Genomic DNA, 71,789 nt, shown 5'->3' on the forward strand with positions numbered 1-71,789 from the left:
CATCACTCCTGAAGTTGCTCTTGTCCAGTCTGCAGGCYACAGATATATGCAGGATAAGTAGGCTGTGAGGATCTTGTTGGAGACATGAAGACCTTCAATCTAGAGGCTTCCAAAGCAAAAACAATTTGACAACTTAGAAGACTCATTACATTCTTTGCCCCAGTATTACTTGTTTAATTACCATTTGCACCAGTACATCTTATGCTTTATATACATATATCTTTAATTTTTGCTTCTTCAGCTTTTCAAATACATAATATATTATCTCCAGAATACTAACTAAGACAATACAGAAGAGGCTCCTAGTTAGTTGTTAATTGGTGCCATGGACTTGCTTGGTTGGGGAATTGATACATAGTTGAAATGACAGGACMTCACAAGGATGTGAGCAAACAAAAAGACAAAGAAAACAAAATGCCAACCCAGCAAAGTCTGTGATGTCACTTGCAGACTACAGTCATCCACAAGTTYAGGAGGCAGGGAGCCGAAGTACAGTGAGACTGCAGGAGTGACTACATAGGCAAGGGAGGGCTGGCAAGGGAAACACCAAGAGAGCCAGGGAATCAGGGTTAAATGACTACTTAAAATACATCCAAGAGCAGTCTGGTCCCCACTTCCACAAGTGGAACTGCAGCAGCTTTAGAGCTATTTCAAGAATGTTGCTCCCCAAAGGGATGGTCTAAGTGRAACTGTCTCCAAAATGCCCTCAGTGTAGCAAGACAAAAATGACAAGAGACCTTTGCCAGTACAAGGTGCATGTGTCTAACTACTTTTTAAAAGCCTCGCCAGAAATTTTTGCCCAAAAGGTAAAAATTTCCTTGCAAAGGTATGCTTGAGACACAAAAGTGTTGTGGCGTTGAGTGTTCAAAATAGGAAGAAGCCTTCCAGCAAAGCACCAAAACCCTAGTGTTCCAGTAACTGGGTACAGATGTCCAAGAGTCACTCTGACCACCTTCCCAGAAAGTATTTTGGCTTCTGAACCAGCATGAAGGGAAGCCATTCAGCATTGTGAAGTCTCCAGACTGCCCTGTGTGCTTTGCCCAGAGTAATCAACAGACTTACACCCCAGGTCACATCCACAACTATTGAAGATGTAGTGTCCACACTGAAGGGCCTCAGGAAACTCCCCCAAARAAAAAAGTAGAGAGTCAAGGCCTTTTATCTCTTTCTAACTCCCTTAACCACAAAGGAAATAGAGGGACCTTGGACATATTAACAATAAMAAAAAATCCAAGTTCGAATAACCAGCTAACATCCCTAAAAGATGGACTCAGAAGAAAAGACATCATAAGGAACACAGGTGGRAGAACTTTGCTCCCACAGTTCTCAGGATTGAGCCTACTATACATCTCTTGCTCAATTGCGTGAGTTGAAAAAGGGAAGGAGMCTGTCCCTTCACCAGAAAATAATCCATTGTCCCACCATAATTCTTACTGTGGCAGGGATATGCAATACTTGTAATACAGTGCCAAGTCACAACACAAGGCCGGGGCTCAGGATAGTGATGCAGGAACATGAAATGCTGAGTGGTGGGAATCACCTGGTTGTCATCTAGTGCAAGTAGCTACCAAATTGTAAAAACAGGCTTCTTTTTTTTTTTCCTTAAAGCTATTTCCAGTTAAAACAGCTCAGTGACAGCGAGGCCTTCGCACAGGGAGAAAGGAGTTAAAATGAAAGAAGTTCCTCCAGTGAACCTGCAAGCCAAATCAGGAGCCTGGAGATAGGGCGCCCGCCTGGAACTACAGCGCAGTGACAGTAATCTACTGAAGGACTTGCATGACTCCTCCCACAGGAGCATGAGGACATCCAGCACTACCAAGAATTGCACCAAAGACAGGAAGAGTAGTGCATGCGTGGGGAGGGTCATCCTCACCACGAGTGTCATTAATCCAAGAGGGTTTTGTGTTGAGCCAAGACCTATCTCATTAGAGATTTCATTTAGCAGGTGTAGCCAAATGCAGCTGTCCTCAGCACCGCAAGCTGCAGGGACTGCAGTCACTACTGAAAGCAGCCACAAAAAGCGACAGCCTAGCCAGAGAAAATTTAAAGGACAAGGAACCCAGAGGCACCTACCCAGCCTCCTCCTGTACCCACTTTCTTCAAGATTCTTGCTTTCCCTGTATGGAAAGACAGGGAAAAAGAGCTAGGATGTACCATGTAATGGCCAAGTGGATGGAGGATATAATGCAACCTCTCTCCTCCTTGGCCATCTTGGGAGGAGTCAGTATGTTCTCTTGAGGTTCAGTGGGATCAAAAATAGTAAGTTTAAGTGAAGGTTCTGATTTAAAAATGAAGGATTGTCCCAATTTGATTGAAGACTAGAGAGGTTTGTGCCCSCTCTGATCCCATTTGGTGCCTCTAGGTCATCAGTTTGTCCCATTCCATTGCTTTGATCATTCAGAACTGGACCCAGTTGGACTGCTGAGGAGCCTGATTGGGAACAGCACTGAAATAAAAAAAGGAGAATCGAATGAGATCCAGTAAGACTTCTSAACTTAGGGTTCTTCCCACATCCATCAGGACACTACCCTTCTTGTGCTCCATTTATCACAGTTTACCTGGATGCAGTGCTGAAGTCTCCCCAGAGGTCTGTGGTAGATGATACTGGTGCCTTGGATGCAGCTGCAGGAGCATCTAAGTCTAATAGAATATCTAAGGCACAAGAGAGGAAAAAAATACATCAGGCTAATCAAGAAAACCTCACAGGTATTTAAATTGCCACCTTAAACAAACTTCTGGATGCAGGGGCAGAAAATCTKTGAAGGGACTTCAGCTTTCCCTCCAGAAGTTAAGACTTTTTGAGGGGTTTGTTATAACAGCATCTCCTGCTGAATGTGCACAGAGCCTCCAGCTGACACTGCAAGGTAAATTGGCTTCAAGAACTATTCAGTTTCCACTTAGCACACCACCTGAGAGAATTGTCACTTATTACCTGTCCCAGTAGACACAAGGCTCAGACTCAACCCAAGCTCAGCAGCGTAACAGKTGCCGAACAGGCACCACCTTAACAGCACAAACCATGCACTGGGAACACATGAGCTTACTCTGCTCGTGTTTTCGTCTCACTCAAACCTGTGGACAGCACTGCTGAAGTCTCTRCCTTCACAAGGGTACCATCAGCTCCCCAAACACCTCTGCACGGTTACATTCTTAGCACAGCATCCAGAACACTGCAACAACCTCTTTGTTACAGAATCACAGGATAATTTAAGTTGGAAGGGTCCTTCAAGATCACCTAGCCCCATTGCCATGCCATAAGGGACATCTTTTACTAAATCAGGTTGCTCAAAGCCCCATACAATCTGGTCTTGAACACTSCCAGTGAAGGGGTATCCACTGCTTCTCTGGGCAACCRGTTCCAGRGTTTCACCACCCTCATGGTATTTCTTCTTTATAGCCAACCTAAATCTGCCCTCTTTCCATTTTAGACTTTACCCCTTGCCCTGTCACTACAGGCCCTGGAAAAAAAAGTCTTTCTCCACCTTTTTAACATGCTCCCTTTATACACTGAAAGGTCTTCTCAGAACCTTGTCCTCTCCAGGCTAAACAGCTCTAACCCTCTCAGCCTTTGTTCACAGGACCATTTCTATGGCCCTCTTCTGGACCCAGTATAACAGGTCCACATCTTCCTTGCACAGGGGACACCAGAGCTGSCGAAGAGAGCAAAACCCTTGGGACACACCATGTCTCAGAGGGCACTGCTGGCACCAGGTAGAACATGGATTTGCTGAAGCAGTCCCTGCCMGTGTCTGACAGACTGCTGGCTCTGTGCTAAGGTTTACCTGCACTGCTYGCATTACTGGATTTCTGCACAGGTGGTGGTGTGACGTGGTTGGCAATGGCTGTGGAAGACGGGGGAGGTATAGGAGGGACTGCAATTTTGCCTCCTGGCGGGGGTGGCAGCAGGCTTAGGCCCCCTGATCCAGACACACGGGGCTTGGCTGCTCCTCCTTTCTTTGATGTCATGTTCTGTATAAAAAAAAAAAAAAAGAAAAAAAAAGATGTGTAGAGAAGAGTCTCCATTGACATAACCAGAGAAAGAAGCAGGGTAAACTGGTCCGCTTACCCCAATGTTCAGTTTGATGGTCTGCCCTTCTTTAAACCCTAAGTCTAACTTGGGACGTGTGTCAGCTTCCTGGGACTCCTTGGAGATTTCAGTCTCCTGCTTCACCCACCTAAAAAGAGAGGAAAATATGAGACCCTGTGGCAAAAAGGAACAATGTTTCAGAAAAAAATGTGTGTTTTCTCTCTCCATCCCACCAAACTACCTTGCCTTGCCAAACCAGCTACGTCCCTACTCCTGGTGTAGCAAAGTACAAAGCTGGGACTCCCACAAACCCCTGAAGCTGTTGAACACTGCACCTGSAGCATCACAGGACCTAAGCTTAAGACTTACAGACTTGACCCTGCAGGGCTGTCAGCTTGCAGGACAGCTGACAGCACACTCAGGAGTCCTCTGTCAGAGTGGGGCTTCAGAGCCACTCCAAGGAAGCCCATCCTAAATGAACATGCACAACCACCCACCATGCTCCATAGGCCAGTGGAAAAACAGCATTCTAGAAAAGCAAAACTCACTTGAAGTGATCCTGCAAAGAGACGTTGAAGTCAAAGGCATCACCACGATCCGTGAAGCCAATGCCTATAAAAGCACTTCGTCCTAGCAAGGAGACAAAAGGAGTCACAGGAAGTGCCCTGCAAATGGGCCACAAATCCTTCTGCTTGTTCTAAACCACTCTGTGCTACCTCTGTGACACACCTGCAGCTGGACACCAGCAATTCATGGCAGTTCATTGTCCCCAGCTTTCAGGACCTTCTTCCCACAGGGCATGCTCAGAAACCAAATGTTCTTTCCCAATCCAGCCCCCAACTCTGTGCAATGTAACCTCCTCTGTTTCCCCTGCCCTCAGACCCCTCCATGGAACACTACCTGGCCYTTTCAGCACTCCCAACACCATTTCCATCCTCCTGGTACACTCCCAGCTCCACCAGGCTCCCAGGCTCCTCCATCCCTAGCACCGGCACATACACTGGCCCCCAACTCACCAGTCCCATCCTGAATTCGAATGACAAAGTAGCGGCTGGAATCTGCCACAGTCTCCACCGCAATGCCAGGGTACTGATCTATAGGAGCCTGGGCAAAAAGTTCTCCTGCAGACAGAGAAGCAGGTGTTAAGAAGAGCGACTCCCAGCTAAMGCGTGGCCAGGGCTGCCATGCTCTGGGCAGGCTTAGGAACACAGGCTCATGGGCAGCAATCACAGTCACAGCCTTGCCAAGGCACAGCCTTTCCCTTACCTGAAACCTTATCCTCCAGTTTTATGTAAGCAGTTTTGCCTTTGGAGGTGACACGGAGCCGCCCTGTCCAGTCTGGATTGTCCAGTTTCCAGTCAGATGCCCTGAAAAGAAGAGCAGCTGATCACTGACCATAATCAACCTCTCCAATTCTGCCCAGCCACCTCAGCAGAAGTCACTGCTCCCAAACCCCAACACCTGCAGCTGCCTCATTCCACTTCCCTCCCCAAACAAGACATGGGGTCTCAGCTCCTCACAGGTTACTATCAGCTCCTCACTTGTTACTATCAAGTGACACACAACTGACTGGCACCTCCGGATAAAGGGAAAAAGACATAATGCAGAGAACATCAACTCCTCACCTTCATAAGCTTTCAAAAGAGGGGAGACAGAAGCYCAGAAATTTGTTTGAACAGGAGATCCACAAGCAGCTAATAAGTGATTTGTGAAGACCCAAAAATTAATTAGTAACATGCTGAAACACTCCATTATTCTATCCATTTTTGTAAAATAATACTGAGCACTTCTGAACTGAGAGGCAGCTAACTGATACCAGGTAAAACACACACAGTGACATTTTGACTGGTCCATCATACTCTTTGCCACAGACTCTTGTGAAGGGAAAAAAAAAAAGAAAAAAAAAAAAGGAAAGAGAAGAAAAACCCCAACCTACAGAATCACAGAATATTCTGAGTTGAAAGGGACCAAGAAGGATCACTGAGTCCAATTCCTGGCCCTGCACAGGACACCCCAAGAATGACATCAGGTGCCTGAGAGCATTGTCCAAACACTTCTTGAACTCTGGCAGGCTTGGTGCTGTAAAACCTACAGGACTTTATGACTGGGAACAAACATCCCTGGCCAGGCACAACATCCACCTACAGTCTGTCAGGTTCAGCGAGTGCACTAACTATCTTCTCCAGCAGGCCCGTGGGCACAGCTTATAAAGTCACACTCTGCTGCTTCTGGCTGATCAGAGAAGGAATTTCTAAACTCTGGTCCTGCAGCCTCTTCTTAAAAATCACCCCGAATTCCTGCTGCCTTCCTCCCCGCCACGGCCAGGGCCACCAGGCCAAACCCAGCGTGCCGTTAYTCCACATCAGCGTCACATCCCAGGGAACTCAKCAAACCGGGAGCGGACGTCAGCTGTGCCTGGAGCAGAGCCCTCGCCTCCTGCCCCTGATTAACAGGGCAGCCCCTGCTCCTCCCCAGCACGGAGCGGAGGCTCCTCTCCTTTCAGGCGCTGACCACCTGTCCACAAGGGGAACCGCAGCCGGCGGCTCCCCCAGAGCTCGGCTGGCGGGGAGTGAGGGCATGGCCCAGACCTGTCCGCGGCCACAGGACACGGCTTTCCCAAGGGGCGAGGCCCGGGCACGGCACAGCCCAGCCCAGCCCCCGGCTGTACTACCCGCTCTGCCGGCCCTGCGGGCAGGGGCTGGCCCAGGCCGGGCGCCGCACGCTCCCTCACCTGTACCCGCGGTTGGAGGTGCGCGGCGGGATGCGGTAGACGTTGACATCGGGCTTCACGCAGAGAACGGACTCRTACTCCAGCTCGGCCGCCGCCATGTCTGCCGCGAAGCCCGGCGAGGAGCGAGTAGCGGGAGCCTAGTGACCAGCGGCGCTGCCCACCGCCATCTTTGATGAGGGCAGACACCGCCTGCGGGCGCCGGCGCGGCCGGGCGGGACACGGGCCACGTCGGAGAAGCGGAGGGAGCCATCTTGGATCCTGGCAGCGGGGAGCGGGGGCTGGAGGGCGCCATCTTGGAGCCGCCTCTGACACAGCAGCGGGGCCGGCGCCATGTTGGGGTCTGGCAGGTGCCGCGGCGGGGCTGAGGCGGCCATGTTTGTTTGGGGCGCCGTCCCGGGGCCGGGCGGGATGGCGGCAGGAGCGGGGCTGTGTGTGACGCCGTCTGGTGTTGACCTGCTCGTCTGCATTCCCCGGGGGCTGCTCCCCTGCTGCCCTGGGGCAAACCTGGGTGTTTAAGTGACAATGTTCTGTCTGTGGTGCTGGGGTCAGGTGGCTTTTGGTAAAAGAGGAAACCAAAAAGGAAATGCGGCACAAAGCACGACAGGTTTTGCTGCTGGAAGTGATGGAATGCCAGCTCTGCAATACTTGGTTKCAGGAGTGGGTCTTCCCCCAAAATGTGGACAAAGTAAGGATGTAGATACTAGTTTATTTATCAATAATGATAAAGKTCGCAGCATTTAAACCATTCTTTTAATGGTAGCGTCTCAGTGGAGACTGGTGTTAAAGTTGACTGCTGTGCAGCATCCAGTGACTAAGTCTCCAAAAGCACCAAATGTTTACCCTGAAAAGTGGAAGAAAAGGCATTTCAAAAGTYACAAAATTACACAGAGCCGTGTCTGAACATGCCATGTCAAGCACTGGAACTGGCTGCTTAGGGGGTTGGTGGAATCACCATCCCTGGAGGTGTTAACACAAAAAAAAAAAATCAGTGAAATATCACTAACTTTGGGGAATTACGTTTTTTGGTTTTGTTTTTGTTTTTTTTCTCAATAGGGAATAGCATTAGATAACACAGACAGAGACATTCCTAGCCATGGCTGTCTAGTCATCCTCTATGTTTTTTCTTGTTCTGTAACTTTTTCAGATGGAGTTCCAGTAGAGGACCAGTACAGCATTCAGAATTCAAGAAGCAACTTATGTTTACCTTTTGGATAGAGTTGCTTGTTGACATAATTTTTCATTAGAACTTCCTGCAGTGACTGCTATGGTTTTTCATTGAGCACCAATTACTTACCGGGAGTACACCCTTCCACGTGCACAGTTGCGGTTGCTTTTCCAAGTTTAATGATTCACAATTAGCAGTGTTAAATTTCACCTACCTCTTTACAGTGCTGTCATTCAGCGTGTCACAGTCCTCCTACAGTCCCTCTAGAAGGAGAGGATCTCGGATGAGGGGGTGGCAAAGGGCCAACTATTATAAGACATGTGAGGAAGGACTCACAAGCAGCGCCAGTACGCCAGGAATACATCTCCTTTTCAATTCCATTGAGCTTAACCAGCAGAGAATGTAACATTCTTCTGCTGGTTCAAACAAGCATCTCTGGACCAAAAAAATACAAAGCACTGCCAATAACAGCTGAAGTTTAAATTTTTTCTTTTTTTTTTTTTTAATTCTTTTTTTTTCCAAAGGATCCAGCGGTGACCTGTAAATCTTGAAGTAGAACATATTTAAAATCAGACTATGAAAGCAATGGAGGATCCATATTCTTCCCACACACAAATCTTCARTGAACAAAAACCAAGGAAAAAGATCATAGCTAGCTAGACATTCCTCTGGAGAGAAACAAATGGAAGATTGAAGAGAGGTTGCAAAGCTTTTGATAACTGCAGAAGAAATATGAAATACATGTGGATTCTCAGTTCTTGCCAAAGTGTTTTGGAGACAACCTGCTTGCTCTTGCAGGGAGAAGGCTTTTGTAAATCCACTGATCATGTTTTTAGAATTGCAAATGGATGTAAATGGTTAGTAGCTGACAGACTACTCACCAGTACTAACAAACATAGAATGGCAATACACATGGCAACTTGCACTATGGCTTTAGCCAACTTGTGCTGGCCAGCTGAGCCTAGATGTCAAGGTAAACTAGAGTATCAACATCCTCATAAACAAGCTAATGGAATATAGGCTAGATAAGTGGACAGTAAGGTGGATGGAGTAGTGGCTGAATTGCTGGGCTCAGAGTGTGGCGGTCAGAAGAACTAAATCCATCTGGAGACCAGTCATTAGTGGTGTCTGGCTGCACCTGGTTCCAATACTAATTCTTTGTGTATGACCTGGATGATGAATTAACATGCACCCTCAACAAGTTTGCAGATGATACAGAGCTAGTAGGAGTGTGGCTGATGCACCAGATGTCTGTGCTACCGTTTASAGGAACCTGGACATCCTGGAGAGCTGGGCAGGCAAGAACACCATAAAGTTGAAGAAGAGTCCTAGTGAGGAACAACCCCATGCACCAACAGATGCTGGGGGCTGAGCACTTGGAAAGCAGCTTTACAGAAAATGATGATACTGTGGTCCTGGTGGACAAAAAGTTGAACATAAGCCAGCAATGTGCCCCTGGTAGAAAAGAATGCTGATAGCTGCCAGGGCTGGCTTARGAGGAGTGTTGCCTGCAGTTCAAGGGAGGTGATCCTGCCCCTCTCTTCAGCATTGGTGAGGGCAAATCTAGAGTGCTGGGTCCAGTTCTGGGSTCCCCACTAGCAGAGAGACATGGACATACTGGAGTGAAACTTGTGGAGAGACACTAAGGTAATTAAGGGACTGGTACAGCTATTATGCAAGGAGAGGCTGGAACTGCTCGGCCTGAAAAAGAGAATTATAGGATGATTTGAAGTGGAAGGGACATCAAAGATCATCTAGGTCCAACCTCCCTGCGATGAGCAGGGATCTTCCCCACTAGACCAGGTTGCTCAGAGCTCCCATCCAACCTGGAGAGAAGAGAGAAGGCTTAGGGGGATTTTTTTATCTGTCTGGTGGGAGTGTTAATGGAGAATGAGACAGACTCTTCTCAGTAGAGCCTGGTGACAGGACAAGAGGTTGGAGTACACACTGAAACATAGGTGGTTCCATTTGAACTCAAAAAATCACTTTTTTTATTGTGAGGGTGGTTGAACATTGGAACAGGCTACCCTGAAGGGTTTGAGGTATCTCTTTCTGTGGAGATACCCAGACATAACTGGACAGAGTCCTGGTCAATCTCCTCTAGATGACCCTGCTTTGAGCAGTAGGGTTGGGCTGGACAATCTCCAGACAGTCTTCCAACTTCAGCTAATCTGTGATTCTGTGAATTAGAGCCTTTCTCAGCTAACTCAGTCTGTTTATTGTGAACGAAACAGGGAGAGTCATCACAATGTGGTGATTTGAGATTAACATGAAAGCTTAGAGAAGTTTTAATCACGTGGATAGAACTGATGAAGGACCTTCCTGCAAAGTGGGGCTTGACCAGCAGATCCCATAGTGATGACCAGGCTGTGTGTCCCCTGGCTAAGAGAAGCCCATAGGAGTAATCTCCTATCAGCACTCTCTGTCTGGGCCCGAGGAGTCCCACTGCAAGGATGGCAGCTGAGAAAAAGATGAAGCTAGAGGAATTTTCCTGGCAGGCTGCTGACAGCCTGTCTATCTTTGTGGGTACAGCTCAGCCCTGGCCTGTCTTACTTTTTTTGGTTTTCTGTTGGAGGCAGCATCTGTGTCTTTCACAGACACGCTCAGGAGCAGAACTCTGCTCTGTCATGGTTCATTTTCCAGACTAACATCAAAATATGAGGCTGATTCTTGTGTGTCTGGGTTTTGTCATTTCTGCTAGAAGTCTGGATTTCCCAAATTGTGAGGGTCGAGGGGGAACCCCCTTGTTAAACATTAGAAATGCCTTGCCCTGGAAGTCTTCAATTTTTGTTGTCTTGTCACTTTTTGTGCAGATTGGCATTTCAGTTAACCACTTCTTTTTGCCAAGTTCCTTTCTAAAAAATTGACTTTAAATATGCTGTAAAGTAAAAGGCAGATTTAAATCCTTTTAAAATGACCACTCATGGTTTTCTGAGTACAGTGTTCTGTATTTGATGAAGTAAACTCTCTCAGGCTGGGACAGAAGCTGATCTGGATTGATAAGAAGAAATGGTGAACGTGCTGACCTGGTAAGACATAGAAGTGGCTATAAGACAATAACAGATCAGACATTTGACAGCAACATGGCAGGGTTTGGAATTCTGAATTACATCCAGCAAAGGTCAGCATTGTGCCAACAGTCAAGATGTCATTCAGTTGTCTTACAGAAGATCTAGTAAAATATATGTCTGGGCCTATCATTCCTGTGTTTTCTATTAATGTTTTATTTTATTTTGACAATTTTGAGAAACATCATGTGATTTGACTATTTTATATATGATCAAATTTAGATGATATCTAAATCTTCAAATGACATTCAAATGAGTCATTTTATCAGGGTGAAAGAACACACTTGGCACACACATGCGCATGCAGAAAAAAAATGCAGTTCCTAAAATGTCATGTGAGAGTTTTTTCAGTCACTCCAGAGCCAGGACTGATGGTACATGCTCCCTGACATATTGAAATAACTGCTTCACTCAGGTAGGTATTATAAGCTGGAGAATTTTGCTTTCCTCTTCTTGCCATTTATTATTTTTCACTCCTGAAAACCTCTCTCCCTCCTCCAATTCCCCCTTCCTTTTTCAAACCACATTGCATCCCTTTTAGCACTCTTGAAAACATAGTGTGGGCAGTATCTTCTTATTGATTCATCCCTCAGTTTACTTTGGAGYAGGACTTGTGTTTCTATCTTTGCAGCATTCCTTGTTTCCCTGTCCTCTTCATACCATTTTTCTGTAGCTGTATGGGGAGGCAGCAGGATTCAGCTCTTGCAGCAYTGTTCTCCTATTGTCTCTCTATGAGTTGCTTCTACGTGTATCAGCAAGACCACAGGAAATGGAACAAACTTGGGAGAATCTTAAATTAAGCTCCCAGCTTTAAATTAAGTCTTCCAGTAACTTCTTTCATACTTTCCTTGGAGGTCATCCTCACCTAAAACCCTCTGAGCAGATATTACCAAAACTGATAAATCACTGGTTTGTTAACAATCGTTTATCTCATTTTTTTCTTAGTGAAGCAGTTCTAACACTTATGCATCACTCCACATTCAGACTGTATGTTATGCAAGAAAGAGATTGACTATATTAATATATTTTTAAAAATAATATTAGTCCTGCATGTAACAGTCTCTGTTTGGTATTTAAGTACTGACATAATAGAGGTTAAAAGAGGCTCAATTGTCTTACTATTGTCTTCTCAGTTGCTTCTGCAGATTGTGTCCAGCTCTTCCCTGTGCAGTTTCCTTGCATTTCGGCAACATTTTTAGGGACCTTTCAGCAACACAACTGCCTTCATCAATTCAGTAAGGGTTTAAGTTAACAAGAATTCTATAGACAATTCTATTAATGCCTAAAGGATGAATACCAGGTTATTTTTCTCAGTTCTGTCTTGGCTTTGCTTGTTTTCTTTCTAAATTTACTAATATCTAAGTCCAAGAATAATTGACCAATCAACATTTTTCCCTACTACTGCAATAGTTTTAAAATGTCACTTAAGTGTGCTGTAGGTCAACTTCATTGTCTTGCARTAAGACACCTCATATGTAAAATGGCTCAAGAACATCACTACTATTACTCTGTATTTTCATTTTTATTTCTGCAACTAAATAATTTCTTGTCTTTCCTACAATAATTAATAATTAAACAGTAATTCTTAAACAATAATTTCTTGTCTTTCATAGAATCTTAAACCATTAATGTCTTGCCTTTCTTCTCATCAAGATGAGCTTTCCAAAAAAGCAGCAGACAGCTCAGACCACAAGCAAAGAAAAAGGAAATGGTCACTGACACTTCCCTAAAATACCCCTTAGCCAACTGAGTTATATCCTCTGTATTCTATTTGTAATGTCCARAAAGTGAAGTAGGGTTATTTCGTAGACAGGCACTGCTGTCTTAACTTAAATGTATTTTACCAGTTATGCCAGAAGAAATCTCTCATTTTAAAGGGAACAGGAACTAAAAACACTGACTTGACTTTCTGAAGCAGGAAGTCAATCAGGAAACACACCTGGGGACAGCATAGCCTTGTGAACAGAGGTCCACTTTAGAGACTAAAAAGAGCCAGACAGAAATCAAAGGGGACGATACAGATAGGAGAACATAAGTGTATAGAGCTCCCTATTTGAATTTTGGGGCTTACATAATTTAGCCACCATGAGAATGATGAAAGTGTACAATGGTTACATTAGTAAGCCTTTATAAGCATGAATTCATATAGACCARTGCCTTTGTACCCTGGCAGCTCTGGACTCTCACCTGACTCAGGGATGCTTCAGTAAAGATTAAGAAAAGAATTTGGGGAGGAGAGTGTGACTTGTTACTAATTTGATATCTGTTTTATAGCTGCACAATGCCTCAACTCCTGAGCAACAGCAGTTCACAAGAGGCTGCAGTTTATTATGCATCAGAATCAATGGTCTCCATTGCTATCTTCAGCATCGTTTTCATCATAGGTATCCCAGGCAATGGGTTGGTGATCTGGGTAGCTGGTCTGAAAATGAAAAGGTCTGTGAACACTGTCTGGTTCCTAAACCTTGCTGTGGCTGACTTCATGTGCTGCTTGTCCTTGCCATTTTTCATTGTTCACCTGGCCCTCCATGAACACTGGCCCTATGGCTGGTTCCTCTGCAAAGTCATTCCATCAGTCTTAATCTTCACCATGTTTGCTAGCGTCTTCCTACTCGTGGCCATCAGCATTGACCGGTGCCTCCTGGTGATGAAACCTGTCTGGTGTCAGAACCACCGAACAGTGAAATTTATATCTCTGGTATGCAGTGGCATTTGGATTCTGGCCTTCATTTTCTGCTGCCCTGTCTTCTACTACCGTGAGACAAGCACTTATGATGGCAAAACAGAGTGTGGGTACAACTTCAGAGTTGATGATTATATAGATGATTACATAGATGGTTCTGTAAATGCATCTGTAAACRCATCTGTAAATGAGTTATGGGAAGAATACTTACCCTTAACCTACGATGGTAGTGACTTGTGGGGAAATAGCAATGAAAGTAATTATTTTGTACCCCTTGCCTCCGTGGTAATGAACACCACTAGGGCTGTCTTTGGCTTTGTGATCCCCTTTGGTGTAATGGCAGTWTGCTACACCCTCATTGTTTTCAGAACACATGCAAATCAGTCTCACAAGCCACACAAGAGGATGCTGCGAACAATTGTGTTCTTGGTAGCTGCATTCTTCATCTGCTGGGCTCCATACCATGTAGTTGGGATTCTCTCGGTTGTCCCTAGTCTTGGAACAGGACTGAGGGAGTCACTGATTCTGTGGGATCACCTCTCTACGGCATTTGCCTATGCCAACAGCTGCATCAACCCCCTGCTTTATGTTTTTGTGGGACAGAACTTCAGGGCCAAGGTAYGGCAATCGGTGCAAAGAATCTTGGAAAGTGCCTTTAGTGAGGAACTCACATCTTCACAGAAGCCAGACTCAGCACAGAAGAACCTTAGCAGCACCTTGTARTACAGGACTTCCTGCCACCACTGTAGAAAGAGCAAGCTATGGCACTGCACATCCATCACTCTCCGCTTAGCAGGTGGTTTTGCTCCAACATGTTTAACCTGCTGGTACAACTTGGGACACTGCGACCACTCACATCATGACAGATAACCCCCTTAATATCCTACATTAGAGAGAAGGGAAGCTGGAAGTTCCAAGAGTAATAATCTGAGGTAAAGAAGACTGGTGAAGCAGAAGACACAGTATTTTAACCTACACAGAGTATTTTAAGAAAGCAGGTCTGGTTGCAGATTTGTGGTGGGATCATGTAGTTGAACCTCTCAACTGAGATGAGAATGTTATTTTATTTGCATATGTCTATGTTTTACATCTCCTGTCTCTGATAAAGCATAGATAAAACTTGGATGTTGCTCCTCAGAAGGTCATCACATCTTTTCGCTGTGACTCTACTTGGAGTCTGAGGTAGGTGTGGGAGTATCTGAAGACCTTCCTMGAGGGTGCTGCTACATTTCCTTACAGCCATGCACTAAAACAGCACTTGCCCCAGTCAGCTGCACTGAACTGACTTTTGTGCCCTGGCAGACACTCAATATATTTGTCCTGGTAAATACATCACTCTATGATAGTAACTGGTCAATGTACATGCTGTACTTAGGGTCATTAGCATGCTGTCACCCCAGCATCCCTTCCACCACCAGAGTCCCAAATCTTCCTCTTAGGAAGTAGTTTTGAGATTATTCAAATATATGTTCTGCATTTTGAGATAGCACATGAGCAGAATTTGAGCAACTGCAGTTATTGATGATGCAGATTAGGTGACTGCTGGACTATCAGCCATTTGGCAAAACCCTGGAACTGGGAAGTGATAACCTTCAATCTGACCCCAAGAAGGTGGGGAATGACCATGTGGTTCAGTCACACCAGGCTCTCTTTATAAGAGAGATGTGCTTCTCATGCTCCTCCAGCAGAGAAAAAGTTTCATCCAGTCAGGCTYGGGGTGTTCTCATGCTTGAATGTTCCCTGCTCCTGAAAATGTAGAAAAATCCTAGAAATTTATTTACTAGGTGCTCTATGGAAGCAGTTTAAAATTTGCTTTTTGTGTTAGCCCTTCCTTAAAAGAGAAAGGTCAGCCAATAGTACAACAGACACTAAGCATTGGTAGAGTTTTCACGCTGCCTTTCTGGTGAGCATGAATTGAAAGACTTGTCAGATCTCAGTGCTCTGAGAACAGCCAGCTGCAAGAACCTTCGGCTCTTWGCACCCTAAAAAGCCTCTGTAAAATACTTCCAGGTGTGGTGTGTCTATTTAGCCATGTCYGCACCCTAATTCTAAGGTGGGAACTGAGCAATCCTGACAGGCACCGCTCCAAGAAAAAAATCGATACTGGCACCAAAAGAGTTAAACCATAAACATTCACTTTTTCTTTTTATTAAGAAAGCATGCACAAAAATAAACTCGTGAGACCACGCCCCCTCTCTCCCTGACCACTGACACGAAGCATTTGGAGCCACACTGGGCTGGAGGGGCCTGCAAGACCCCTCTGTGGGCCAGGCTGGGCCCCCTGCCCTCCCTGCAGGCCAGTGCCCGCGCACCTGCAGAGCTCCTCACCCAACCATCGATGTCTTCCCATACACTAACAAYGCACACTGATTTCAGGGGCAGAGGAACGAGGCTAATTTGCACACTGACCGGCATGTATTTACATATGCAAATGAGGCACAACTTAATACGCAAATGAGGCAAATATGCAAATGAGGAGCACTTGGATACGCAGAAGGAGCCATCTTGGTTTGGTTTTCTTCTGGTGGTGCTTTCAGACTTCCACAGGGCCGGCTCTCAGTAATGTCCTCTGCAAAACACTAACTGGCACCTGCCGTAAGTTGTCTCTGGTGCCACTTTSCACAGAAACTTATCACACATGCTTCCAAGCTGTATCATTCCCATCCTGAGGCAGCAGAGATAACAGCTGACTCCATGTTGAAGCTGTCTGGGATTCCTCATTTCTCTCGGAAATGCTCAATGACGAACTCCCCCCCAAAAACACACTTAAAACAAAAAGGAAAAAAAAGAAAGAAAAAAAAAAAGTGTTGTTTCCCCCTTCCAATGAGACTCTGTCCACTTCCCTGACAACAATCCAATTTCCAATTGGTTTATCCCTACAGCAAATTTAAAAATCAGTGCTAGTTCCCCATCTTCCTGCAGTCAGAATAGAGGTTACTACTTTACTCCTGTGTTCCAGGTCTGTCAAGCAGCCATGATGGTCTATTCACACATTTCTTCCCTTCACTGGTATATGGAATAAGGGCTGGGGGGGAGGCTTTACAAAATATTAAGAGGAAATAAAAGATGTGACAGAACAGAGCCATACCAGAAAAAAAGGGGAACACAGGACACAACTTTGGGGAGGAAGCATCTCTACACTGACTCCTGGTCCTGCACCATTTCCACCTTCCTGATTTGCACGTGCTAACAAAGCTCATACTTCGGGATTTACACTAGATTACATCATCTCCCCAGCTCAACTGCAAGGGGTCGGAGACATCCTCCTCCCTTTTATACTACTAYACTCTTTGGCTGTTCAGTTCAAGACCCTGCCCAGCTTCACCCACTCTCCCCTTACGCTCCTTACAAAAAACACTCGCAAGGGCYTCCCAGTCCCTGACTAGAGGGTCCAGCCCTCGACCAGCAGCCCCCCCAGTTCAGCCCCACTCTGCACAGCAGCTTCCTCTTCCCACCATGAGTCCATTCACCAAGTGGGAACTGCTGATGGAGGACGTGCACCTACACAGCCAGACTCCTGTTCCTGGCACTTTCAAACCACAGGCCAGGGCAGCTTCCAAAGAAATATGAGGGGTGGAGGGCCAAATAACAATTGGACAAATACTGATRGGAGAAAACTTCCAAATTTGCATACGAAAGGAAGAGCCTCACTACATATTTTAAAAAAAGGGCTTGAAGGGGTGTGGGGTGAAATGAAAAGCTCTGGGGAACAGAATTTGCTGAATCATGTGTGACACCCCTGACTGCTTCTTTTACCTCATGGGTGTGTAGGCTTCACCTGGAGACTGCAAAAGGCAGTGTAGGAAATGGGTCAGGATTCCCTCAAAATCTCAGTCTTCACAGATGGCACCACATTCTGAAACTCAACTTCTCTGCTGAAATACCATCTCTGCTACATTCTCCTTTCTCCAAATTCAGGTCTGCCCTCCCAGCTCAGCTCAGCTCTCCCTACCTCAGGGATTACCCTCTCTTTTTACTCAGGAACACCACTCCTTTTCTTGCTGTTCCTGCTGGTGCGACAAAGTTCACAGAGCTAAGATCACCCCCTCCAGTGTCCCTTCAGCCCCCTGACCTTTACAACATTTACGAAACAACATAACTACAGGCTCCCAGGGTCCACTAGGCTCTCTCACTCCAGTAGCCAATACAACAGATTCACAGGCCACCTTGAAGGGAAAGAGGGATTGTTAAACGCAAAATGACGGAGGCAGAGAAAGATGCACTCGAGGATTCAGCCTTCCAAGGTCTTTTCATGGCACCAAGGACCCATCTTCCCGCCCTCCACAGGGGAACTGCACAACACGAACAAGCCAATCTGATGTGTCCGAGGCCACCAGAGGAGGGGGGAGGGCTGTGCTCAATTATTGGTAATAATAATAATAATAACAATAATAATAATAAACAAAAGAAGAAAAGAAGATAAAACAGGACGCAAGGAAGGATTATCTTCGGCAGCATCTTGCGGTGGCTTCTCTGGCGGAGATAGAGAATATATATCTATATACAGGCAAGGCAGGGAGGCTGGGGAGGGCGGTGCTGACACCATTGACCCCATGTCCCCCTCCCCTCCCACGTCCTTCATAAAGGACGGGCTATCAAGTCTATAACTCGCTAGGTGATCAAGTCCCAGTCGAAATCATCGGGGATTTCCTCATTGGCACCTGGAGGAGGCCCTGGAGGCCGAGGGACCAGATGATGAGCTGAGCCAAAAACAAGAAGAAAGAAGAAAAAAGAAGAGAATGGTTAGTATCAAAAACTACATGCTTTTTCATAGTGGGCCCTCAGGCAAAAGAAACTAGAAGTGATTTGGGCCTTCTCCTTTCCAACAGTCTAACAACAAGAGCACTACTAGTGTCAATCCCTCTGTCACACAGCACCTACTAATGTCCGGGGATGTTCTGCTGTAAAATTCTTCACAGCAGCTTCAGCCTCCTTTACTTTCCTTGTAGCTGACTGCTACAAAGGGCTTCATCAACAGAAAGTTCTCATGTACAGTTGTCTTCAAGCAACTACCTGAGGGTTAGGCTAARCTAGAAGTCTGTTTATGTGAAGTGAAAGAAATCAGGCTTCTGAAATCCTAAACCTTCCCAGAGCTATGGTAGAGCCCTAAATGGAGTRTCCCTTGCAGTCCATGCTTCATCTCTACCCACAGTGCTCCATTTGATTACTAAATGCTTTGGGAGAAATGCATAAAGGGGTTGGGACTCAGTTCWTTAATGTTCAATGGTGTAATATGCCTTAATGTCACCCCTTACCTGGGCGATTATATCCTGGAGAATCCTGGGTGGAAATCTGGTACATAGGAGATGGCCCGGAGAAGAGATGGGGAGGCTGGGGCTGACCATAGGAGTTCACTGTGGAAGAAAATTAATTAAGAAAAAAAAAAAAAAAAAAAAAAAAAACAAAAAAACAAAACCAAAAAAACCCAAAGACAACGGTTAATGTTCAGAGCAGAAGTCTTGGCCCTGACTGGGTGGCGGCTGAGCCACAGAACAACTCACTCAGATCCACAGGATACTGAGGAGATGTTCAGCTGTCGGGTCCTAACTGCAAGCTATAGCTTGGTCAGGGGTCTTGTTCTTGGAACCAGCAGAAGTTCCTCTATTATTGTAACAGAAGAAAATTTTCATCCAGAAACATGAGCTAGCTCAACACCATTAATTTAGTTCAGTACTAGATGACATACACCACTATAGTTCTATCAAGACCACGATATCCCCTCCTCAGAATGCATCCCCTACTCCTTGTACAGTCAGTATTTCCCCAACATGGGCACAGAGTTTTCTCCTTTACTGTTCCTACCACCTGGAATTGCAATCTCTCTACCTTGCCATTCTTTTCTGTTGGTCACCTACAAAAAACACCATCCCCTTCTCCTCTTCCAGGTTTGCCTTTTAAATATATTTCTGCCTGGAGGTTGCTTGTTAATAGTATGCATCACATAACAGTGGTTTGTCCTGCCACAGGCATGTACATTCAGCTCTTTAAAACCAGAGGAAGCCGAGTTGCTACGAACAGCTCTGAYAGACTAGCTCTGAATTGCTTGGTGCTGCATTGCCTGGCAAGGCTGCAAGTAGTTTAGGATACTCACAGAATTTGGCCTTCATTTACATGTCAGTTTAGCCTCCTCCTAATTACCTTGGTTCATGGATTGCTCCTGTTTGCCACTGTTCAGAGCACAAGAATCAGAGATTCGAGGGGGCTGCTGTGGGCCAACCAGGTGAGGGAGCTGACCAGTCTGGGTAAGGAAGTGATTGAGGGAGTCACAGAGGTTGGCAATATGGTGTTGATCCAGCGTCCAGTTCTTCCTCTCAGCCTGGCGCAAACTCTCCATGAGCTCTGCAGGGGACAAAGGACAGTGTCAAAGACAGTAGTCAAACTGTGATCTTCCCTGCAAAGAGTTTTTGTCATCTGCCCCTAAATCCTATCTCCTCTTCACAAACCAAACTTTATAATTTCAAATTTGTCACCAGACTCCAGGGGAGCTCCACATCTAGGATACTGTCTCACTGACTCAGATAGGGCAGGGAAGAGTTGAAGGGAAAAATCTGTTAGTTTCTAACATACTTTTATGAATTAATTCTCCCTGCCCCAAATCCTCCTGTGTTCATTCAAGTGCTTCAGGATCTTTAACAGAACCCATGAAGTAGGACACCTCTTTTTAAAAATGAGGTGAGTCTGAGAAATCCATGGACTTGACACAGTTATACTGAAAAAAAATCCCTGCACAGCATTCACACATTCCAGACTATAGCCCTTGTCACTGAGTCATTATCCCTAGTCCCTAGGTCGACACTGACCTGAGAATTGGGAGTGCTCAATGCTAGACCAGTTCAGCCGGTTTACCATCTTGAAGCTTTCCTTCAAGGAGTCAATGTTGGAGCACCAATCAGGGGGAAACGCTGAAATGAAGCAGGGACAAGATTAATCCAATATAGATCTCCCTTTCCCTCCACCCCTCTTAATATAAAAAGATTGGCCCCTCTTCACCAAAGAGCCTGACGCCACAGCAGCTAGAAATCCTTTTTACCTTGAAAAACCAGGGATGGGATCTCCTTTTTCACTTAGGCCCTGACTTTATGCTGCATCCCTAAACAGAATCCCAAACCCACAGTGGATGTATTCTCCTTTCCTCCAGTAAGGAAGCAATTTTCCTCTCAGATTTCAACCACATCTGGCCTTTACCTATTTTCTGCACACAAGTAGACACTACTTAGGGAAAACTCACTTGTGGGATTTCTGTCTCGGGGGTCCTCACTGCTCCRTTTCCCCCATCTGTGTTTTTCATCACCCCTGACTCACCAAAGCCAGCACTGTTGATTGAAGCCTGTGACTGCTGCTGCTGCTGGTGCTGGTGCGGCTGCTGCTGTGGGTGGGAGTGCGGGTGATGTTGTTGATGCTGGTGGTAACCTCCATGCTGCATTGGGGGCGGATGCATGGACATCACTGGTGGAGGGCCATAACCTTCACCACCCTGCTGCTTTCCTCCTTGGGATGAGCARCCCTCGGGGGTTGGAGTGTGGAGTGGGGGAGCAGTACCCACTGAGGAGGGGCCTTGCTGCTGCTGCTGCTGGTACATGTAGTAATTGTGGTTGGAGGGCTGCATGTCACCAAGGAGAGAAGAGAAACCTGCCGAGCAAATGAAAGAGAAGGGAGCTTTAAGAGAGCCCGAATCAGACCTCTGCTTACATTRTCCAGCTCTAATTTCACACTGCTCATTCCGCTATTTATGAAGCTTTCAGAGTGCCCTCTACAGGCTGCCAACAACCATCACCTGTGCTGTTACGCCCTTGCTGTGCTCCAGGACTGCTCAAAAGAAAAGGCTTTACAACAGAGACTCAGAAGGAATTTAGTACACCGTTAGGCAAATAAATGCTCCCTGGACTTTTCCTAGACTTACCAAAGTAATCCAAGTCTCCTGAAATGTCATGCACATGTTGTTTTCCTAGAAATGACCATTAAGAAAACCTACACAGCAGAACATTTAGAAAATGGCTAACAATACATCTGACTTGCTGGTTCCAAAAGCTCCATTCAGTTCTCTTATTACAAGCAGCTTCATCAGGTATCTTCACAATTTTTCTCACACTGATCATAAGAGGTCATAAAAGACTTTGCTTTTGTGCAAAGGGCACACTGTGCACATCAGGGCTCCTTTATTGCTTTCATTCCTTCTGACTCACTGGGTGTGTCATTTCTATCCTCCTGTATTTCAGGCATCCTCTACACATGAGAGCATCAGGTATTTTCCATACTTCCCAAACACTAGGAGCTCAGCAAATCTCTTCTATCTGCTTCCCCTGTTCATTCTCATACACCARGGAACCTCTGTGGAAAATCACAGTCAGGGGCATTATATGCCACTAACCTGAGCTACTCCCTTACTCTGAGTACCTTTACGTGACCATCTGCAAGCAAGTCACACATTTTCATTAGATTCAACATTAATCCTTAGAGTATCCTATCACCCCGATGTGGTAAAAGGATGAATACTGCCATTGTGACTCAAAAGTTGCCTACAATTTTTTTCAAAAATTGGAAGTATTCCTACACTGCCTTGCAGCCTAAGACTTGGAGGGAAAAAAAAAACCAACAGACTGCTGCTAAGTTTGTAAAATCAGTAGAACACACCAAGTCAAGGTTCTTCTCTACATTTCTGTAGCTTGCTTATACTACAACCTCACACAACAGGCCCCTACAAGAGTGCCAGCATGATGAAAGCAGTAAAAATATATGAATTTTTATTTCACCGAAGCTTCAAGTTCAGGAGGCTCCTCTGAGAGTWGCAAACTTTGCCTGCACTGTGTGATGGCTGATAGCACAGCTGAGAAGCTCATGTGAGAAGCTCAGGTAATAAGCTCATGTTCCTTTCCACACCAGATTAATATTTAGAAGAGTGTTTTAAGGCAGAAAGAACTGTAAGTTTTTCTGAAGTATTTTCCATGGACATGTCATCCCTGCAGTGATTCTGCCCTCTTCTGGCTGCTTACTCAATCCCAAAAATGCAAGATATGAATGGAGCTGGAAGCTCCCTGCTCTCAATTCACAAAGCTCAATTCTCCAAGGCCTTGTACAATCCTAGTTTTAACAGATCAGTGCAATGATGACTTTCCACTCTCCTTCTGAGAAACTCCAGATGCAACAATCCCCTCCCTCTTACAGTTTCTAGCCCGTCAGACTGTGATTATTTCTCCTCTTTTCTTCAGGACTCAGTTTCTGCCATTTTAGTATTGTATTTGTATCAACACAAAGCATTTTTAAACCATTGTGCTTTTTATTCTGAGAGAACTAGGGGGAGCAATGCATAAAGGACATGCAGACTTCTTATCAGCTCCTGGCAGAAGTAATTACAGCATGCCAAAGAAGGAAAGTCTGTTTGCACAGGCTCCTAAATGAGGAAAGATCTGAGAGATGCCAAATGGACAAGACTGTGTGGGCAGATACCTGCCCACCCCACATGACGCATGTAGTTACTCACCGTGCTGAGAGGAAGATGATTTCTCCAGCATGGATTTGTAGAGATTTCGGAAGGACCAGCTAAGATCCTGGAAGTTGATCTCAGAGTAGGAGAACTTGAAGTCATGGTTGGCACTGTACAGTGGGGGTGGCACATCTGCCCCTTCACGGCCCTGCCCTCCTGCTACAGTAGAGGCAACATCCACAGGCCCTGCACCCTGCTAAGGGAGGGAGAAACAAGGCCTTTAGCCTGTATCAGGTTTTGCAGCTTGAGAGAGAGATCAGAGACTAGATACACGTAGAATATGAACTGATATCCTGTGTCATTTAGCTCATCTTYCAAGAAACCTTCCCAAATGCCGTTTTCCTCGACGAACACCAACCTCAACCCTTCCTCTGCAGCACAATGGCTACAGCCTTTTCTTCAGCTATCTAATACCATTATACCTTTGTCCTTATCCCCATCCAACCTTTTGCCAACATTCACTTCCTCCTTATATTCTATCTCTGCAATTCAGCTCCTTCCCTTCTTTTTATTTTTGCCCCCATATCACAATTTTCACAATTCCCTCTCCTTGCCACTTCACTTTTCCATTCATGCACTCCTCCCACTCTCCTTTTCCTCCCACTTCTATCATTTTCCCCGCGGCTCACCTGACTGTAGTTGGCAATGGGGGTGGTGCTCTGGATCGACATCTGAGGGGTGGCCTCAGGTGGCAAAGAGGCTTCTGTGCTGACTGGAACAGCCCCTCGGGGGCTCTTACTTGCCTCTTGCTCTGGGGAGTCTTGAGGTATCTGTGGATGGGGAAGAAAGGGAAAAGGAAAGGAGCTGAAATCAAAAACAGATGGAGAAGTGAAACTGCAGATGGGAAGCCAGCTCCCCCGCTGTAGAAGTTCATGGCTTAAAAAAAGAGGAGGACTGGGCCTTACTCACTGAGAAGTCATGATAAAAAGGACTTTAAACAAGATCAACTTTGCTACTGAACAGCAGCAACAACAGCCAATCAGCAGGACATACACAGTAGTTCATTCAGTCCTGGCCTTTGTCTCCCCATCTATACACCCTGACTCAAAAACATTATCACGGTCTGGTGCTGGAAGGGAATTCCCACCCCACTCCACACYGTGTGGAAACAAAAACACTCACGTCATCATCTGGAGGATGCCGCCTCTTGCGAGATATATCTGGACATGTATCTATTGTCCAATAAGAGCCCTGGAAAGAAGAATATATGATTAAATCACAGAGATTCCTAAAGCAGGGACCTACTGATTTGAGGGATGCAGCACCAACTAAACATTAAGACCACAAGGACGACCCTCTAGAACATCAGACAACTGAGACTGGGGTCTTGGCAAGAGATTCCTCTCTTGCACTGGGTTGCACAAGGAGCTACAACGTTAACAGTGGAAGACAGAATCCTCTACTTTTCCATCACTCTGAGACAGGACACCGAAAGGACGTCTTGATACAAGCTAAGCGAACTCTTTTGTGCCTGCACACTCCCTTTAGTAGCTTCCTTACAACTTGAATTTACTATTAACCAATGAGAACCAACTCAACATTTGGATTCGGCAGAAACAGCTGGAAGGATTGCTCTTTTTCCATGGTTGTGATTCTCCACTTTGAGCATGCACAGAGAGGCCATGATGGCTAAGAACTAAACCATGGTTAAGAACTAAAGCAAATTCTGTACAGAGAGGTCTGTTTAGCTTGGATAAGAAAATGCTAAGGGGATCAAACTACTATCTTCAACCACATAAGCAAATTATATAAGATGACAKAATCAAGTATTTCTCCAAAACATATAGCACAAAAGGCAACAAATATAAATTATAGCAAGGGAAAGTCCGATATAAACAAAARCTTCTTCACAATGTTGGTGGTGCAGCACTGGACTAAGTACCCAGTTTTGCTATCTCCATCCCTGGAGATACTAAAAATTCAACAGAGCTCATCAACCTAATGTGATTGTTCCTGTCTGGGTGAGGACAGGGGCACATGTTGACCTCCAGAGATCCCTTTCAACATAAAATAGTCTCTAATTACGTGTGCTGTCTTCTGAATAAATATAAAGAGAACTCTAGAGTGTGATTTAGCTTGTTTTAACCTCCAATTGAGATCTGAATAATCTGTATAAGTAACAAGCACGGAACAGGTTTTCATTGTAAATCCAGCCCAACATGCCAAYGAACACCTGCAAACATATACCCTTAAATCAGTTAGGATTTCCTGGAATAAGCCACATAATTAATGATATTTTTGAGCAGCGATCTTCAAAGATCTACAATTTCCATTTATAGATGCCAACAGAGCACCACACAGTCCTTTAAATATAACCTGGAATAAAAGGCCTCAGCAAATGGTCCTTTCTTTTAACTTTAGGATGAGGGGAGGAGACAATCTTTCTGTCTAAATACATAGCTTCTTGTCCCTACCATCTCCTCCAGCTTGTTTGGTTGTGGTTTTTTTTTTTTTTTTTTAAACAATAATATCTGCATGCCAAGATGCCAAGTCTTGGTTTTGCTACTAATTCCCCTTTACAATCACTATATAGTATCAGAGATTTATCAGTTCTTAGTTAGCCAACAACTTCCTAAATTCTTGAGTTTTACTTGTAAATGACTTAAACTCTGAGGTGATGACATATTTTGTTTTTCCAACATAAGATATTTTGCAGTCTAAATAGGTTAATTCTGCTCTCATTTCTGTGGATCTTGTCTCCATGAAATCCATGATGTCACATCATAGTCCTGCTGTTCATCAACAGTCACTATGTTCTCTCACAACAGAACAGGTTGGACTACACCCACATTTTACACACAAAAATCAAGAACAAAAGAAACAAAACTAATACAGTACATTCAATCATGTTTTTGACTTCTTCCAGTATCTTTAAGACAACTGAAGATCACAGGTAAGAAAAATAATTACTAAAATCCTTAAAGCTCTTTTACAGGTTCCCTTTAAGTACACGCTTCTGTAGCCAAAGGACTGCAGTAAATCTTACTACTGCTTCCATTTTTGCCTACACTTTAGGTTTCAAATTCCAACCATGAGTTAGAAAGGGCAACCCCAGCTTATTCCCTGCAGTTTTAAATTGCTTGCCCAGAAGCATGCAGATTTCTTACCTTCCCAGGATCATCTCTTGGTCGAGGCACCTTTCGAAAACATTTGTTCAGAGAGAGGTTATGACGAATAGAGTTCTGATGAGAGAGTAAGAGATGCAGTTAAGTACTTCAAAAACAGAGTCTTCTGAGCATGCTCTGAAAACAGGTGCACACTCAAAAGCCAAAGCTCACTACATATTCCTGGAATGGGGCAAATGGGGCAGTACAGAAGCTGTGGAAAGGGATGGATTAAGGTAATAATATGGTGCTGAACCACCTCTACACCTAGAGAAGGTGCATATGCATATGCCTGAGAATAGCATCAGAGTGATGCAGAGGTTGGTAGTGAAGTGGGTTTTGTTGGGTTTTTTGGTTGTTTTTCTTGGTTGGTGGTTGGTTTTTCGCACACCCATTCTTAATGGGACATCACATACACACAACAAAATTCTCAGAGAAAATGGGACTTCTGGCTCTGCATTTYCTCCAGTTGGTCAACTTAGTTTTACATCTCCCTTACTTTTCTCAGTGAGGCTATTTTGCATAAAATTTAGGAAAAAAATCCTGTAATTAGGAGAAAAAGGGTACTTTAGTGATGCAAGTCCTCACCTTCCAACCAATACCAGCATTTTTGTAGTAGGGAAAGTTGTCACAGATCCAACGGTAGATCTCACTAAGCGTCATCTTCTTGGCAGGTGATGAGTTGATGGCATATGTGATCAGGGTGGCATAGCTGTAACGTGGCTTCCCATCTTGGTGCACTGCAGCCTCATCCTTACTCAGGGTGGCGTTGGGATCTGTAGGTGAGCCTGGGGGACACTTTCGGGCAGACCCTGGAGGTCCTGCTTGTGAGGAACCCCCTAATTTTTCAATAGTTGCCCTTAAAGTAAGCTGTGGGAGCCAGTCTATGGAAGTGAGGCTGCTTTCCAGGTCAGAGGCCATGGTGCTGGAAGGAAGCAGGAATATCTGTGAGGAGAAAGAAGCAGAAAGGAAATTGAGATACAAACAAGATGAAGCCTAAGAACAGAAATATCTACTTGTATTCTTCTTCTGCTTCTCCCCTATCACAAACAGCTGTATGAAGATCATGCCACTTCAGGCATCTTATTCACAGCCAGAACCATCCCAAAAGGCCTATGACTCTGCCTCTGGGAGGACCATCCCTACTAAGAGCAGCTGGGACAGTGCTTTCTAACACTGATGGCAACATTGTCAGGACACTGTTCCCAGGTAAAGAACCAAGACCTGTTCAAAGGAAGAGCCCTTTCAGCAGCTGTACCACATTCACTCCTTTACTATATAATCCATACAACCTTTGTACTCTTCACCATGATTACCTTTAATCCAGTAAGTTTACTGTGTCAGGTAAGAAGAAAATCATAGCTAAAAGGGAATACTCATTCATGCCAKATACAAACCACAATTTAATTAGATTATCTGCAAAGTCAGGACTAGCTTAATTTGGGGGAAATTAACTTCTCTCTGAGGCCTAGCCTCTCTTTTCGCATTAGGTGACATTATAATGAATCCTATTCCTTAGAGCTAGGATTACATATCTCATTTTAAAACACCAAGATCATGCATAATACTATATATAGATAATTACATCCACCATGTCAAGTTGGAACAGACTATATTAAGCTCATAATAGTTAAAGCTTTGCCTACCATAACCAGTTTTTCCTACATATATATATAATTTTACTGAATTAAATCCTACTTAATTCACAATATAGCAGGCAACTATTTTCTCCAATTCTGAGACACAGGAAAAACTTACTTGTCCAAACTCACACTGGTTTGCTACAGGAAGAGACCCAGAACCTTTTATCTTATAGATGTTACACACTTCCCCTTATAAAARTAAAACACACCTGGCTAGAAGTTGCATACAGGGATTTCTACTTAACAATTATTTTATATCAAGAAAACATTTAGCAGCATGAACTTGTATGAACTTGTACACTTAGTACACAAACTTTTATGTAGTCTGTTGCAGTAGACAAGGCAGCAGAAACTTCATCATTCTAATCACAATTGGGTACATTACTATACTAGGAGCACTCCCTTGAAGACTGAGGTGGCTAAATTTCCAAGGCCCCAAYCTGCATTGCTCTGTGCTTATTCTTTGCATAAAGAGAAGAATCATGTCTTGAAGGGATGCAAGTTCTACACTTTTCATTTCTGAAATTAGTCTTGCCTGAGGATTAGATGGTACTACCTTTGAGCATGCTGGAGCATATACAAGGTAAACACACAAACACACATACTTATGTACGTATAACAAATTAAACACTTGCATGTCAGAGAGAAGAGACTGACACGAACACACTCTTCTTAGGAAAGATTCGTCAGCAGACACCTCCCACTGAGTGCATCACTCAGATGAGTGGATCAGATGAGACAGGGAGACACCCATCTGCATGAATACCAATTAGATACTTGTTCTAAAAATAGGCATTTGACAATAACACAGTGTGGATGCACAGATCCAGAGACAGATGCACCCAGCATTTTGACACTGAAGTTACCCRTTCTTCCCCCACAACCATATGCATGATACCTTTCGCTTCTGCACTCCAGTGCTCTCCCAGCACTAAAGCACTGAGGTCCATACTCCAACGCATTCATATGCACTAAACCCTTCATTTCCATGCATGTGCTCACCACACCTCTCAGGGCTCAAACACCTACACAATATCCCAACAAAATCTATCCCTCAGCCCCCACAGGCAGTGGCTCCACAGCCCTGGCCTCAGGAAACACCTCCTAATTGCACAGCTAACATCATCACTCACACTCCTAGGCAGCCACAGACTGCTAAGTACAATTGCAGCACCCCAGTATCTACGACGACGAGTGGAAACAGTTTTTTGTCCGTGGAGAAAAGGAAAAGCCCAACTGCTACTAGTTTATCTATCTACACATTTACCACACTATCACTTAGGATAGGGATGACTACTTGCTACACAGCTAACGAGAGGATCCAAGCTGCAAAAGGTTTTCCATTATCCAGCCCCCTCAAGTTGTGCTTCATTGAATAACTCCTTTTGACTGGTTTAATCTAATATCAAACACTTGAAATTTACACAAATTTAAAACAAAATAGCAGCACTGTTTGTTCCCSAATAATAAAAGAGAAAAGCAACAATGTATTTTTATCCAGTGGGGGATGGACAGACAACCGTGTAATCAAAGCACAGCTGTATTTGCATGGTAACTTCACAGGTAAAGCCCTCACTAAAAGTAGTATCCCCCTTGAAAGAAAACAAACAGGAACTAAATAAAAATTGAATGTTTCATTTTGTAAGTGTGGCTCATATAAATTTTAATTTCCATGGTGCAGAGAACAAATTACTGCTTCTTGTTAAACCATTATGAAATATCATTGCACTAACAATATAACCCCAAAGTAAAATAAATACAAATTTCTCTGTTCCACCCCTTTTTGTTTTTTTTTTTTTTTTTTTTAAAGACAAGCATAGAAATCAAGAAAATTAGGTTATAAAAGCCTGTGGCAGATTAAGATACCAATCCGAAACGCAAGAAATTCAAGAAACAGAAGAAAGTACTGTTGTTTACACAGAGCCACAGATTTGCCCAGCATCTGGGATGACTGGTTATGCAGTAAAATATAAGGCTGATATGCAACATCCCCATCATCAAATACACAAGCTTTTGTGCATTTGTATAAAATACACTTGTCAGGGAGACAAGCAAAATTAGAATTGGGTCAGATTACACCCACACTAAGAATTTTAGTATTTTCATTCCTTGGCTTATAAAAATCTTTGACAAGAAAACAAAATCCCAAAATCTTAAAAAAAAAACCCGTATCTATGCACTTGCCACCCAGTACTGAAACAACCACTATTCAGTAAAATACAGCAGCTTTTAAAGAACATATATGATAGACAGTAATTTAGGACAGAAAGTGAAGACTCAAACCAAATAGCAATCACATGGGAAATTTCAAAGCAGTGGAACGAGACCTTTTTTCCCAAGTTTGCACTTGATCATGTTACTGGATTTGCTGACAATATGGGATCTGTAATAATCAGGCATAATCAAACATTAGGTATGAACACTTTCAGGGCAACAATAATTCAGTGTAATTGGCTACTAAATTATTTAAAAGAATACTTGCTATGCAGTAAGTATTACTGTTAATTTACGTTGCATATCTCATTCACCTGACCCAAGTGGTTGGTGCATCAGCTTGATACTAYTTAATGGTATGATGAAACAAGACTGCAGCTAAACCAGAAAAATTGATAATTCTTCCAACTTTCCTTTCCCAGCTTACTGCCTGGCAAATCTTTTGAAGTCTTCTCTTATGAGAACAATGAAAAACACTCAAACAATGAAAAAAAATAGTAYTGACTAATAATCACACTGACCTGAAATCAAGAGTGCTTTAAAAAATTCTACCACGTTAGCAAGTCAAAATTAATTTTGAAGAAATAAAAAGGAAGWCAAAGACCAGAATTAATAATTTCCCACTTCACAAGGTAAATGCTATCTGTTTATGTATTTGGCTGAATTTAAAAAGCAAGGATAAGGTAGCTAAGCAATAACCACCATCAAAAGCTGTAAGGTGATGGCAGTCTTCATTTCTCAAGCACTAAATACTTACAGWCCAATTCCAAGTCAGACAGGTCAGAAAGATGCAAAAAATCCAGCCAAGCACTGATCCCAAACTAAAGTTAAACAGACAAGAATCTATCCKATTCGTAAGAAAAATGTATTAAAGAAAATCCTTGCATTGAATACCTTTTAATAACCACTAATTCGCTTGGGACTAATAATACTTTCCTACAGCTTTCCAGGAAAGCTACTGTCTTACTTTGAATCTTTGCAACTAGCAAATAGAAGCTCCTGCTGCACATGCAAGCCAGGCTTCTGCCTATGGGACAAGGACCATCCCTTAGCAGCACTGAAGAAATCTGTACTTTGCTACTTGGCAAATGCTTGCTCTAAGCCAGTCAGATCTTAACCAGGATCACTGCTACTTGCATATAAGGACAGAAAAACATATGAAATGTAGGGAACAACACTCTAAGGGTCACATTGAACACAGTTAATGAACATTTATAGCCTGAAACATTCTCTAAGGCTGGACTCAAAGGCTGGTCAGGCAGAAGCAGTTAGGACTGAGGCAGGGAGCCATACAATGAACAGCACCATGCTGTGCATTGCCTACAGAAGATGCATATTCTAGAATCAATCTCTACATTTATTTTTCTGTGTTTACTTTCACTGTTGCTTTATTTGCTGCTATTCTGATCCAATGAAACACTATGGCAGAAGATTTAATGGAGACTCAACCTGAGGTTTCTCAACATGAACTTTGAGAGAAGAAATGCACAGCAGACTACCAATCAACAACAGACATTGCTGTAGAACCCCTATAAATACACAACCACTTCTGTTTAGATGCATGAAACATAGATGCAGTGATCTACCCAACAATATCCATCTCATATACTCTGAGATACCCCTACCCTCTTAGGATTTTAGCAAATGAAAAAAAAAACAAAAACCAAACTAGCAGAAAAGGACTATTTGACTACAACCTTTCTGAAATAGTGCCACAATGTAAGGAGGAAAAGTAAAATAAGAATACCACATGCATGAAGAAATGGACTGTTTCTACTTTGCTGAAAAAAAGGAGTTCTGACATAATCACGTAAATTATACATGCAAAAAAACTTGTGTCCTTATCCAATACAAAAATAAGAAAACAATCAATTTTTCTGAGTTTAGCAGAAAGGTAAAATGGCCATTTTAAGACATGTGCTTTCCCTCAAAAATAAGGTCATGTGAACCAAGATGGCAGGAATAAAAGACTTAAAAATCTGATCTTCTCTAAGCAAACATTCTCACAGAGATATTTGCTTCATGTAAGAAGTCAGAAAAAAGGAATACTGATTATCTGMCCAGTTTGAATTTGCTATCCATCATTTTGGTAAATACTTGTGAGAAACTTTCAGGAAATTTTTGTATTTGTGGAATCAAACACAGAAGGAAAAGAGTTGGGTGTTGTTCATAAAATGAAAYTTAACCTGGAAAGAATGACAGGTGTCATGTTAGTGACAAAAGAAAGGCATTACAGTTTGACAGCAACCTTCTGTCTGCAATGCCATATGAAAGGAGGAAAACCAGTCCCTGTGGCAAGGAGGTAGGAGAAATTCTCATACCCTAGAACCATGCTTCCTTTTTTGGGGACAAGACAACAAGCTGAAAAACATCTTCCCAATTAACTAAAGGCTTGCAGATGGGGTAACAGGGGGCAGAGTTCTCACTAGTCATGAGCCACCAAGGGGAAGGGGATCCAGCCAAAGAAAGCTACTGTCACCTAAAAGCACACAGCAGGGCATTGCCTATACAAGTATGAACCGTCACAGTGTGCACCTGTCCACGTGTCAGGGTCTGACTCTATGGCCCTGCTCAAAACCATTTCATGTGCAAAACAGAACAGCTTTGAATACTCAATACTATTTCATGTAAAAGAGCATGGGTGGTACTGTGATTAAGGTATCCTGAATAGAAGATTTGCTAAAAGTTACTCAAGACACTGAGATGGTACTGGAAATTACCAGCTAGAGAAAGATGAAAACTTTTAGGCGATGTATAGCYTAATACAAATCACTGGACTAACCATTTTTTTATCATTAAATTATTATACAGATATGATTTTCCTCTAATAAATAGAAATCTCAACAAAATAGGGTTCATATTAAGTTTCAAAGAAAAATACAAAGAAAACAAATTTGTTTTCACTGTCATTACTGATCCGATAAATGTCATGATAGCCCATTTTAATATAGGACCTTCCGACTCCCTCCATTTTGTGGAAGGTGCACAAGCTGGGTATAATTTTGTATTTTGAATTTAGTAAATGAACAGCACTGTGTAGGCATTTTTGGTACTAATGAAGCATGAAGTCTTGTGAGGACTATAAAGTCACCCATACCCTCACGTCGGAAGTGCATCAGGATTCAATTCCAAAGGCAATTAYGTCCTAACTTTGTATGAAACTGATAAATGGTATAGTTTACAAAACCTGACCTTCTTATTTAAACCTATTAACAGATGGCATTATAGCCAAAGTCTGAAATATGTTCATGTCAAGGGAGGCAGTATCTTTATGGGCATAACAGGGTAGGATCAAGCATAGCTAGTGCCTTGCCAGATTTTAATAAGATCAACTAATCAAATGTTTTTGTTGTCTGCTATATAAACATGCAGAAAAAAAAATCATTGAGAAATACTATACAAACACCACAGACACCCCTTAGACAATCTGAAAATATGTGTTGAAAGTTAGGACAGTTTGTTTATTTATGATGCTGTGAAAGGTAAAGAGGGGAATACGTAACACCTGTCAAAAGAAACAGTMAATGATACTGAGAATACCAGTATACATAAAATACTTCCACGCTGGAAATTATTTCCTTTGTAATAAGACTAGTAGAAAAGATTTATTCTAATAATAAGCCAAATGTCCCATGACAACCCTCCCAATAACAGATTTGAAGTAAAAAGTAAACCAAGCACTTTGAAGAAGCACAATGAAAATACATCACCACAGCAGAAGTGTCTCTGCAGTATCCCTCCACCCTCAGTACCACTACACAATATTTCACGGTTGGAAGTAGGAGCTGTAATTTCAAGCATATGCCAAGGCAGGAGAGAAATCTTTGACATTTGCTTTAAGAATATTAACAGAACAATTACTCTTACACTGAAAAAGGTATAGGGTACTGGTTTTAGAATAATTCAAATTTGTGAGCACATATCTAGAATGAAATTTTCCCTTGGAAACTAGGAAGTCAATGGCAGACAAACACTATGTAAAAGCAAAAATTTCCACCAGCCCTGTGACAGAACCCAAGTTGAAGCAAAGGATTTCAATTTTACCTGCCTATCAGAAACATATACAGTAACAAACCTTTGGTACAGAACATGCAAATACTGATATAATACCCAGATTGTCTCTGAAACTAGAAACAACATCAGAAGCAATCAGCGTGCAGACTATCTTGCTCATAAGATCTGCACTGCAGTGCAAAGACATATACAGACACCCAGGTTAAAAGAATGTAAAATGCTTATAAACGAAGACTCTATTCTTAATCACATTAAAAAAGGGTCTCTTGGTGAAAAAGTACTGTTAGCCTTGTATTTTAACGACAGCAATAGTGGAAAGCTCCTATGTAAGAGAAAGGAATGTCAGCCAGATATAGGAAAATGAAAATCTGACTGCGAGTGGCCAGAACTTACTCACCAAAGGCTGAACCACTGAAAACAGATTAGTCAACATGAACTCTGCAATAGTTGCTGAAAGAAACCACAACCCACTTGTGGAAATGGGTATCAAGCACTAGCAAGAACTCCATACTGAATTCATAGGAAAAAGGAAATCGGTATCAAGGGCACATTAGTTCTATACCATGTGCCCCAAATGTACACACAGCACATGCTCCCAGGGTTGAGGTTGCCTTAAAGAGGACTTTGAGAGAAAAGCACAGCTGAAACTGGAGAATAATCAGAAGAACTAAGTAATACTGCATGAGGCTCATAAATTAAGTCTCAACCACCATTTTAACATAATTCTTTTTTATTATTCTGTTAGCTGTTATTCTCAACTAAACTGACAGAAGTCTCTTCCAGTAGACAAAACACCGACAATCACCAGCCTGGCTTGCAACTTGAAGGTCAAGAGGATTCAGAACCACACTGCCACAGAACACACACCCATTAATGGTTTCTCCTTGCTTAAAACACTAGTACTGCTTGGCTTTCTGCATCCTACTCACAAAATGCTCCATTTGGATATCATCCTAAAATGAAATCTTCTGTTCGTCTCCTTACAGACACTGAAAGAAGTCCCTTTCTTCCAMATACATGCTTGCCCCAGTTGTTACCTTGCAGCTGGAAGTAAATATTATTCTGCTCTAACCTTGAACACTCCAGTCTTTGAGATGTTGTGTCTTTGCTTATGACAATCTTTATTCCTTTTGCAATCATCCTTCTTCACAAAAGGAGCCAGGGAGAGGGGGGTACATGTAGTAAGACAACTACCTTTTGAGTATCAGTTAGACCTTTGAATAATTTTCAAAAATGCAAATAATGGCTACTTGCATATTTGAAAACAGCTAGCTGCAAATATGCAATTAGCAGTGGGACTCAGTRATCTTAGAGGTCTTTTCCAACCTTAATTCTAGGATTCTATGAAATAAGTTCTTTCCAGTATGTCTGGCCTCCACTGGCTGGCAATATCCCTGTCTGTATCAAGGTATGAGTCAGCTGAGGAAGAATGCAAAGAGATGTTCATGCAAAAAATGGAAARGCACAATGTCATGYCTGTGTTGCTGGCASAGCAAAGGACAAWGCAGTAAGAGACAGCGACAGATAGGGGAGACACAGAAGTGTGAAGGCCCCTTAGAGTGAGCACAACAAGCTGGAACCTTCTGTGGTGGATGATAGCCAAAGCACAGGCTTGTCAAGGAGGAGATGGCACTGTGTTGAGAAAACATGCCAGAAGGACAGCTTCAGCAATTGTGTTTTTAACAAGATRAGAAKGTAACACAGTTGTCAGAGGCCAGCAAGAACAGCTCACAAGTAACACARATGGTAATTGAAAGAGCAAGTGTAAGGGTTACCCAAAGAGACTGAGAAAGAAGCAGCAAAAGATTCAGGCCATGAACTGGAAGATGCGTCCCTACACTGTATGTTCAGAGTAAGAACATATTATAGGCCCAACTGTGGAAGCTTGCAGCAGAGGAAAGCAGAAAACAAGGGCAAATCTCAAACGAGCTTTTTAGAGTTCCATATTGGCCTCAGGGGTCTTAAGCCTGCAGCAATTAATTTTTAAAATATGTTAAGGTAGTATGCAATGTTGCATAATTTAATATCTCTGGCATGAAGGAGTTAAAGAAAAGCAAAAATAATAGAAGTGGATCATTGTGTCCAACTTCCAAAAAAAAAAAAAGTGGAGGAAAGTAAATAGCTTAGTGCAGAAGCTACTGAATGAATGRGTAGAATAGTTAGGAGGGAAACCAGGAAAATACTGTCACAAAAGTCAAGGGAGGACAAGATTTCAAGACTGGGCATGATCAAGTGTCAAAAACAGAAGGGAAGCCAAGAAGGATGAAGAGGGAATAGAGACCCTGAGACCTGGCCAAGAAAAGGTCATTAGAGATCTCAGGAGAAACTTCAAGGGAGTGAGAATATCTACGCTGAAGTCAACAGTTAGAGACTGCCCACATCATAAGGATCTACCAATTTTGGAATCACTGATTCTTCAAGAAACAATTTACTGGGGCATTGTGCTTTCACTGTTTCCTAATGCCACAAAAACCAGCATATAAAGGTTTTCAGTTCAATATCATATTGTAATTAAGGCAATCAACAGCAAGAACAGGCAGCCATTATAAAGTGCTTTTCATCCTTATACTTTGGAACCCTTATAAAGGATCAATAAGCTATTCCAGGATAAATGGGAAGCCATGCATGGGGAAGCATGCAGCCCAAGGTCAGCCAGCAAAGGAGTAGCAGAACCATGCAAAGAACACTGCTCTCCCAAAATCCAGACCAGCTCTCTACATTCAAAGCTTGTCTGCTTCATTCAGGTAGAGACAAAAAGAATTTCAGATGTAACTATTTTAGTGGTTTGTTTTTCTCTGCAAGTTCCTGATGGGGAGTGAGAACTTGCCTTGGTTTTACTTAACCMTAGTTTTTTAAGAGGAAACTGAGAGAGTTCAGAAACTTTGCTCCTTTAATTTGTGACCACAGAGTATTCAGATTCTTTCCCAATTATTCAGATTTGAACTTCTAACAGTAATTACACATTTCTGCTATAATCAGCCACAGTCTTTATAGAGCAGAGAGCATAAACAAAATTTGAATTGCTAATGGTAAAAAACAAAAAAGCAAATATTTTTTTCCTGGAGGTATAAAAGCTCTCACTCATCATCTCACCCTGTCCCTCATTACTCAGTCACTCTGAAACATAAAAAAGGCCAAAAAATAACACACATTCCCTTAGTTCTTGATTTCACATTGAATAAACTGACCAGCTCAGAAAGATGAGGAATGAGGTACTAGGTATCGCACAAAATGTTCAGCCCACTTCTGAAAATCAAGATCCTCAAGTGCTAGAGGGAACTAGATAATGTAATGGAAGCGTTTTTCATTCTATCCAACCAAAATCTAGCAATTCCTGAGGAAGGAAGGGGGCCAGAAGAAAAGACAGTGTAGGAGAATGAACGAGTTGGACTATGGACACCAAGTGCCATTCCCAAGCCAAGTAGAACTGGGTCTGTTCAATGATAAAAAAGAAGTTTATTGAGATAACCTCAGACAAAAATATCATGTGTAGACAGGCACACAATCTAATGAAAGGCAAACTGGAAACAGGTCAAAATGTAGGTGTAGAATTAAGATCAGAGCCTGTGAGATGTACTGAGAAAAGACTCCTGCCCATGAAGAATCCTAAAGAGGAGATGAGGGATGCTTGCTTGATGAAAATATCACAGCATTTTAGGCTTCTAGGACCTTTAGGCTTACAGGACAGAATGCCAAAGGGACCAAAAGGGAAAAGACATGCAAATAACAGGGGCAACTGAGAGGAGTGGGTGTAGGAGGAAATGAGAGTCAAGAAGTAGGCAGGCTGGAAACGTGTGGAGTCTTAAAGGTGCAGGAGAGAAACATGAGTGCCACATGACGCTATGGAGCACAGGGATTCAGGAAAGGTCAGGTACCACCAAAATCTCTGMTGTCTACCTTTAAATCTGTGCTGCCTACTTAAGTAAGTATCAGGTTCATAATAGGATAGGTTGGAAGATTGGGAGGGTCAAAGACAGATAAAACAACAATCTAGTCCAAATTTTGGCAAAGCATCACAGGATWCAGGATTAAATTGGTCTCAAAGTTGGTTGTCAGACCACCAAATTTTGAAACATTTACATTATTTTGTATTTTCACTTTAAACTTAAGATAAAAAWTTGCAATCAATTACTTGTGAAAACATCCTGCAGCGTGCTTGCTTTCTCTCAGTACTATACATACACAAGTGGCCTTGAAAAGTGAAAAATATGGGTATAGGGCAGAAATACATTATAGCTTTCTAAGTTCATTAATACATCCCTCAGAAAGAAGATGGATACAAAACTGGCAGAACAGATAGCAAGTAGCAATGTTGCCTCCTACAAAGATGATAAACATTTGGAGGTTGAACACATCAACTGGATATTCTTACTAAAATAACATGGCAACTACCAACAATAGAGCAAATTGAAAGCTTTTCCTTAGGCTTCACAGTTAACACAACTGGAGAATTCAAACATGTTAGATATCACATTAGGCTGCCCATTAATCTAGGGACTACTCATCTTCTCTAAACTGCCTTCCAGACCAAAAATGCTAGAAACAGTACCCTTCAAAGTCTCAATTCTGAAGCATCACTCAAAAACAGATTCTGCAAATGGAGTACTACAAACCATAGAAGGCTCTGTGTGAAAGTCACTGGTTACAATTCTACCCAGCACTGGGAGAATCAAATGGAAAAATGAGTCCAGAAGCAATTTTCATCATTTGGTTGCTAATGACCAAGATACAATCCCTGTTGGACAGCTGTGTATAAAATGAGATAATCAGCTCAGTCCTGCTCTTGAGGGACAGCTGTCCATATCACAGTTGCCATTAACCACACCTCCTTTCTGGCATTAGAAGTAAAGGGCCAAAGATCCAAACTGGGATACAGACTGAATCTCGCACTATATGAAGGTCAGCTGAAGTTTAGGGGAGGAGGTTGTGATCTGTAACCTGTACCTCTGTCACAAGAATAAACTTCTTCAGAGACACCAGCATTCAGCTGTATTTTTAGAGGGGAAAAAAAAGAAAAACCTCAACAAAAAAAAAACAAACCAGAAGTACTGGGAACACTCTCAGACTGAAAAAATTAAATCCAAACTCCTCAAACTGTTTCATTCTTTCATTCCAACTTTTTGGGCTCCTTAATCTATCCTAGAAACTTGCCTATGAGTCCACATCTCAAAATAAAATGCAAGAACTTACAGAACACATAGTTCAACAGCATTATAACTTCATGCTCATTTAGTAACATAATCCTTTTCCCATAACTCTTTAGACTGTCTCATTTAATTTTGCTTAGGGGCTTGACCTGAGAAATGCCACACTGTCAGTTCTCAGATGGGAGCTGAGTGCCCATAGGACAGGTTTAGGCTACTTCAACTTGAAAAGTCAACTTTTGGAAGCATGAATGTCCAAATTTATATTTACAAACCTATAGAGGCACAACTAAGTCTTTTTCTTCAAATGTAGAAGACTTCATTGCTTCTATTAAAGCAAACACTGCATTATTGGGCATTTACAAGAAAGAGGCTATTTACTTAGGTACACTAATGGGGTTTTTAAAGTCTAATTTTAGGTGGTCAGGTTTAYCATTCCTAATGTAAACTCTTATAACACTTCCATATAAACGTGTCTATAAAGTACCCTGCACTTTCATGAAGATAAATAATTCTCTCCCTTTTTCTTAGGTATAGGTACTTTTGTACAAAATAAATGGTGCAGAACAGCTGCAGTATTCCACCTCAGAGGAAGCTGCATTTTCACCTGTGCTAAACATTTGATGTGAATACCATGATCACATGGAAGAGCTGTGCTCTCTAAAATTTATTCTCTAAAATTTATTACTATGTCCCAGCTTTTGTATAGCTGTGTTTTAGATTATGAGATCTTCAGAGCAGAGATTGTCTTAATTTTGTGTCCAAGTCAGTCCTGAATGCCTTGTCTGCAATTAACAAATAAAAAACAATTAGTCGATAGCACAACACTTTCAGCTTTGTRTATCTGTAACGAATCTTTAAAGCTCAGGTAGCAAATACAGAATCTTTATTATTAATGGAAGAAAAAAAATGTTTCATATGCAGAAAAGCAATTGCTGTGGAAGTGCAGAATATTGTTAAGGCTGGCATATATATTCTGTAAAGTGCCCTGGCATCCATCAGAGGCAAAAGCACTTGAAAAATGTCAAGTCATTACTGTGAGGAAGGGGGCAGCGTGAGGTAAATTAACCTCAAGACCATGAAAAGTCAGTTTATCCCCTTGGATGTACAAAGGCCAAAATGCCTCAGTTATCTCTTCCCTTGTGCTAGATAACACAGCTCTACTCAAAACAGGCTGATTGCRTAACTATAGGGCAACAGGTAGGAGGGCATCTAACAGTACCCCCAGAACATATGTATGCTTGGTGCTTCAGCCTTCCCTTAGAAAGAGCTACCTTCTAAAGCTATGGCTAATTTGCAAAATTCTCTGCCAAAATGGGGAATCACTTTGGCATCTTTTGTCTAATCCTGCTAGCACATTACACCAAGGAGTTCCTTCTTCAGGGACTCCCTGTTTAACCATTGCTCTCCCAAATGGCTTCCAAAAGGGCTACTTGTCCTAGCCCTTTGATCGTGGATTTCCTCACTGCTGTCTCACTAGAGAACAGAAACAGTAGTACCTCAGGTGAGATATCCTTAAGCATGATTCTTCTGCTACTGGAATCTGCTTTTGCTTTATTTGAGATGAAGTCTCCCTCAGACTTGATTTCTCAGGAAATCACTACACTGGTGTCAGAATACTCATTTGTGACTGGGAATTAACTGCCTCATTTACAAAAAGCAGCAGCTTGGCTCTCACAGCAACAGCTTCAGGATTTACATTCCTAGCCCCTGAACGCAGCATAAAACACTGATGAAGACTGGTGGCAACCGAACGGCTTCTTTTGGCTTTCAAAGCAGGTTCCACCAGCACTGTCATGGTTCTCATWCCCAGGCCCCCGGGCACCACAAGACCCACTCTCAAGGGCATTATTTCCAGAATTCATCCCACAGTCCCTTAGGTACATAAGGACACACATCTGAGTATTCGCACAGGAATCTGTATGTTCACATCCCAAGCATATTGAGGTCTGCACCACACAATGATTTTATTCCCACTGTTACAAGCACATTAGGACCCACATGGAGAACTGACACTCCACCCCACGGGTGCATCCTTGAACACTGGCACTACAAATCAGTGCTCCTGTCTCTTCAAAGCTTTTTCTGGCCAGTAATATGATTCTCAATGACCCCCAAATGACAGAAATTAATTCACACCAGTGATGATTAAGGCTGAGCCTAGGATGAATAAACCAGGGAAAGAAAGTAGAAGGGAAAGGGTAGAGAGGTTTCTTAAAATTAAATAGGGCTAAGGTCTCCCACAAGGTAAATAGTGAGGGAAAGAATCAGGTCAATTCCATATAGCATATAAGGGAGATAAATGACAGAGACTGAGAAAGATACACACAAAAAGAAGGTGGGGAGAGGTTCAGAAACAGACAAATTTAAAAGCAAGCAGATACAGTGAGAAAAKAAGAGAAATAGAAAACAAGAACAGGTGAGAAAGGACAGCTAGGAACAGAGAGGTGATATAATGTAGTCACTCACTCTGGAAGATTTTCTGGAGGGAGATGGATTATCTTCAGTGCTGGTTGCTGGGGTGCTGCCCTTCACACTCCTTCTCCGAGACCCATGCTCAGACTGTTGCTGTCAGCTATTCCAAGGACTTCTTTGAAAAATATTTCGAGGGCAAAAGGATTGTGGATGAAATCAGGATCTTGAGTATTAAAACAATCTGCTTGAGATTGTCAGTCCCCTAAAACTGCTGGTTTTATCCTAGGATGGAGATCCTCTCTCCCTTTCAGTAGCTAACTACCAAAGGGGTGTTCCCCTGGGAAACAGCCTTTTCACTGATCGTCAGATTATTTCAGAAATCAATTTCCCCAATCTACCTACCTAGAAATCTCTTTTCTCTAAAGTCCACTTTGTCCTTAASAGGAGGGGGGGAAATCTCTAACAAATTCTTGCTATCTCCGTGGATATTATCAGTGAAATCCGTCTTTTCCTCCCCCCGTAACTAGGAGGTGTGTCTTCTCTCCTTGCACGGGGTATTTGAAGAAAACCCTCTTGGGATTAGGGGTGAGGGATCTTCCTTGGGATAAAGGAGGATGAGATCAGTATTGGAAACTACCTTTATCTCCAGTTAACAGCAACTGGAAAAGGAAAGAATAGCTAAATCTCTCTCTGCTTTCTCTCCCTTGTTTTGCTCTATCGCCTGCTGAACAGATGTAAATAATTAAAATTATAAGGTAAGTATCTGGAGCTCCTGCTTATTTCTGTCTCGGGAACTGCCTCTCTTGGGCATACAGAATTTCTTCTGTAAAGACTCCCGTTAYTACCCGGTCTGGGGAAGGGCTGTCTGCTCTGCTTGAGAGAGGACTTTCCTCAGTAGCAGGAGGGAATGGGTAGCAAGGGTTACTTTTACAATCCTCGGGAACTGGGGTCTGAGGACACCTCTCCTTAACTAGTATTGAGGGAGCTCCAGAAGGCTCTATTCCACAGCAAGGAAGAGCAGACCTGTTTCTAGATAGTTACTAAAGGGGGCCTCTGCGCACCCTTGGCTCGTTAGTGGGGAAGGGGGCAAGTGTTAAGCTYCCTCACCAGCTGCGGGGAAGGGGCCTGGCAGGGGGGGCCGCCGGGGTGTCCCCACAGCAGGCGCGGGGCTCACTAACGAGGCTGCGAACGGGGCGGGGGGCGGCGGGCAGGGTCTCCCCCCACCCCGGCAGGCTACGGGGGTGTCCCCCCACCCCGGCGCTGTCCCTGGCTTCCCCCCGGGCCCCAGCTCCTCCTGCCCGGGCTCGGCTACCACGGGAGGCCGCGGCGGCTCACGGGCCTGCGCGGGGCTGCGCGGCGCCTCCGCCGCCTTCCGCCGGGCCGCGGCTTCGTCCCCGGGAGGCTCCCCGGGCTCCGGTGTCAGGGGCCCGACCAGGGCTCCGGTGTCAGGGGCCCGACCCGGGCGGCGTTGAGTCTCTCCAGGCCCCGCCGCTCCCGCGGCTGCTGCTCCGGGCTGCGGCTCCACTGCAGGCCCCGACTCCTCCCCGGCCGCCGCTCCGCCTCCCCCGGCTCCCCCCGGTCGCGGCCGCCCCCGCCTCTCCGGGTTAAGGAGGCGCCGGTCAGGGGGAGCTGCGGCCGCCCGCCCGCTCTGCCAGGCGGAGGGGAGGAGCTGCCTGCCCGCTGGGACCGGCCGAGACCATCCCCGGCTCTGGGGCTCGATTCGCGGCGGGGGCGGCTGTGGGGCCCTCGCCCCCAGGCCGCTGCCAGCAGCCGCCTTTGGCCGGTCTCAGCGGGCCCGGGGGTTGCGGGGTCACTCCTGCGCCACGCGGTGATCGCCCCCGCACGGGGGCTCAGAGATGGCCACCCTGGGTCGGGGTCTCCGCCCTGGGTACCCGCGCTGCTCCCACCGGCCACGCAGTGGTGAGGCCCTGCCTCAGCCCTGGGTGCTCCGAGTCAACTCCCACCCCAAAACAATGTAGTTCTCCATCCCTAGCAATCTTCCCTCTAGCCTTCTGTTAGTTAACTATTGCAGGAACATCATAAGATCTTAAAAGGTGTTTCCACTGCAACCCTGTTAAAAGTCTCATTGCTATCTCTTTTATGTGTTCCAGCCACCTAAAACCATACAGGAAACCCCATTAAGTGACCTCATTAATGTGTATAWATAKCTAAAGTGGGGGTGCCAAGAAGATGCAATAAGGCTTTTCTCATTGATGCAAACCACTAGGATGAAGAAGCAAAGCTGATGCACGGGAAGTTCCACCTGAACATGAGGAACTTCTTTACTGTGCAAGGGTGACAGTGCACTGAAACAGGCTGCCCAGAGAAATTGTGGAGTCTTCCTCATTGGAGACATGCAAGAACCATTTGGATACAATCTTGCACAATGTGCTCTGGGATGACCCTGCTAAAACAAGGTTGAACCAGATGACCTAATGTAGTCCCTTCCAACCTGACCCATTCTGTGAATTATACTCAGTGCTGTCCCGCTTTCACCCAGCTGGCTGAAAACTAAGAGTCTCCTGTTGATGTTTCTCAAGGATGCAGACCAAGTCAATAGTCCGTTGTTAAATGACATTAAAGGGGACTGTGCAGTGAAGCACGTTAAATAAGAGAAGATACTCCAAAACGTGTGTGTAAGAATGAGCAAGCATCCCCTGCACCTGTGGCCAGTGTTATAGACAGATCATTGTGATGGGTMAATCTGAAAAGCATGACTGAAACAGTCTCGCTTGGGGTCCCTACCCCAGTTATCTGAAAGATTCACTGTATTTAATAATCTCATATTTTTTGTTTCACATCTGTATCCTTCCWAATGGTAGCACTTCTGTAAGGCTTGAAATACAGGACAGCACATATACTGGGAGGAGATAGMATTTTCTAAATCTTTGTTTTTCCTTCTGGAAACTGTAATAAGGAAATTGAGATAGCAGAGGGGATGTTGTAGGACTTGCTGCTTTTGCAGGACTGAGTTTACCATTGCACCTGCAATGACTCCTTGCATTCCTTCAACAGGTCAAAACCTGTGCCAGATTTCCACRCCTTCATTTCAGGAAGTCAGTCATCATCCTCCATCCTCTCAGGATTCTGTGTCCTTTCCCCACACTATCCCTTTCTTCTGCACCKATGACAGCAGCTCTAGTCACAACTCTTCTCCCAGTCATAATACCTGTTCTGTCAAGGAGGGTTTCCTTCCCTTTTCCCTATACTATTTGCATTATCTCACTACAGATCCCCATTATGGTGTTCTTGATCATTACCAAGGGCCAAAAACCCACCACCCAAACCTCCCACCTCCACAGCAGAGCTCTGTCCTATTCYGTCCTTTCTCCTGGACTCACTCCAGTCCTGTGTGAACAATTTAGCTTCAKTTCCCTTGTTTTTCTACCTCTTTTCACTTGTGGTTGGGCTAGGTGGTCTTCGGGTGCATCTGCTATTCCTAATCCAAGTTCTCCAGTCCCCCTCTAGCTAGGATTTCTGTCCATATACTGCTCAGGCTTCTCTTTACTGAGAGACAAGGCAGGAGCATCCTTGTGCTGGGAGGCAGACGGGTGGTATCTGCAAGTTGTTTGATCTGTAGCCAACTGCAGAGGTGTTAAAAAGCTGTGGTTGGACTCGGCGTGTGCCAGGCATCCGATGTGCGCTCCCCACTTATTTTTCCTTTTGGTTTTTAGGATCCTCTTCCGTGAATGAGTATCTGAAGTACTGCCTGCTTTTCATAGACAATTAAAAGGTATGATGTAACTAACTTGTTCCACTACTTGAAAGAATGTAAATGCAAAAATTGCCATCCAACACAAAAAGTGCCCTAGGGGCGCAGGGCAAAGGATAAGCGTGGCAGAAATGCAGAGATGAATGGATCTTGATCCATCATCATATTCAGCATTCAGAGAACAAAGACACATCCCAAAGGCTTTCGAAGCTAAATAGGAGATAGAGGAGAACAGATGGAGACATGGGAAAAAAAGAGTAAACTAGTCACCACATAGCTTATTTTTACATTGCATTCAATGTATTTTATCCTTCTCCCAATTTTTTCAATATGCCACAGGCTTTGTACATGACTGAATTGTTAATATTTGTCGAAGGAGATCTATAAATTTTGACAGATGGATAGCGGGCAGTTGGGGCTTCTGGCATCCAGGAAGGTGTAGGAGGTGGCTTTGTTTTTTGGCAGTTGGAACACTGAAAGTCTCAGTATTTGAGAAGGAATTCTCTTCCACATCCTGACTGAAGGACTGTTCCTTCCATTTGCAACTAGCAATAAACAGGCATCTCAGCAATCCTATGAAACATGCAGGTATCCTAAAATGTTTTTCTCCCTGGGTAGGGTTTAGTGTTTGGCTTGCTTCTTTTCTTAACCAGGAAAGTATTGACTTATGTACTTGCACACAAGTGCAAGAACAATTGAGGCATTTGGGGTTGTTTAGCCTGCAGAAGAGCCTCAGGGGTAACCCTCTCCACTCTACAGCCACCTGAAAGCTAACAAGTGACAGGACAAGAGGACATAGCCTCAGGCTGTGTCAGGGGTGTTTAGGTTGAACATCAGGAGGAATTACTTCACAAAAATAGTTATMAGACACTGGAATGGGCTGCCTATGGAGGTGGTGGAGTCACCATCCCTGAAGTGTTTAAGGAAAGACTGGATGTGACACTTAGTGCCTCGATGATGTTTAGTCAAAGGTTAGACTCAATGTTCTCAGAGGTCTTTTCCAACCCCACGGATTCAGTGATTCTGTAGATAAGTATGTAAAAATTTACTGGTTGCTCAGGWTATGCACCTCGATTAATTTCTTCGTGTACTCTATGGAATTACATACCTATGTGTGTAATGATGCATCCTAATAAGAGACTGAAACTGGTGGTTCAAAACTCAGTGCTTCAAACACACGTTTAGTATCCTAACTACAAGAAAGCCAGTGTACCTGGTATCTGCACCAGTACCATCCGCACCTGCCGGGAGCTCGAAGTTTCAAAGGTTGGACAAGCATCCACGGACGTGTTTGCTGGCCCAGCCTCAGACACACGGGAAGGCGCGTCTCCAGCGGCCGCTCCCCGTCTCCGCAGCAGGAATCCTCATGTGACAGGCTCTTATCTCCCGATACAAACCTCCACCCGGCTCCCTCACCCTGACGGTAAAGCGGGAATTCTCCAGCAGCTGCCCCAGCACGCTCCCCTCACACGAGGCAGCTCCCGCCGCCGCTGCCGCGCCCCTCCTCCGCCCCACCGGGGACACCCCCAACTGTCCCGGTCCCGTTCCCGTCGGGCTCTCACGCCACCTTAAGAGCGTGCGGAGCCCCCACACGTAGTGGCCGGGCGGCTCCTCCCCGCCCCGTGTCGCATCCAGCCAGGGAACGTGTGGCGGGCGGCGGAGCCGTCCGGGGGCGGCCGGAGCCCCTTCACGGTGGCCGCGGGGAGGGCAGAGAGGGCGGGGCGGCTGTCCCCGGCGCRGGAGCACGGGAGGCGGCGACAGCGACTCCGCCGGGGCGAGGGCGCCCGGCCAAGCCCTCCCCGGCTGCCCACGACCCGCGAGCGCCGCATTGCGCGGCGGCCATTGGCGGGAGGCGGGGGCGGGGCCAGCGCTCTCATTGGCTTTTGCACCCATCCATCAAGGGCGAGATGGCGACGGCCGTGAACTTGCCCTTCCGATTGGCCGTGAGGCCCGAGAGGAGGCGGGGCCAGGCGCGCGAGGGAGGAGTCGCTGCCATTGGTCACCGCCGCACGCGTCAGTCACATGAGTCGCACAGGCCGCGCGGGCGGCCGCAGCCGGGGGCCGCTGGTGGCGGCGCGCGCGTGGGTCACTTCCTGCGGGGGCCCCGCAGCTTCCGGCTGGCCCAGCCCGCGGCCTCGGGCGGCGGCGCCCTCTGCCACCTCCATCCCGCGCATGCGTGCGGCGCTGACGTCACGGGGGGCGGGGCCACGGCCGCTCCCTTGTCTGGGGCGCGTGGGGAGCGGCGCCCGCAAAATGGCAGCGGGGGGTCCATGTTGTGCGTGAGGGCGCCGGTGAACTGCGGAAACAATGATGGAAAATACCTCCGGGTCCAGCCTGTGACTGAACACCACCACGGCAATACACCATGGCACTGAGTGCCACGTCCAGTTTTTCTTTAAACACTCCCGTAGATGGTGGCTACCACCGCTCTAGGCAGCCCATTCCAATGTCTGCTCTTTCTGTTGAGTGAATCCTCCTAATGCACAACCTAAACTTCCCCTTGTGCATCTCAAGACTATGTCCTCTCATCCTGGAAACCCTTGAATTTAATTTAGTCGCTTGCACGTTGGGTATGACAGAATTCTCAGGGTGMAGTGTGTCCCCTTTTCACTCGGGCTCCCAGCCGTGGGATGTGTTCTATCTCTTATAACCATTCCCTGCCTGAGGAATGCCAGTGCAACCCAAACCAGCCGTGCTCCAACGGTTTTAGTCACTGGAGAGGACAATGGAATATTATGGGTGGACAGAAAGCCCTCCATCTCTCGCTACCCACAGCAGGTTTCTACACGGGCTGTCCTGTCTCTTCCATRGGCCCACCTCTGCTTTTGGATAGARCCTGCAACAGTACAGACTCTCCCTGAAATCCACAGAAGTCCAAGAAAGGGACATCAGCTGTGCTTCCAGTACAGAGAGGCTTTGTTGAAACGAGGAAAGTCCCAGGGTTCATTTCTTGGGGATTGAAAGCTGGGTCTTTGTTTCCTCTAAAACTCAGTGCAGGCTCTATGCCATCACACGTAGCTGTGATAGTCACTTTTCAGGCTGCAGCTGCACTTTAATGTGCTTTGAAGCAGGTAGTTCTGTGAATTGCAGAACTAACAAAGCCTGGTTTTGGTCTCGTAATTGGATTCTTTGATGACTGACAAGGCACAAGTTCTAACTGAAGCTTTTCCCCTAATTGGTGCATTTGTAATGTCTCTTTTCATTCTAGTTCTCTTAAGCCTTTTAAATCTCTAGTTTGTACTATGACCTTTCCCTCTGCAAGGACAAAAATATAGTCTGTCTCCTGTATTTGTTCTCTTATTTTCATGAACCCCACATGAGTTCYTGTTCTTTAGATCTCCACAAGGGACCTTCATTCTTCTCATGGCTTTTTAGCAGAGGTTTAAACCTGGCTCACCCACTTTTCCCTTGATCTTCCAGACAGGCATAGTGGCTGTAGGTGGGCATAGGAACAGAGTAGGGCTCATTTCCAAGAATCATGAGCAGAGGGAGACTGCTCTTTCGGCATCCCGAGGTCAAATGCCCTGTTTGAAAGAGAGATGTGCCAGAATATCCTAGGCAAATGCTCTTGTTACCTGGCTTTGGGTAATTGTAGGTAGTTATTTTTTAAGGCCTTTTTTTGTCCCCTTGAAACTCTTCCTGTTAGTGTGAATAATTGATTACATATTCACAGAGACAAAAACTGGTGGATTATAAACTCCAATCTTCAGGACGTTCAGGCAATATATGGAAGATACAAGGGAGATACACAATGACAAGTATTTGCTGCAAAATGCTTAACTACATGTTCAGACTGTGGTATCTCTGACAGAAGGCAGTGCAGCGAGGCAGGAGTCAGGGTAGAGATCTGCCACAAACTGGGGAAAGTATTTTAACCATGATGTGCTTGGTCTGCCCTGGTCCTTTCTATGGGTTCCCTGTGGGCAAATTGTGCTGTGAATGGGCCTCTGAGGACAATATCTTCTGGAAAGGTTGGTGGAGGAAGATCATATGCAGGAGTCTTGTTATGGAGCTTCTGTTCAAACTGAAAAATCAGGAGGGTGAAGTCAGAGCTATCAGAGTGTGCAAGTGCCTACATGATTCTAAGTAGAACTTAAATGCAAACTCCTGTGTGATTTTGGTGCTTTTAAGGATAGAGAGCAGGGGATCCCTGGGGAGGGGACTCCTGGCCGTCGTGATCTGGCAGACCAGGCTGTCGAGGTCTTCACAAGAGTTCCCAGGGGCTTAGGGTCTGCTGTGCTCTATTCTAGCAGATTTGGGTGAGACAAAGGCATTTTCTTGGGAAGAGAASGAGGTGTCAGTGAATGAAGTTAATTTATTCTGCGTACATTTTCAAGTCATGTTGTTATTCCTTCAGTGTAAAACATCTAAGTTTTCCATTAAAAAAACTATTTCCTTGATAATTGCACTTTCCTCACTCAAAAAGTTTGCGTAGTGTTACTGCGTTAAGGATTGTGAAGTACTCACAAGGGAAACATTTCAGTCATTGGACAGACGGACAAATCGATACTGAAGATCAGATTCTAGGGCCCCAAAGTTCACAGATGTACAGTTACACATGTTGTGTCACCTCAATGACAGGCTCAATGAATACAAAGCACAGTTATAAAGTGGTTCTCCTCTAAAAAGCCCTCATGAAGAGATACCTTCTTACTCAGCAGTTAAGATGCTTAGGTGCATTTTGACTAATTTGATTTTACAGGCTGAAGTCATTTTTAGTGGTTTTCCTGCTTGTTAGCCCTGCRGAATAAAAACATCTATGAGACAGGACACTGCATACAGCTGCTTCCTTTTGAATTGACAAAACTGTTTTCTAAGTTTCAGATAATTATAGGGAACAAACCAAAAGATCAATTGGTAGCTGTCCTTATAGGAAAACCCTGTTTTGTGCATCAATGTTTGGACTTTTGTATTGGGCAACAGTGCCAGGGAAGAAAAGCTGTGGACACATTCCTAGGACTTGCAGTGAGGAAAGATCTGGTTGCCTGTAAGTGTGGACAGAAGTTGCTTGAAACAGTAAATGAAGAACCACCTGAAGTCACTTTTCAAAGCGCCACTACACTTCACAGGCACTGAAGTAGTGAGTCTGATTAACAGCCTGTCTGCCACTTCAAAAGCAGATGGTGTGAAAATGCAGACAGGATATAAAGTTTGATCGCAATAACTCAAACTAATGAGCAGTTCATGCCGTTGCATTCTGACTGAGAAGCAGACATCAGAGTTAATAGTAAAAGATTAAAATCCTTAGAAGTGCTGGCGGATACCTATGATATCAGCAATAATAATAGTCTTGGATGACAAGCATCCCTGTGGATCAAAAGGAAAATAGGATACCTGTGTGACTTAACTTATAATTCCAGAGTCATGCAAGAGGTTCTTCAAAATTTACAGTAGGGAGAAGCTTGAATTTGCAGCATTTAATAATTATGAGGGAAGATAGAACAGGGAGTTGCAGAGCAAACAATGAAAWGAAAATCTTTCTGGGTGTGATAACTGGGAAGCCCGTGAAACAATTAGTGGATGTGTTGAATCAAGGGAGGTTAAAGAGAGCAATTGAGAAAAACCTTGGTTTTTTCACGTACACTTTAAGTTTTGAGGCTTTTATATTCCTGCCCCACATGCATTCTGCTTTTTACAGTGAAAGCGGCTTTTGAAGATTGAGAGCTTATAATGAGAAATGTTGAGCCAAGCTAATAATTTTGAAAAATAATACGGTATACCTCCAAGAATTCCAGAGAACTTCAGGTGAGAAGTGGTCRGGCACCTTGGCCTTCTTGGGTTAGGAAAATATGTGGTCTCTCATAGAAAGCTGCTGTGCTACCAGAGCTTCAGGGGACACAGCACAGACTGTACCCACAATTTAAAAAAAGGTGCCACAAATGAAGCAGGGAAGTAGATTAGTGAAACTTTTATCTGTTCCTTGAAAGCTGGTTGGAATGGTGATTAAAAATATGTCAAAATACCTGGAAGATCCTGATAACTGAGATTAATTCTTTAAGCAAAGAGTATCTCATAAATCCTCTTCTCAGTTTGGGGGATGTGTCAACAAAGAACTTAATAAAAGAGAAACATTTAATCTGATATGTTTAGATTTTTAAAAAGCCTTTGAGACTGCTCCACAAAGGCAGAATCTTGATAGGGAAAAGGGATTGCTAATGGAGGTCACTTTGGGGCCTTATCTTGTTTCATATTTGAATTCATTGCCTTGGCATAAATAAAAAGAGCATTTGGATGAAATTTGCTGATGGCATAAGAACAGAATGATCAGGATGTTATAAATGAATATTGAAAGATGAATGAAATGAAATCTTGGGTGAGATTCGAGTATGCAAAATTTACCATCATAGATATAGGGATTAATAACTTTTGTTCCTGGGAACCCACCAGCTGGAAATGAGAAGGAAGGAGAAAAAAGAATCCTTGAGTATTARCTGGTCACACACCATGAACTGCTAAAAGGTAAATATTATCTAGAAAAGTATCAAAGGAATATTCTATTTTAACAGTTTCATAGAGAATATTGTGAATAATTCTGCTAATTCATTTTTAATAAAGATTTATTCAAATGGAAACAGGTGTAAGAATGGCTTTTAGGATCTTCTGGAGAATGAAGAACTTTGGTTTGAAAACTTTGCCTAGTGAAATGAATGCTGGGGAAGGATCTGATGGCTGTCCATAGACACACTTGATGGTAATCAACATGTAGGGAAAGGAGCTTTTAATTTGGAGGATGCTAGTAATTTAAGAACAAATACATTGCCCAAAGTGAGGGTGAACAGTAGGAAAAAAAAAAAATCCAGAGTTAATTAAGGACTTTTTAAAATGTCCTACCCTAATATGACCTATACAGGGAAGGGGACTGGGCAGCACAACAGTTTTTGAAATTCARTCTCAACAGTGGAATTGCAAGGGCTGATGTTACCCTTGTGTGGTTTAAATTAACTCTGTAATAATCACAGGCATGAGATTTTATCACCATYGAGGACAATGTTGTGTGAATGTTCTGGAGACCTCATAGAGGTAGTAGGATACTTCAGGAAGTGGTGCCATGAGTGACTAAGTAATGTAAAAAGACATTGGAATAACAGATTGCTATTTTGAAAGGGGGAGGTATAAAAGTGGACAGATAGTGTATGAAATAATYGCTAGAGTAGGAAAAATAGTTAGTTTCTGTTCTGCATGTATCATATATATTAGAACAAAAGGACCATTCAATGAAATGGGAAGTGAAAATTGGGAAGCACTTTTCCATATCATGAGATGACATTGGAGAATTCATCGCTGAAGGAAGTGGTTGAGTCAAATGCTTCACTAGCTTTCAGAAAGGGCTGGATATTTATATAGCTGTCATGAGTGTCCAGTGCTGTCATCAGTGACAATACAATTGGAGCAGGARTATTTGTTAGGGTTGTGTCCCCACAAGCCTTTCAGAGGTTCTGAGGGGGAACATCCTAGCTATGGATGCCGAATTGTCTGTTAGGTGACCGATTCCCAGAAGACATGATAGCAAAGAATGTCCCGAGGATGTGTGAGTCACCCTGAAACATAACTGAATTACAATGAAGATACAGAGCTCAAGAAGGGCACTGACTAATGTTTCCTTTCATGAACAGTCATCTGCTGTCCTACTCTTTCACTCAGCCTGAGGTGGAAACAGGAAAGGGAAACAGCCATTTAATTCTAACTTAATTCAGTTTCTTGTCTGAACTGTTAAACTTTCTTATCTGTCCACATTTGAAAGCGCAACATATTCCTTCAAATGGTCAGACATGATCCTAATTATTTGCARGAGGTTTTGACAGTATTGCTAATTGTGTTCTAAAGTTGTTAGCTTATACGAATAGCCAGGATCAGATGCCCTTCTGTCCGAGGAATGAGAAACTGGGACATCTGCGTTCCTGTGCATAATCAGAAGATTTTTGTCTCAAAGGTTTGAGGGAACACAGGATGAATAGAAGGGAGAAAAAGTATTTATAAAGGCTTTTGTAAGGTTTTCAGTGCATTTCTGAATGAGTGCTATCCCAAAAATACTGTCCCCTTCTTCAGGAGTCAGGAAGAAAGCTTCCTTGATAYCTGGTAACAAATTGGTGAGAAACATTTGCAGAATCCCTAAACACCAGTAGGTGTGGTTCAATCTATGAGCTTTGAAATCGTAATGTGAATCATTCTTACTCCTTCTTAAAAATTGGTGTGAGCCAAAAGTTTTGCTCTGGGTTGCTTAGAATGGCATTGCTGAGGTTGTGACCTGCGCTCAGGGTTGATGCAAAATATTCAGAGGTAAGTTAATCTGCACCCTCTGGAAAAGTTACTGTCAGCAAGATGAGTAGTATATCCACAATGACCAGTTCTAGCCTGGAAGACTGGTTTACCATTTATATCTTACTGGATTTAGAACAATTCTGCTTCCCCAACTCCAGCTTTGTAGTGATTTTTGCCATATGCAACTCAGTAGGTAAGGGATGCGATACAAGAGGTACTTGGATTTCCCAGTATTTTTTCTTAGTTCTTGATAGGCAGCACAAGATTTAAGGAAGCTCTCCTTTCCAGAGAGAGRAGAATGTAGAAGAATGTGGAGATCTGTAGTTGCAGCTCCAGGAACAAGGAATCCTATGTTAAGCATTCAGAATAACCTAGCCTTGTTTCAAATCAGCATTGGCTTTGGCTCTTCTAGGGAGACTTCATGTCTGAGATCAAATCAATGGGAGTTGTGGGGAAGAGCACGAATGTGGTAGAGCAATGCACTTGACCTATTAACCAGTGTTGCAGTAATTTGGATCCCCCAAACCAGCAACAAGCTCTAATTTTCTAAAGGCAAATAAAAAAAATTAATAAACTTGAGTCTGTCATCATAGTGAATCAAATGTTACATGTAGAGACACGTTAGTGAAGGATGACTTTGAACCTAAACTGCGTTAGTCTCTTGACCCAAATTATTTTGGTAACATGCAGAGAGCCTGAAGTAATTGAGTCACATGAAAAGTGAACAAAGTGTCAATAAATTGGCTCAATGCCTGTTCAGAGAGTAAGGCTCACTCTGGCAGTAGATTAAACTTCTCTGGCTCTGAGGCTGCTGGGCATGGAGTAAACACTTACCCTCCGTAACAGTCTGGCTGCAAACATACCTCCTTCTGGAACATTCCTTCCCATGTGCTGACTTTAAAACTGTGTACAGAACTGTAAGGACAATTTCTAGTGGGCTGCTAAATGAACTTTAAACATCAAATTTTAGTGGGAAACACTCCCACCCACCATTTAATTTACTAGTGCTGTTGTGTAATCAACTAATCTCTTTTACAAAATAGTGTACTGTGACTGAAGATCTGTTGTTGGCCTAAATTGTAAAATTGTAAAAAACTATTAATATTCTCAATAAAATCCCGTGTCTATGAAGTTTCTAGAGGTTCCTGTGTCTTTCAGACCCATGTGATCCACCGCCACCCTACGGTGGTGGATGTGGTTTCCTCATTTTAGAGCAGAGTGGTGGACTGACGGGTCGGTTGGGCTGCCTGTGTTTTGTGGTGTGACACTCCAGTGCCTGCTTCTGCTCTGTGGCCTGAGCTGACAGTTGTGAATGCACTGAACATGAAGATGAAACATGAAGTTGTAGAGAGCTGAATGAGAAGATCACTGCCAGTTATGAGCCCTTCAAACATTTTGCCTTCCCGTCTTGCAAGTGGATGTCAGACCTGATGTAGAGAATAAAAAAATTAACTGAAGTAAAGGATGTTTACAGCTGCACCAGGATTTTCCAATAAGCCCCTGTTGGAAGTGGGGCTGCTGCATTGCAGAATTCCTTTCTGGGACCATGCTGAGGATCACAGTACTGCTAGGTATCCTCATAGTCCTGCTTTTGGTTTAATGTTGTGAGTGCAGCTTCTGGTGACTGCTCTCTTCTGGGATCTAAACAAAGGATTAAAAGCAATGCCTCACCTTCTGCATGAAGAGCTGTTTTGGGCCCTGACCCACACCCTGTGCCTTGGCAAGCGAGAACACATAGAAGACTGGGTCAAAATTGACCTTTGAGAAAGATGAACAGCACCAAAACAACACCAGTGGTCATTGTTAGTTTTGTGTGGCAAGGGAAGGTTCAGCTCTGAGATGGGGCTAGTGAAGGAGTTGCTGCACTTCCTCAGATTATTTGACATGGGGCAGAAACTGGTGCTGGAGCATCAATATGGAGCTGGAGTGTGGCTGGCTGCTCCTGGGATTTCATCAGCTGAGTTACTTGGGAGTGACAAGATGTCATGAGTCATCCCTGCCTGTGGGAACAACAGAGTGGGAAACTCTCTGTGGGCTCTCTGCCTGACTGGTAAAGGCAGTTTGTTGGGAGTTTAGGCAACATGAAGGAGGCTGGGTGGCTCCAGCAGGCTGTCGTGGCTCAGCTGGAGTAGGGCACAGGGACAAAAGCAAGAGGGACATGAGGGAGGGCACAAAGGCAGGGCTCAGCATAGGTAGGAGCAAAAACCAAAGCAGAACTAYAATCAAATGCCATTAGGATGTCCTGCTTTTGCATTATTCACTCAGTCCAACGGTTTGGTTCTCTCCTGAAAGGGGAAGGGAATTTTTCTCTACCAGAGAGCAGTGAATTGACCAGAGGGTGAATCTGTGGCTACCTTCAGAAATGCTGGTGATGCAGTGTAAACCAGGCTCCAGCAGAAGCTGCAATAGTGCCCACAAAAGGAATGTGTCAGGGCAAACCCTGATGAGAGACCTCTGCCTTTCATGAGGCCTCTGCCCTTAAATCAGAGATGGGATGGAGTCCTGGGCGAGACAGAGAGGGAGTCTTAGGCTTGCTTCTGATTCATATGTTCCTCGATAAGCATGGGTGCAATCCTTTAGGGAGATTTCTGCAACAGGGAGATGGGGTTGATAATTGCACATTCATTAACTGACCAACTGTGGATGACTCGTTCAACAACTCTCAGAGGCAGAGGGRAGATTTCTAATTTAGGCTGAGCTAAACTGCAGGGTTTAGAGATTAGGAGAAAGTCTTGACTACAGCACGTGGAGTCAAGAAAATTGCCAGTGTTTAATTAAAAACTGTGGAGAACACTTGCAATGGCAGGTATAACCTGGAATCTCTATATAAAATCAAATCTAATCTAATCTAATAGCGATAACATTCTCCCCTGTTCCCTTTTAAARTGAGGAAATTTTGATGTGGCTCAAGTAAAGATCTATGGAATGAACAGTCACAGACTAATTTAGGTTGGAAASGACTTCTGAGATCATCTGGTCCAACCTTTGACCGATCACCACCTTGTCAACTAGACCTGGCACTGAAATGCCATGTCCAGCACCTCCAGGGGTGACTCCACCACCTCCACGGGCAGCCCGTTCCGATGGAGGAGAGCAAGCCCCGCTCAGAGAATAGCGGGGCGTGGATCTTGGTAATTTGTCTGCGCTTCCAAGTGCTCTTCACTTGCCACCAGATGGCAACASAAATCCGTTTCAGCGCAGCAGGAACCTGCAGACACTGCTCGCTTCCAGCTGCTTTCCGAAAAAAAGAGAAAAGCTGACGTGATTTTGTCGTCACTGGGCGCGTATGCGACGGCTTTCGATGAAGTGGGACCCTTGAGGACAGCGAAGGGGCGGTGACTGGCAAGCTGGTGGTGGCTGAGCCTCACAGCTGCGGGCAGCCCCTCTCAGGGCTCCAGAGGAGCGAGGATGTGCCAGCCCACACTGCAGTCAGCCTCTGGTGGCGGTGCAGATGTGATCTCGGTGACCCAGARGCAGAAATAGCTGGGGGTGAATTCAGGGCAGGCATAGAGAGAGATGATCAGGCTTTGAGAGGGCCCCGAAAAGCGCCAGAGTGGGGTGCAATACAGTCCCGTTTGGGGGCGATGGCGGATGAAGGGGGGTGCAGGGCTGCTCAGGCACCCGGAGCTGGCAGACTGAGTAACGCTGTCACTGATGTGGGATTTATCCTCACATYAAAATTCGTTTTCTCTGGCAGCCTCGGTCATCATTTTGACCTCAGATGACTTGAGCACGGTTGCCAAGGGAACTGGATTGCTCTTCCCTCCATCCCCTCCGCTCATTGTCTCTGACAAGCGGGGAGATGTTCGTCAAACGCYACCATAAATCAGCCATGCCCCCTGTGCCCTCTGCCGCTGAGCGGCGWGTGGTCCTGCCCGTCTCTGCCCTCCTGTTCTGCGGCAGGTGAGGGAAGCGCTGCCAGATCTCAGCTCTGCTCCCCCTACCCCCAAGCATGAGCACGCACCGCTTAGCAAACCCTGCCTGAGTGAGCGGCTGAATTGTTTCCTGGGGCAGCAGGCTCTTTTTTTTTATCCCATAAATAGCTGTCAGGGTGCATCACTGCACACCTCCCAGCCTCGRCTCAGAAGCAAACAGCGTCAGGCAGCTCAGTGACGGCAGGAAACGGAATCCCTAAAAATGGCATTCTCCTGTCCAGGATTGGCAGGGCTGAGCTTGCGAAAGAGGGGTTTCCCCTTAACGCAGCTAACGGAGCTAATAGAGCTAATTTAGCTGATTCTGAGACAGGGGCTGGCTCATCTGCCAAGTCCTGGCAGCGTTACAGACATTCAGAGAAAGCAGAAAGGAAGAGAAAGGGAAGAATAAAGAAGGAGGGGGAAGGAGGGGAGACTAGTGAGGGAAACGGAAAGAGGGAGTGGAAGAACTGGGGCGAGGAGAGGCAGAAGGGTGGATTGACTGGGAGGGCAGCTGGAAAGCTTTGTGATGGATGGACACGAGAGAGGAGGGTGGGGCACAGCCAGAGGTGGGAGGTTTGGGGAATGAAGCTGTTGAAATGAATGCTTAGCAAGATTTAAGTACCTCAGAAAAACCATCTGAAACTTGTAGAAAAAAAAAAATTAAAAAAAGGAAATTTGAAGTTGCAAAAGGATTTAGAGATGGGAACCTTAGAAAAAAATGGACTTGGCTGTAAGCCTGCAGTCTTACAGCATGGGAAGGAAATCAAGAAACTCTCTTCAAAACACATGCAGCAGACATGACGTACATTGCAGAACCCCTGCAACAAAACAGCAAGAGCGCTGCTGTTGCCAAATAGTGCCTTCTATATTGCACTGTCAACAGAAAGGTTCTAGGAAATTTTACAGATCTATGCACATCTGGGGAGCAGGCCAAAAARCTCCTGCTGCCTGCTAAACCAAGATCACACATCAATATTTAAGTACAAAAGATGCAGCAAARCAAATAAACTCTTTTCCATGCTATTTAGCATTATCCACAATATATTATGGATACATGTGTCTACGTGTTGTTTTGTAAATGACCCGGCCTTTTGGGGCTTCCTGTTTTTCATTTTCTTGTAACTTCTGCCCTCTTTCAACAGCAGTGAGGTAAGAAAATCTAAGCCACTGGAGGAAATGGTTGGGTTGACCATAAGGAGACAGGATTGTTGCAGTATTTTTRTGTGCATTTCAAGACATAAAAGCCCTGCTAACTGACCTTAAAGTTGAATGAGTAAAACAAAATAGATAACTAGAATTGAGCTGAAGTTCTCCCAATAATTCAGCCATCCTCAGCCTCTGAAGAATGCTACAGTTCAGCAAATGGAGGTGGTTCAGGTGCTCACCCGGGTGACATTTGTGTCCCAGGACAAACTGGGGCAATCTGGAGCCCCCCTTCCCCTGCACTCGCTGCCCTGCCTGGGGCTCTGCACACCGGCCAGCAGAGGGGAGTGCTGGAGTGAGCTGGCTCCTGTTGCACAGCCCAGTTTTTGCCATCACCTTCTCGTTCCTAGGTACCAAAGGCACCAGTGGGAAGGTGRACTCCGGCCTCCTCCTTTTTCTTGATATTAGCTCTTACTCAGCCCTATCTGTAACCTTTTGCCTTCATGCTTTCACTTCAGCCTTGTTTTCTAGTCTCACTTGTTCCCTCTTTGCCTCCCTGTATGATTAGCCACAGCCTTCCTGGATCATGGCCTCACCTTATCCATATCTAAGACGGAAAAGAGGTTCTTTGTTCTTCAAAAAAAAAAAAAATCTTTGAGGCGGGAGCAATAAACTTGGAATAAGAAGCAAACACATATTAACACAAACACATGTGTAGAGGAAGCAGCTTGTATCCTGTTTAGGGTGATGATTGAGTTGTGAAAATCCCTTTTTTTGGTGAGAAAGGGAGCAAAAAGAGATACTTTCAGAAGATAATGACCAGAACAAAAACAAAAGACTCTTGGAAAGGCTATCAGAAAGTGATAAAACCTGATAAATATGTAAAGTGATAAATCAGTGTTTCACTGATTTCTTGCCTCAATTAGGATTGTTAACATCACTTAAAGCCAGTCTGCTGAGTCCATATCAGGCTGATTAAATGACCACATTATCCTTTGTGGCTAACATCACACCTTAAGCTCGGTCTAGATTAATTTAGAGAGAGAGAGAGAAAGACAGGGAGGTAGGTATGGGAAAAAATGAGGCAGAGAGAAGGTGATGAAGAAGAGATGATGCATAAAATAACTGTTGCAAAGACAAGGGAAATGTGTAATATGTGCAGGTGATGGGCAGTGCTGGGTACAGAGCAGGGCACAAAAGTTTGGGGTGAAAGGGGACAGGAGAACGAGTACACAGCAGATGTGAGAGCATGAGGTRAGAAGGGGAGGCTGGGGGATCCAGTTGCACGTTCCCATCACATTACCTGTCTTGGACCTCTCACTGCGAAGTTGCTAAGGTGAAAGAGAACAGAAGAAGTGCCAGGAATTTCAGTTGCCGTGGAGGTGGGGAGCAGGTGATAATGGGATTACAAAATTAGAAGGCTTGAGGTCTATTTCCAGGTCYGGCATGACTGATCCATGTCATATGGCAAGGGCAATAAATAAGTCCGAYCTTTGTTGAGAATATTTGTTGCTGCTGCTGTAGAAGTTTCTCTGCGTAATCCTTAACATGCTGTTCTTAGTAAAGGACTTAATGACAAATCAAGGCTGACTTTATCTGGACTGATATTAATAAGAAGATCCTCACGTTCTAGGGCCTTGCTGGCTACAATGGCTTGTGTTGTCATTGGACCTATCTGTACCTAACTTAGGAGGGGAAACAAACTGGTTTACATCTCACTGGGATAATTATTCTGCTATGACTATCCTTACATCTGTTTCTACACAAAATAAAAACTACCTCAATCAGTAATGAGTACCCTGCTTTCAAAGTAATTTTTAGTCTGGAAAAAAAGGTAGAAACTTTGAAACAACATGCACACCAAAAACAGATCATATAACTATCAAAATAACCGTTGACTGTGAAGCAGGCTGATAAGAGATTTTTGTAACAGATCTGAGACAACGTGACTCACATGAAAAACTACCAGAGGAATTTGTTTACCCTTCTCAAAAGCTGCTCATTTATGACCTACACTTCAATGAATTTAAAAATCCTAAAATTATCCTATGCACAGCAGAAGAGTCACATTTTTTGTGCTTGTTTGTCCTGTGAAGGGGTTGAAGGAATCATTGTCAGGAGAACCAACCCATCGTGCTTTAGCATGCTCACAGTTACCAACATTCCTTGTCTGAAAGAAGGAAAACTTTGACAAAGTTCATGAACCAGASTAATGCCCAAGTAGTCACATTTGTTATATATACATAGAGGCAGAGTCCTTGTCCCAGGTGGAGCAAGTCAGGACACCTGGATTGCTTCAGCTATGACCAGAAGACAACTGGAAAGCTTTAAAGAGGAGGAAGTGCCCTATCATGCTTCCAGGTTTTCCTAGATGCATTTCACCATGCCCTTTGGCCATCCCAGAGGCACTGAGGAACCACTGCAGCCTCCCTGTGTTTAAAGAGCCAGGCTGAATCTGCAGGGTCAGTGGTTTTGTCCATCCAGCCCCTTTGTGGAGCAGGGAAAGCACAGCAAACCGAGGGACCTTGCAGACACTTCATCTGTCCAGGATTGCTGGTCTCAGGTTTGCATTTGCATGTTGGCTCTGTCCCTGCAGCACCTCTGCCCCAGGTTCTTGGGAGTGTGTGGGGAGAGGGAGAGTGCAGGTGAAGGGGAAGGAGAGGAGGTCCTGATACCTGATCTTGGATTGCATCTGAGAGTCAGCAGTGCCAGAGCCTGTGTTACTGTCTTTGGCACGGCCACATTCCAGTTCTCTTGGCTGCCTTCTCACCAGGATGACGAGTCCTGTGTGGTCAGTGCCTGTGGGTGGGCAGCAAACAGAAGTTTTCTCAGGTGTAAAGAGATCAGCCCCTCTGTTCCTCACAATGGGAGAAGATCAGGGGACAGAGGGAGATGCCACAGCTGATGTGCTGATCCAGATGTAGCTCCCCCTTCTGCTGTGCTGCCTTTCACCTTTTCCTCAGTGAGGTGAGGCTGGCAGGTTGGGAGAGGTTGGAGATCAAGCCAGGTCAGCTGAGACTGGGAGCCTGGGGGGTATCAGTCAGAGCAGAGCAGGAGGTGTTGCCCTGAGTAAAGTTCTGGGGAAATGGGCGGTAATTTMATATCAGGGAGTTAGGAATTCAGTGGAAGAAAATGTCATTTGTCAAGTGGTGAGGGCAAAGATTAAAATGGTAACAGAGCTCTTCCATGAGGATTAYCTGAGTGCATAACAGAGGGATTCTGCAGGAAGAGGGGGCCCAAAGGGAAAGAGGCTTGTGGGAGAGCTGTTGTAAGGTAGGAATGACAGGAGTGGTATCTGGGGTGAACACATGCAGGCTTGTCTGTGTTGGATTGCTGTGTTTAGTCTCCAGCCAATTTTTCAGGTTGTGATAACTTGTGTTTGCAGGATTCATGCACTGGGCGGGATAGCCGACATCTCCTGTTCTCTTTGAAAGGGAGTTGAATTTATTGTTCACTTAAACTGCTGTGGGTCTGTCTTAATTTCCCATCGGCGGAAGCTGGCCCGTTCCCAGTGCCGGGTCACTAAGCGGGGCAGCTCCAGTAGGGCTCCTGCAGGCAAGGTGGGGACACAGGGAACACAGAGTGAGTGGAACACAGTACTGGAATGTGTTTCATTGCTGCCAGATGTGGCAGCACCTTTCCATCAGGGGAAGAGCACAGTGAAGTCRGGGCCGTTGTAAGATCCTTCCTACGTGAATAAAATCCACATCTACTCCATGTGTCCTACTCCCACTGCTTAACATGCCCCCGTGTCTGGTGTGCATTTGCTGCTGTTCTGATTGTACCTTCCTGCTCAAAGGATGATGGGGTACAGAGGCAACAGAAGAGGAGGATAAGCTGTTTCATTATGGAAAGCACAGGGAACAAGTTATCTGCCTTACGTAATGAAAATCAACTTCAAATGGAAATTTGAAAGAGAAATTGTCCCCCATCGGACATTCTGCCTGATGAGTTACCCCACCAAGGTATCTCAGGCACTTTCATTGTTTTTTTGGGGGGAGTTGAAATATAACTGCCCAGCATCTGAGCCTGTGATGGGAGGGAAACAGTGGAACTGGAAAAATTGGTACCTGCTGGAGATAGTGGGCATCGTTTATTGCCTGAGAGCCAAGTGTGTTTGTCATTCACATTTCTCTGGATCTTTGTGGCCTTTTTGTAAGAAAATACAGCACCCAAAATGACCTCCATGCTCTCRTCTGGGCACCTTGAAAACTGATGGATGGAAGGGGCTGGGCAGGTTTAATGTCCATACCTGCTGCCTGGCAGGGGAAGACAGTTGATCTCCACAGAGCATGCTGAACTCATATAAACCTTCTTCGCCACAGCAGTTTACATCAGGGCCAGATATCAGGTGATTAGGGAGCCAAAATTAGAGACTGAAAAGGTTGTACAGTATTCAAGCTTGTGATGTTGTATCTCTGTGACTGGCAGGTCTTTCACTGCACCTCAAGCCACCRATGTTTGGTTTAGGCTTTTTGAATGTCACAGGAGGGAGAAGAGGCTTCAGGGCTGCACGGAGAGGTTGCATTTTTGGTGTTTTCTTTAGTTATTGGGAGGAGGCAACCTGTCTGCTTTGGAACAATGGCACAGTACTCAGCTGCTCTTATTCCTCTCAGTAAAAAGCAATAATATGCTTAGGCTCACATAGGCTGTCTCAACAATACTTCCATGCTCYGTGCAGCAATTTCCCAAGGGCTGTATCCTAACTTCTGTTGGTGYAAACACCAGCCAGTGAGTGGCTTTGTTTTTCTTCCTAGTTTAGGAAGAGATGACAGATTCCCAGCCGTCTAAACACAAAAATTTGGAGCGTGACTCTAAAGGTCATTTTCTTGTTTCTGGTCTGGGCTAGATGGACAGAATCTGACATGTGTATGTTCCCCYGATAGCATCAGCTGTGCACATTCCCAGCAGGCAAGTGGGGGTTTATGATCCATAACTACACTTTCTTGCTTCCCAGAAAATAGTTTGTTGGTGCCAGAGGCTTCAAGTAAGTAAAGGGGCATGAAATAAAGAATGAAAACAAACAACACTGAACATACAGCACTTGTAGTGGCTCTGTTTAGCAGAACTAGCAGCTGCCTGGGTCATGGTTTCTGCTTTTATCCAGAGGGAGACTGGATTGCCCAGCTGGTGAAGCACTGGTCTGGGTCTCTGCATATTGGGGGTTGATTTGTGGCTCCTTCACAGATCTTCTCTTGGGCCAAATAATGTAATCACTACATGTAAGGTTTCTATATCAGCAAAACAGAATTAATAATACAGAATTAATACTACTTCTTTTCCCTTATGTTTGTAGGCACTGAGATAAGTCTTCAAGATATAGCTCTTACTCTTTTTTTTTATGCATGCAGTGCTTTCTACAGTGTCATCCTGATTTAAGTTGGACCCTTTAGGAGGACTAATTAATCCTATTAATAATGCATCTCTAGCTGGCTCCAAGCTCTGAAGATCATGTCATCAGTAGTTTCATTTGTTCATTCTGCAATATTCTAAGCTCTGTGGGGTAAACTCTGGAAGAATCAGAGGAGTGGCTGCCATGGGAAAATAATTCTAGATCTTTCACTGAGCCTGGCACAGAATGGAATGGAATTCAGGGAGGCTTGAGTCTGCAGTATGAACATCAGATAGTGGCAACAGTGGTCAGACATTTATTTTACTACTACATTTCACTTCAGTTTAAGGTGTTCCCAGAAATCTTGCATCAATGCTTGATCAGGAATCAGTTGCAGATAAATATGTTATTCAGAGAGTTTTGAGCTTCACTGCATTTTTAGGTCAGTTCAGGATTTAGGGTCTCATGTGACTAGTACATTGTCTTCTCTGTCTGATCCAGTGATTCTTCTGAAAGGCTAAAGAATGTGTTATCTGATAAGTCTTTGGACCTGTTAAAGGTGGTTTGGCTCAGGGTCCCAAATTCCCAGGGAAACCTGAGCTCTTGGCATAGGGTAGCTGAATGGTTGTGATGTCCTGTGCCTTTGTGACAGGAAGAGCTGCATAGTCTGCACTTACCAGGGATGGTGCAGGAGATATTAACCAAGAGACTCTTTGATGACCTGAGAATTACTGATTTGCTGAAGTAGTGGTCCTTCACCCAACAAGAAAATCTTTCTTGCAGGCAATGGAGGAATCCTGCACATGTTCTGTCCCTGTCACTCAGTGCTGCACTAATTGCTTCACTGGACACAAAAATGCTGCAAGAACGTACTTCCCTTACGCTCTCATGCAACTTTCTGAGAAGCAGAATATCTATCACCTGCTAGAAAGAGATGTGTTTCTATATCAGCCATTTTTTTTCTACTACTCCTTCTCTTAATTTTTGTTACATCCTTGTACTTTCCTTCACAAAYGTATTTATTTTGCCTAGCTACTCCTTTCTTACATTGTCTTAAACTGTACCTTGGTTTTCTCTTTCTTTTTCTGTCCATTTTCTGTAAAACAGATATTTCCTTCCCCTTTTTTTTGCTTCAATTCTTCCTAATCACTTTTTCTGTGTCTTTGCCTCAGTCACTGTGCTACCAAAGAAGATGTAGAAAAACAGATGAGAATTAAAGCTGTAGAAAAGAAATGTTACAGTGGCTGTAGTGACAGGGCATTGACTGAAGCTAAGAATTAGGTGTAAATAGGTTGCACTACACCACTTTTTGTTCTTTGGACAGGTTCTTTGGGCTGTGCTTGTTAGTTAAGGCAAACTAACACAATCACAGGGGCTTATGGATCTGAATGGGGATAGAGGCAGCATTCAGGAAACTACACCTAAAAAAACGCGTTAAAAAAAAAAAAAAAAAAAAAANCTACATTCAGTGACTATCATGTGCTGGAGGCAAATTTTTGTCATTTCTGTATTTCTGAAAATACTGTTTGCATCCCTACTAGAGACATGACATGAAATGCAATGGTGATTAGTGTGTTTTCATTAAAAAAAGCCTCCATAGGAAGGCAGTCTCACCACTGGAGGCAGCTGGAATGGTGGAGACTCTAGTARGTCAGTGATTGCAAATGCTGAGTCAGGCAGTGGGACACATCCCCATACAAAGGATAATTAAGAATGCATTGAGTATGAGGCAGCCTGATTCCCACCTTCCCTGGCATTGGTGCAGAAAGCAGGTGATCTTGGCTCCTGGTCTTTTTTCACCTTGAGCATGTTCAAATTTATTAGGCAGAGYTTATGCATATTCTAAGGACTACAACAGGTGGTTTTGAGACCTAATCAGGCATTCAGAACAGCGTGGTGAGTGGGTTTGTCCTTCCATAGCAACTTGAGGATGCATGAACACCGTGTCTAGGAATGTAGAAAATGGGTCTTTTAAAGGAGAAGCTGRACACTGGTCTCTTGTTCTGGGGTATTGCACTAAGCCTGGAGCTACACTGTCAGTGGAGAGAAAGCAACTACTAAACAATCTACTCTTGAAGTAGAAGTAAAGAGAGAGGTGAGTGCGGAGGTTGCAGGCTGTCTGTCTGAAGGAAGGAACCTCTCAGCAGTTCTGACTACTGCAGTGTACCCTGGAGGGTGCTGGGATTTACTATTTTCTTCTGTGTCATTTTGTATTATGGCTCCCCAGGGTATTTTTTTTTGGTTCCTTCTGGGCTTTCAGTTTCCATTTAAGGGACTGAGAAAATCCCAGTGCTGCAGTGCTCAGCATTTGCGGCGTCTCAGGCCGGGATCTGCTTTTTGTCTCTCTTTGTCTCAGTTCTACATCTGATAAAGGCTCTTTCCTTCTTTCAGTAGGGTGCTGTGAAAAATCAACACTGTCAGATGTCCAGACCCTACAGTTCTCCAGGAGTGGTGTAATGTGTATGTGCATTGTGGATGGGAGAGGGAGTGCAATTAGTGACATATTTTGAAGCACGTTACATATTGTTTTGTGATCCCCTGAGGACTGGGAATCTGGCAAGATGCTGCCCTATCCCATATCAGGTTCCAGCAGGCTGTACCAGAAGTAGGAGTAMTGCAGCAGTCCTGCAGTTAGGGGATTTTAGCATAAAGGCACAGTCTCTGACATCACACCTAAATCTCAGTGCTCAGTCTCAGTCAGATCCCCTTGTTTTTGGCACATTTWGTTTCTACCCCCTAAATTCTCCTACTGTGTTTCTGAGTGGAGGGTATGTGGATGTCTTGAGAGGAGATGCCTGCTCCTTGCTTTCACTCCTGAAAAATCTAATTGTGTTGTGTCTGTCTCTTCACACTCCCATTGCCAGGGAGACTGAGTTTTCCATGGTGTCTGTGTGTCAGACTGACTGCTGTGAGGTATTCGCTTCTTTAGAAATTCAGYAGCTCAGGGTCTGAGATATGCACATCCACATGTGTGAATAGGTGGGTCAGAATGAGGATTACTAGGAGGGATTCTGTGACACGATGTGGGAAAGCCTCGAGGAGCTTCACTGCAGCCCAGAGGATCACAGGAGCAGTGTGGGGGACAAAGAGGCCTCTGCAAAGCAGCTGAGTACAAGGCAAATGACACTTAATGTCCTCCAGCTGCATAAAGTACAGTCACTCACCATATCAATCCTCCTCAATCCTCCTCAATCCTCGTGAGTTTGAGGTTTCCWCGTGTGGTACTGGCTGTGTCTGCCAAAAAGTCTGCTTTACATGGCCTCCCTCCTTCCCTCCAGCCTGGCACTGGCACAGCTGATAGCGGAGCTGCTGCACTCCCCTAAGTGCTGAGGACGTGAGAGCCTGCATGAGCATGCAGCCCAGCTCCCTCGGGCCACCTGCTGCCTCCCAAAAGGCTGATGGCACTAATCAAGGACAGAGAAGGGCAGCTYCCCACCCCCACTCTGCATTTAACCCTGTGGGGACCATGACGTCCTTTCACCAGGGACCTTGAGAAGCAACTGAGGGATCACAGCAGAGGAGGCTGGAGGAGGAATAGGGATGCACATGCGATGAGAAATGATTTGGGGAATGATGAGAGGGAGTGTGGCTGGGAAAGGAGAGCCACTGATCTGAAGGGCAAAGAGGAAATAAATATATGTTGAAGGGGGAGCTTATAGGAAGATGTGCACTGCTTGGAAACAGACACAGCAACAGAAAAGGACAGATGGAGAAACCACAAAGAGATGGAAGCAGAAGAATTGAAGAAAAAGAAAGAAGGGGGGAAGAAGACAGTCAGTCTGAGAGGGTGAAGGCACAAATTTGGGAAGTGCTAAGAGCTGGTTAAAGGAGCATAAAGTGATATACTGAAACCAAGACACTTGGCCAGTGTGTGCAAACATGACATTTGGGGCAGAGTTTGTAGAAGGTGAATTACTGATGTTTAAAATTGGTGTTTATTGGGGAAAAGACCACTAGCTGAAGATACAAGTTTAAAGGCTGTGTGGGTTTCCCAGTCTTTCCACATGAGTGGTTTGCCCCATATGTCCCCTGATTGCCATTCTGGTGGCTCTCAGTAGCCAGGGATATTGCACTGGCCAACATGTGGCCTTATGTGAAACGTGCCTGATGGTTCCTTGCTGTCCTAGGCTTGCCATCTCATTTCTTTAGTTCAGTTTCTGGACTGGGGAATGGCCAGTTCTACTTATCTGTGTCATCAACAGAGGAATCTACACTCTTCCTCATGCATCTAGTCTCTGCTTTCCCAGGTGCATTTCCCCATACTCACATTGTTTGTAGAGCGATAATGCACTTGGCAGGAGAGCTAATTCTGCGGTATAATGTCTTTCAAAGTGCACCCTGTTCCCACCTGGTCAATTAAACTGGAACAAACCTCAGTTCAGAAGCACTGACCTGAGGCCAATCACTTTGCCTCCTGGAAAGATGTGTGGAGACTTCCTGTGTGAACCCCGCCTCAGCCCTTCCTGGAGCTGTGGGATGGGCAGCTCATCCCCGCTGTCCTGTCCACTGCCTGTCTGCTCAGGCAGGTTGCAGCAGGGCCAGAACCAACTGTGATGGTGTTATCCCAACTGTGATGGTGTTATCCCAACTGTGATGGTGTTTTCCCAACTGTGATGGTGTTTTCAATGCAGCACATACCTGTTCAGCCTGCCCCAACCCCTCGAAGGAATGATTCCAAGAGTGAAACCCCTACTGGAACAAGTGGTGTCGACGATTTCTTGTGGACACTGTTGCTATCATAGAGCAAAAGCTGTGGAGTGATGCTGAGCCTGTTTTCTACAACTGTCCCACAATGTGTCTTGTCTCTGGGGAACTTGAATCCAAAGCTTCTCAGTACTGGAGATGTTTGTCAAAGCTTATTCTTCGTCCCTGACCTCTGAGCAGGTGGCCTAAAGCTTGCTGAGAAACAGGGCTGCAGTCAGAGCTGTTTTAGAGCAAATAAAAGTATTTTTGGAGGAGGACTCTTGCTGGAGTTACATGGATTGGAAAGAGAAGGCCATGCAGCCAGGCCTGTGACCTCTCCAGTTTCCAGAGCTTTGTCTGGAGAGGCCGGGCCAGAGCAGCCACAGCTCCTCTGTGTGTCCCATAGGAACCTCTGCAGAGAGTTGTCCCTGGAGAGTACAAAGGAGCTCTCCTTTCACTTCACCATAAAGCTGTGCAGAGCAGCACTTGTGGCCTACCGTGTTGCGAATGGTCATGTAAAATATTCAAAGTATTGCCCTTCACATCAGGTTGGAAAGGTTCAGATTTCTTTTGAGGATTTGGTCAATAGCATTAACTTTCTTAATGCTTTCAGCCAAATCTTATCTTTACTGTTCAAGCTCTCCCTTTTTCCGGGTTTGAGACCTTATCACTGTAAGGAGTGATATTTTTTGCACAACAAAATACTAAGGAAAAAACCCTCCTTCATTACTACAGAAGTTTCCCTGTAGGATTTTGCTTTTATTTTTATGAATGTGAAAGTTGAAGTTTGGGTAAACTTTGCCCAGTAGAAATAAACAATAAAAATACATTCTTTCAAATAGGAAAAGGTAACTACCAGCACACAGAAAAGCATATATATAAACAAATATAGTAGTTATATGAATGCTAGCAAGCAGAAACAAAAATACAGCTATATATTATGGTTACAGTCATGTGATCATATGTATCTACATACTTTTGTATGTTCAAAACATCATGTGTGAAAATATATTCAGCTCTTTAAATGCATGCTCAGAAATAAAAACACATGCATACATATATACATATATGGACATAAAGTAACATAGATGTATACATTTTAATGTTATGAATTCACGCACTGGTAATCACAGGCATGCTAATGTTTGTGAAGGTATGCAACGTCACACATTCTGTATCTGTTTATGTATCAGAACATAAAGTTACTCAGTTATGAACATTTTATATAGAAATACAACTGTAATGCAACAGCCCCCAGAGAATCCTCCACCTGCCCACCAAAACACACCTGGTGGTCCACAGCACCCTCGCACCAGGCTSGCTGAATGCAACTACTCTGGTTTTCAGAAGGCTGAGGAGGGCCTCGGGCAAGCAGATACACGCATGTGTAGGAGTGCAAGTGAGCCATGAAAGCGTGCAGGAATGATCCTGGGGGAGGACAAAGGGTGTGTGGAGCACCCAGAATGAGCCTTACAAGAGCCAGATGGGTTTACATGAGCAGGGCAGCATCACTGGAGGGTGAGAAAGGAGGCTGGGGAAGAGACCAGGGAGCACGAATCAGGAAACATGGTATTCCCCTGAAAAGGAAGAAGTATGAGGGGACAATTTAGGGGAGATATCCACCTTGATTTGCTGGCACCCTGTTTCTGAAAAGGAGTGAGGCAGAGCTGCCGGGATGGGATGGGATGGGATGGGATGGGATGGGATGGGATGGGATGGGATGAGATGGGATGATGAGGGCGCGTGCTGGAATCCCTCCTGCCCCCTTTGTGGTGGTTGCTGGCAATGCAGAGCTGGACTGGCTGAGTAAAGCAGCTCTTTCCGAACCCGGGTTTGATCTCGTCTTTGCTCATGTGCTCTGCCTGTATCTCAGCACAGGAGCAGCAGCGTGCGGGATTTTGGAGCACTCTGCACATCACCCCCTTCCTTGACCTGCACGGGGCTGCACCTTGTGCTCCTGGCTACTGAGAAGCACGCACGGGATGCTGAGCTTGGGAGGAGAGGGGAGCAGTGCCCCGGGGCAGCTCAGAGCATCTCGTGCTGGGAGAGGAATGATAAACCCCGGCGCCCTAGACTGGCTTAGCCATTGTCAGCCCGCATAGGGACAGGGGGAGGCTGAGTGTTTACAGCTAACTTTAGATTACAATAGTGAGGGGAGTGGAGAAGGGTTAGCCAGGGGCTTTGTTCCTTTGCTGGGAGTCCTGCTGCTGTAATTACTTGTGATCTCAGCCATTTTCACAGTYTCTGTTCCCCTCCGCCCCAGGCCACAATCCTTCTCTCTGTTGCTTGAAAATGTAGTGTGGTTGGGGTCAGGTACCAGGGAGCAGAAGGAGGATTGGTGAGAAATGCCTCCAGAGGTGGCAGRGGTTTGTGAATGCACAGTCCTGCGTGTGCCCGATGTGTCTGTGTGTCTGTGTGTCTGAGGTGCCGTGTCAATGTGTGTGTACCTGTGTGTGTGTGTGTTTGCTGGGGCGTGTGTGGGTCTAGTGGGTGGGTTCAGCTCCACACACTCTGTGTGTCTGTGCTGGCCCGGCGTGAAGTTTTCTCTTACTCATGTTGGGGTGTGAGCAGCATGCCTAAATGGGGACGTGAGATAAGGCAGCTCACACTGATGAAACACCCCCACACCGTGCCATGGGTGCAGGCCCAGACTGGCTCCATGTGCCAGCAGGCAGCATTCCCTAGCACCTATTCCACTGCTGCTGGACCAGGCTGGGCATAAAATGTGAGGAAGCCTGTGCTTTCTGATCGGTATCTGCGGGACTGAAACGCTGCAGCTGGTTAAGCAGCTAGAGAACATTGTCTAGCTGCGTTCGTCAAACTTCCCATCAGCCTTTCATCAGGCTGGCACGGCGCCCTGCACGTACCAAAGAGTGCTTCTTCCTATGTCCCTCAGAGAAAAATAGTTTCCCACCCTCTTTAAGAAATAACATGTTACAATCTGAACGCAGCCATTTCTTGACCAACATGAAGTAAAAGTTAGTTTTATGAAGACRCAGCAAGAACAATCCAGTCCTTATGCATGTACTGCTCAGCCCTTGGGAACAGAAAGGAAGG

At 44.6% G+C, this 71,789-nt stretch overlaps 3 protein-coding genes across 6 annotated transcripts; 1 reads left to right on the plus strand and 2 right to left on the minus strand.

Annotated features, from left to right (window-relative positions):
- Positions 1-1,665: 1,665 nt before the first annotated feature.
- Positions 1,666-6,959, minus strand: NECAP1 (NECAP endocytosis associated 1). Its single transcript, XM_057375809.1, has 8 exons — positions 6,759-6,959; positions 5,294-5,394; positions 5,044-5,148; positions 4,576-4,657; positions 4,067-4,175; positions 3,783-3,969; positions 2,559-2,652; positions 1,666-2,446 (listed from the first exon to the last, which is right to left on the minus strand). The coding sequence occupies exons 1-8, from the start codon at positions 6,854-6,856 to the stop codon at positions 2,398-2,400; spliced, it is 825 nt and encodes a 274-aa protein (XP_057231792.1). The 5' UTR covers positions 6,857-6,959; the 3' UTR covers positions 1,666-2,397.
- A 4,231-nt stretch (positions 6,960-11,190) lies between these two features.
- C3AR1 (complement C3a receptor 1) lies at positions 11,191-14,876 on the plus strand. Its single transcript, XM_057375838.1, is given in 2 exon segments — positions 11,191-11,406; positions 13,266-14,876. A coding segment is annotated over 1 exon segment (1,272 nt). The 5' UTR covers positions 11,191-11,406; positions 13,266-13,272; the 3' UTR covers positions 14,545-14,876.
- Positions 14,877-15,802: 926 nt separating this feature from the next.
- Positions 15,803-43,232, minus strand: FOXJ2 (forkhead box J2). 4 transcript variants are annotated; one of them, XM_057375806.1, is made up of 12 exons: positions 42,797-43,232; positions 41,744-41,861; positions 26,848-27,204; positions 26,263-26,337; positions 24,278-24,346; positions 23,785-23,925; positions 23,153-23,351; positions 20,977-21,303; positions 20,475-20,576; positions 19,813-20,013; positions 18,930-19,028; positions 15,803-18,374 (listed from the first exon to the last, which is right to left on the minus strand). In XM_057375806.1, the coding sequence occupies exons 3-12, from the start codon at positions 27,178-27,180 to the stop codon at positions 18,286-18,288; spliced, it is 1,635 nt and encodes a 544-aa protein (XP_057231789.1). In that variant the 5' UTR covers positions 27,181-27,204; positions 41,744-41,861; positions 42,797-43,232; the 3' UTR covers positions 15,803-18,285. The 4 variants fall into 4 exon arrangements, with proteins under 4 accessions (XP_057231789.1, XP_057231788.1, XP_057231791.1 ...); XM_057375805.1 differs by having other exon boundaries at positions 41,744-41,864; XM_057375808.1 differs by having other exon boundaries at positions 23,153-23,348; positions 41,744-43,232.
- Positions 43,233-71,789: the final 28,557 nt, after the last annotated feature.

The sequence above is a fragment of the Malurus melanocephalus genome, unplaced genomic scaffold (genome assembly GCF_030028575.1).
Source record: "Malurus melanocephalus ecotype Western Australia unplaced genomic scaffold, MMel_1.1 scaffold_259, whole genome shotgun sequence".
NCBI classification, from domain to species: Eukaryota; Metazoa; Chordata; class Aves; order Passeriformes; family Maluridae; genus Malurus; species Malurus melanocephalus.